This window comes from Fusarium mangiferae (genome assembly GCF_900044065.1).
Source record: "Fusarium mangiferae strain MRC7560 genome assembly, contig: FMAN_scaffold009, whole genome shotgun sequence".
In the NCBI taxonomy this organism is placed as follows: Eukaryota; Fungi; Ascomycota; class Sordariomycetes; order Hypocreales; family Nectriaceae; genus Fusarium; species Fusarium mangiferae.
Genome location: NW_024573929.1, coordinates 589,018 through 649,965, shown reverse-complemented (window position 1 = coordinate 649,965; position 60,948 = coordinate 589,018). Strand labels below are relative to the sequence as shown.

Genomic DNA, 60,948 nt, shown 5'->3' with positions numbered 1-60,948 from the left:
ATGTCAAGGAATTCCTCGATGCTGCTTTGGCGAAGCCTTCTGAAACCAGACATGTCATTACTCAATTCTGTCTTGTTACCCCCTTAGCTGGTGGCTTACCCCTTCCGCGATGGGATGCATCACTAATCAACTGACGTTGCACAACCAACTACTAGTCTGTGAGGCTTCCAGGTTGTTGCCCAACCAAACCGCCCGTCGGTCATCTCGACTCGATCCTTCTTTATGCCTTCTATTTCTGCTTCTTCTCAGTTTCAGCCTCGAGTCTTCCGTCTACGAGACTTCCATCAGGCAAGGCCTTTTCCCTGGTTCTAACGTAGGCCAACAAAAATGGATACGCCAGATCACAAACAACTGAGGTGCCAGTAATGAAGACGCCAAGAGGATGGAAAACGAAGCCGTGAGCCTCGGGCCAGTACCACCACATCAGACCGCAAGAGACGGGCAGACCCATGACGGTGCCAACGAAGCGGCAGAACCTAGAAACGAGATGTCAGCATGGCTGAGTTTTCGATGCAGTGTTTGTTCTGAGATTGCTTTTTCTGGGTAGTCATCACGAGACAACAAGTGGATGTTAATCCTACTGGTAACCATCTCGTTCAGCACACCGCTCTCACCTGAGACACGATTTGCAGTAATGTTCCGAGCTCTGGGGATCAGGGAGCACGAATATGATAGATGTGATGACGAGACGACCTGTATCGAGACACACCCTCTTCAAAAACCAACAATTGCATATAGGAAAAGAAGGACTCACCAAATTGCATAGCTCTGTCCACCAGAGTGGCCTCTCTGAAGAAGCATAGCCAATGCCGAGACGCTGAATATCATTTGCGCCACACCAGCCGACCAATATGCCAACTCCGTAGTATCCCTCGCCTCAAGGCCCTTCCAATTCTTACCCCATTTGATGCCATACCCTCTATGCGGCTCCTCAAGCCACCACCACACAAACAACCCATTGCCTATGACACCCGCCACAAAAACCAGGAACAGCAACAAGGCAACATTGTTCGCTATGAGCGGACTTGAGGCAAACGACCTAGGCGCTGTTTTAAGCGTAGCGTAGAGAACAACCATATCGAGAAGAAGCCAGAGTATGAAACCGTACGTCTCAATGGGCGCTTCGCATACACCAAAGGCGTAGACTACTTCCCATCCCAGATTGAGACCCAGTGCGACGAGCGGTGCGGGCGTCGCGTGGGTTGCTAGTGAGCGGCGGATCATGAGGACGTAGGCGATCAGCCAGAATGTTATGCCGAGGGAGAGGCAGGCTGTTGATGCAGGGACGAGCCATGGTGGTGCTGAGGGGGGTGGGATGTCATATGAGCCCATTATGTGGTGTTTCTTTGAAGGCGGGAGTGTCTGAGGTGTGCTTTGATGGTTAAGAGGTTAGAGAGAGATTGGTGGAGGGTGGTATTTGGGGTGATTGAGGTATTGACTTTCCGGTTGTGCCGGATGATACTCTATGGATATGTGAGTTGTTGAGATCCGCGGACGAGGCTGCGGTGAGACGTGGATTACCCTATATGTCAGCCTGGGATGAGATGACACAACACCTCGCGGCGGTTTCCAGTCATGCACTCTGAGTCTAGATATTGTGGTTAATCTGATCATTCTTAATCAAAATGTGTATTTTGTTGTCCTTCAGAGTTGAGCTGTGGACGATTCACTGCGATAAACGTGCCCGTCTTTTGCCTCCACGGTACCAGGTCACCTCTCCTCACAGAACGACTGACATGACTAAGCCTGGAAAGCCAGAGACCAAATATACAGTGGGAAATATTATAGTTCACTCTGATAACTTCTTCATTTGCAATGATGGGGGTCTCTGGACTGGACCTGTATCAACATGAAACAGCTTCTTAAAAGGGAGATATTCTGCTGTTTGACCAGACCCAGAGACTTGGGTGGAATTAGCAGTGGAGTTGAACCTGAGCAAATGAGTTTCTTTCGAGATATTTTCCTCTCTGTCTCTCCACATGTAAGCATCCAGGTTACGAGCTTTTATAGAAACTATCACCAAATATTGGCTGTGATCTGATGCCCAGGGCGAGTCAGTCAATGGTGGGTTCGACTTCCTTGATACAACTGGTGGTAAGGACGCAGCTTCTGCGAACAAAAACCGAAACAATTATTTCTAGGAGTATTAGAGTGTCTGCCAGTCCAGATCGGACGTCGTTAAGATGTTTGGTGCACCCAGGAGGCAGCTTATCGTCTGGCTAAGCCAAGTTAACTAGGTACCCACCTGTCTATGAGAATTGATACTTGCATAAATACTACATCGCGGCAGTTGCAAGAGGACAATCTGTATTGATAGATCAAATGAGGAGCTACATCCAAGAGCTCAGCCCAGAGGATGGTAAATTTAGGGCCATCACCTTCAGTTTCCTCCGACAAAGGTCGGCCTTGCTCGTAGCCCATCACGTCAGTAATCGAGAAATGCCTCAGATATGGGGAGCTAGCCATAGCGGAGAATATTAGCTGCGGGAATCATTAAACAAACCCTGAGGTATGTTCTAGCGACTCTTGTTATGAATGAAGAATACACTATATGCTCCTCGGTTGCCGTGACATGCTCGTGAAGGGTGGAAACGGACACTTGTGAGTGAAGCGAAACCAGCCGAAAGACTGATAGTGGCTAGCTAGCTATGAAATGCTCTATCTTGATAGCTTTGAGTCATGAAGGACAATGAGTTGAGTAGAGGGACAGTCAAGTCTCTTGTGGGCTGGGAACAGTCTCTGAGCCTGACCTTGCCATGGCACAATACGAGACTTCATAGATAGAAAGGCCAGAGAACAGCCACTAGATACATTTATATCTAGTTTTTGTTTTCACTGTATTCTTAGACCACAAATAGTGAGCGATAGGGGTCGCAGTGTGCAATGCGTTCTAATTATACTAAGCTTGGTGAGAGACGCTTCAGACAGCCATCAGGCTTTCGTTGAGTCAATTCCACATTTTCGCCTAACAAGTTTACGGAACCATTTGAGATCTTCTTTAGGAGCTCCTAGAGAAGTCCAGAAACATATATCTTGGCACCGGCCCGGACTAAGCTTCTATGAACCCCGACGGAGGCATCGAGGGAAGCTTTCGAGAATCAACTGAGTCCAGCTCACCAAACAGACCTGTATCATCTGCGTGGAATGAAAAGAAGAAGAGACTAACAAAGTCAAGTCATTGAGGATAGCAAGTAAGCTAGATAGCTTCCGGGATTGGCAGAGGCTGAGTCCATAACCCTGATGCACGAAGCTGGATGGAGTCTCGAGAACTTGAGAGAAACTCGGGACCTTCTCCTGGCCCAACATTCACGACGGATGAACTAATTATTGATGCCCAAATCTGATGAGGGAATCCTTACACCCGATCAACAGGCTCCCCTGATTCAAGAAGAAAGTCAACTTCAGAAACATCCCATCGTCCGACAAAGAGTGTCCACATTTGGGTTCAAGATGTGATTTAAGACCTCACTTAACAAGGATATCTCAGGTCGGAGATATCATTTAGAGCCCGAAAATCATTCCCACAACTTCTTATGAGGAACAATTAAAGCCTCAACGTTTCATCCCACATTTGAACTGTCCACAATCGCAAACATCTCCACCATGCTGACGATTTTGATGCCATACTAAGCCTTGATGACACCGGCAAACCTCAACTTTCCTTTCAGGTAACGTAAATAGTTGAGGATGTCATATGATCTAGTCATGAGATTGATACGCGTTATCTCAAAGGGCATCAAAGATCTCCATCCACGCAATGGGAAAGCTGTCCCTGCTTTCACTTCGAAACAACCTTCTTCATCACTTCCCCGGCGCGGAATGAATCAAGACCCTTGACGTCCCGAACCTCAACACCAAGTAACCGATAAGACTCCATACGTAATTAAAGCATCGTGGCAAAGCATAACTTGTGCAAGAGGATATCGCCGGCTTTGAAGCCGGTCCTGAATGGAGAACATTCGGGCCATATACACATCGGTGAGGATATCAGCACAGACAAAAACACTCGCTAACCAAGCTTATTGGACATGAAGCCCTCAGTGCTCCCTTAGAAGCGGAGAAAGAACTGGCGAGAAAGACCGACTCTTTCCGCTGAAGCGATGGGGACGTGAATTATGCTCAGACCCTCATGAGGCCCAACGCTGTGAGGTGATGTGACAGGCATCCAGATTATCGGTCTTTATTACTTACAAGAGTTATTATCATGATGCTGACACGGGCTTTGAATGTTCTTTTGTAAATATGAGGACTCAGGATCTGCAGTGAGCTTGGGGAGGCCGGATGTTTTTACCGGCCAAGACTTTGGGAGATTGACGGATGCTTGGGGAGATGATACTTGCCATGTTGAGAAGCCAAGCTTCGGTACGACGCGGCTTGATGCATGACGATTCAGAGGGTCGATAAAGAGATGATATCACTGTCTCTACTCTGTAGTACTTGATAGGCTATGGAGGTGTCTATAATGTTTACTCTTGAACCGATGATAGTCGAGCCGTTATTCATCGATTCCTTCCAGAAACACTGACGATCTTGGTGTATTCCATTCTACCCAAGTGATGAACACGCATCGAATGATGCATTAGCACAGCCTACCCCTGCAAGCCGCAGAATTACCAGATCTAAAGGGTTAGAGGGTCAAATAAGAACCGGCAGTGACACGGAAGACACCCATCTAGCTGCCGGCGGCAGCGCCTGAAGTGCACCATTTAGGAAATAGCATGATTCAGGACATCGGCATTACCTCCACGCACAGGTCACGTCTGTCGATAATATTTCGGTTTGGACAGAACATTCTTCAAACACGCTACGTTCCAATAGCCAAGAGACGAAAAGCTGGAGTGCCCCGGATATCCCGAGGTGAAATTGATGGGGGAATATGGAGATGTCCCATGGGGACAATGGACAGGTCTTGTTTATTGTACGTAAAAGCCGAGTGACTCGTAATATACCATCTCACTCTTTTCTGCCAAGGCCAAAAGACTCCAAATAATAGGTTCACGAGAGTAAAAAAGTTCAGGCCGTGTTCTCTTGGCAACGGACTCAGACCGAATATCGTATCACGGAACACCCCACGCCATAGTCTTCTAGAATTCGACTAGAAGTCTTTTTTTGCTTTTCTTGCAGTGCAGTGCGTGCAGGATGGATGAACCAAAACCCCTGAGGCAAAAACAAAGGTGCGTGGTCAGGGATTAGGGATGACGACATGGAGGACAGGGATGCTTGGGGTTATTTTCCGCGCCGAGGATACTGTAAGCCGCAGTGACTGACTCTTGCATGACATTGTAATAAGCTTATTCCTCAGTAATACGTGGTTTCGTTGACTCGTAGTTAATTTAGCTGCTCAACACCATATCTTGGTAGACCAGTTACCTATTTCTCCAGAAGGAGAAAGACAATTATAGGGCTTGTTCAGTGGACATCACCCCTGTAAATCTGAACACATCTCCAAAAATCTCTCCAAATTTCCCCAAAACAAGAACAGCAGTCCCCTGGGCTTGTTCCGCGCTCTAATTCTTGGCGTGGCAAAAACTCAACAGGAGCATTTTTCATAGAAACACAAGAACCCAAATCCATGCCCTTTAACTTCAATGGCATGATCATCAAAACATCAGACATATTTAAATATTGCTATGGGAAAAAGAGGCCAGAAAGGGAATCTCCACCTCGGGTCCATGTTACGGCTTTAACCCTCTCTGGGTAACGCGCCCGTCAGCCTCGAATTCAGTGAAGGAAAAAAGTTTGAAACTAGGTAACTTGTAGCTTTATTGCCTTTTTCGGATGAGTGTAGCCAAGCTTATTGGAACCACAATTCAGAGGCGAACAAGATATCAACAAGTACTGTACCCAGAGACTCACGAGAAGAAGCAAATCATGAGTAGATACTACAGTAGAGTGCAGACATCATCAAGTATCATCTTGGATACCATGATGAAGATCATTCATGATAGACCCTATAACTACCGAGTGACGACAACAGCTCTATCCATTGTATCCCCCAATACTTGCAGATCAGTCATTACTAACGGCCCGGATTTACAGCCCCAAAACAACGGCCAAACCGGTCCAGTCCTGCTGCTGCTAATCGGCTTGGATTGTCATGTACGTAACATGACGGCCTTCTAGCGCGTTTCCACCACTTTGATCCCCTTTCCCATGTCCCCAGCTTTTACTCCATCAATTGCACCATGCAAATACCTAACAGAAACGCCCAATTCGAATCACTGATACCCCATGTAATCCCTCACTGAGCGTGGAGTGTTTGCCCCAAGGGTCCTGCATCTACTCTACGGTGCAGTATCTTCTCACGAGAGAGAATCCACATATGGGGAGATTCGAGGGACGGAGTGATCATCACAGCTGACTTGTTACCTCATAGCCCAAGTGAAGTACGAAGAGAAGAACAAGGCACGGGTTTGCCCCCAACGGACTGATGTACTACTCCGTAGATAGGTACGGCGAAAGAAAGAGGGTCTCCCCAGAAATCCAAGGCTGCCCTTTCGCCGGCTACAAGTCCTATCTTGGTGGAACCCTCCCCCCGAATACCAAGCAAAGCACGGCCAGAATCCATTCTCTACGCGGAGCTTAATGAGGGAATTCCGAGCTCTTATCCGACCAACCTGTATGCTTAGCTTCTTGGATTCCTTGCTATCTCGATATCTTATATATTCCTCTTCCATCTCTGTACTCAGCTTGCACTTCATCCTCCCCTTTCTCCTCATCCATCTCATATACCCATCATATATCATAACTCATGTGTACTCCCTAAGCAAGCAAAGTCTGTTCAATATACTTATATACCCATATACATACACATTTAACACATACGCACATAACCGCCATCATGTCTACATATCCTCAAGACGTCCACAACGACATCTACCCTTCAGACCAAGGCCACGACTCCAGCAAAACCAACAGCAAAGAAAAAGTACCCCTCGACCATGAAAAGGGCCACGACATAGATCTTCACTCCGCCCACAACGTCCCCGTCGTAGACAATGGCTTCGGCGGCGGCGAGGGCTCCAAGAACTTCCGCAACATGACAAAATGGGACACCACATTTGCTCTACTTACCAACCAAGTCGGTCTCGGTGTGTTATCGTTACCCAGCGTCCTCAAGACGATGGGAATTATTCCTGGTCTAATTGCTATTATTGGCATTGGTCTTTTGTCGTGGTATACTGCTTTTGTGCTGAAGCAGTTCTTTGGAAGACATCCTCATGTGTTAAACGTTGTTGACATGACCAAAGTTGTTGGCGGTCGTCCTCTCGCTATCGCTTCTGGAATCGGTCTGTTGGTTCAGGTGATCATGACAGCTGCTTCGGCGAGTGTCACGCTCTCTATTGCCTTCAACACGATCTCCAGCCACTCTATCTGCACTGTGGGCTTCATCGGCGTTGGCTGTCTCTGCTGCTGGGTCCTCTGCGCGCCCCGAACCTCCAAGTTCGTCTCGCAGTCCGGCATCCCCTGCATGGTCTCCGTCATCGCCGCCGCGGTGCTGGTCATGATCTCCCTCGGAGTCAAGAACCCCAGCGCTGCGCCCGTTGGCTGGAAGAAGGACATCAAGATCGTTGCAAACCCCGACTTCCGCTCTGGTCTCAACGCATGTCTCAAGATCTGCTACGCTTACTCTGGTAACATCAACTTCGTCACCTATATGGCTGAGATGATCGACCCCGTCAAGGACTTTGGCTTTGCCCTTGCCTGGTTGGAGGTTGTGTCCATCACCTTCTACGTTGTCGTGGCTATCGCCATCTATTGCCTTGCTGGTGAATACACTGTCTCGCCCGCCCTCGGCTCGGCTTCAGAGAACATTGCCAAGATCGCCTACGGCATTGTCCTCCCCGCTGTTCTGTCCACCGGACTCGCCTTTGGCCACACCGGAATCAAGTACGTGTACGTCCAGGTGATGAAGCACTTCAAGCTCCAGAGCGAGATGACTGCCAACAATGTTCGCTCTTGGTCCATCTGGATGACCATCGTGACCGTCTTCTGGGCTCTCTGCTTCATCCTCTCCAACGCTATCCCCGTGTTCGACTCTATCCTGTCTATTGCCTCGGCGACTACCATCTCGTGGTTCACATTCGGCTTCAGCGCCGTATTCTGGTTCCACATGAACTGGCACCAGATGTTTGCCAGCCCCACCAAGATCCTGTTGACCTGCGTCAACGCATTTCTCATTGCCATCTCAATCTTTATGAACGCGGCTGGTCTGTGGTCATCTATCACGGAGCTGTTGGACCTGTTTGCCAACGACTCCAGTTCCATCCAGGGCGTCTTCGACTGCGGAAGCAATGCCCTCTTCTGAGCAGGTCTCAGACTCGTGTATGAAGTAAAGTATCCAGTTATTTCTTTCGTTTAGACAGCGGGAATCATTCTTTCGCCCTTTGTAAGAGCATTACGTTGGTATCTCCTGAATTCTGTCATCCCTGTATATGTGTGTCATGTTATTTTCAGTCAGCGTTTGTTAGAAACTGTTATATAAGAGAAATCAAATAGTGGTTCCACGTAACGTGTGGTGATCCAATTGTGTTGTTGTGAAGTCACCGGAGACTCCGTAGTAGTAGTCTTGGCAGTAAATCCAAGACGCGAGCCTGGGATATATATGTATCCACAGCCGGCCGAGTCGATGCTCACAACCACAACCGGGCCGGTTGATGGCAGTGAGAATCATGTCCCGAACCAAACCGGTCGGTAGTGGATCGTCGTTGACACAAGGTTTGCTTGCCTGAATCTTTGATGGATCGGTAGTGGATCTCATCTAAAGGAAATCACGTTGAATGTGGTTCCATTGCCAGGATCTTCGGATGCTAATGTGGATTTGCCGCCAAGCCACCCGCTGACTGCCTGGCTTTGGGGCGAGTGGGACCTTACATAGCGTAAAACTTTGCTCGAACCGCCTGCATGCGGCTCTTTTCAGCGCATGAGCCTCCTGGAACTTGCTCTTGTGAGGCTGAAGTGAACATGATCTGACTCGCTATGCGCTGGGACCATGCCACTCGCAATAAGGTCCACGACTCATCGTCATCTGCCCTATCGCGTGCAAGATGAAGAGAAAAAAGGAGCTGCATCATCCTCCTGTGTCTTTCTTGAGCCGACGAATTCCGGTGTTCGTGTTGATCATCAGTTTCACCATGCCTCAGCCATCAAGTGGCTAAACAGAGCGGCAAAAGTCGTCCATATCTTATCGTGACTCTCAAAGCCATGGTCAAGGCTCAAGCTGTCGATCAGAAACCGATAAGAACTTGGCGATAGGAAATATTGGTGTTGAGGCTCTGCGGAAACCAACTGCCGATAGATGGTCAACACACTGAAGAACAAAAAAGTTGATGCTATTCAGGCAACAGATGGGAGGGAATCATGGAAAACACCACAACTCTGCCTGCCTGATCATATCCAACTCAACTTCACAATTTCTCGGTGGCTCACGGCCTCGTTATATAATTCTCACCCTTGGACCTCTTGGAACCGGCACAGCACCACGTCGGCGTATTTGTCGTCTTGTGCCGGTCCAGACAGGGTATTTCCGCCACGATGTCCTGCGACATTGCAAGTCGTGCTCTTATTCCTGTCACTATTCAACTCCCAAGTCCCACTGTTCCTCCACTCTTTGCCGGTCCCTCTCTTATGCCGTGGAAGTGCACATCAGCATCTCATGAGGCTCTGCCTAAACCTCCTCGCTTGCCTATTTCCATTAGCCCATCGATTCCAGTTGTTCACGCCATGTAGGCTCCGCTATCATTTCACAATTTCGTCTTTCTCGTTCGTCTTGTTCTCGATTGCGTTTCATTTCAGGTGGAATGCCTCTTTCTATTCCGGTTTTCTTTGTCAAGCACATTGGCTTGGCTTGTTTGTAAAAATGTACAGTTCCGGCCCGGCCCTATACCCGGGAATATTTGTCTGGTCCTCTAGTTGCTTCGTGCACCTCCCTTTGACTCCCTCAACTCGTCCATCTTGGCGACTCGCTTCTTGAACTCGACGTACTGGCACTTCTCGTAGCTATGTCGCTCATCCTAGTCAATCCCTCTAGCGTAAGCATGATGTTTTATTGATATTGATACTGGTGTTGATATCTCGGTAATGATCGGCTTTTTGTTGAGCTGAAGCTTGGCTGGGCTGGGCTGAGCTCGGTGTAGCCGCGGACTTGGGCTTCCTTGGGCTCAAGTTCTGGACAAAGGTAATTGACTTACCGAGCACTTCCAAGGGGCGTACCACGTATCCCTTCGGCACTTGTTGAGAGGAATCAGGAGGTGAGCGCAGCTGTCTCGGTAGGCCAGAGGGAGTTTGGCATCGCGCATCTCCTCGCGGGTCGCTTCTGCTCAGCAAGTCAGCGGTCGATATTCGGTAGGGAAAAGTCGCTCGAGTATGGATTATCGGGTCGGTACGTACGCCGCGGCTCGGTGATAGCGTCGGAAGCCATGGTTGCTGATCAATTGGACTTCGAGATGTGAGGTTGTCTTGGATTGGCAGAACTGTCGTGAGATGCTCTTTCGGCTCAAGGTCGGATGCGTCGGTTTGTGCCTTGTATTTCCGGCAGAAATAGATTTCTGTCCAATGAACACTCGTGAATTACCACGCCGCCTTCAAATCACCAATTCACTTCTTGCAGTATTGATTTTATTAACAATTCTTCTTGCAACGTTGGAAGTATTATTCGCTCAGTATAATACTACCTGTCATCTTGTAAGATTCGTTGCGAGCCTGTCATGATACAACCTCAACCTCGTCCGTGCCGGAGGTGGTGGGGCCGGTCACCACCGGCTCCGGACCTGCACCTCGGTGAAGAGACGGATATGTAATCGGGAAGATAGTTGCACAATGCCTTTCTCCGTATTTTTCTGATTTCTTGTTTCTTTCTCTTATACATGATCCTCAATCCACGAGATTCGACCTCCGGTCAACCAGCACATTGACATCTAGCATTCCATTGCTGCCCGTTGTTCGGTGGACGCTCTGACTTACGGTTCAGAAGTCACGGCAAGGATCTCAGGCTCCCCAAAATGACCAGGCTTCTGAAGGATTTTATTGAAACTCATATGCTCCTTTGCAGGCCTTCTAGGAGCGCCGTCTGCTCGACTGAGATTGAACCTATTTGACATTTCTCACAAACTTCTCGGACGTGCTGGAGGGAAAGCAAACTTGGGACCTCGAGGTCTTCATCACGTAAGAACAACACGGTATCAGCGCATGCCCAGCTTTGGCGAAGCTCAAAGACATCACAAGGCCATATGCCGGGACTCCACTCCTAGGATGATAAAGTCGTGATGCCATAACATATGCCTACAAAGGCCGACTCTCGATCTGTCACTTATTAATCGCCAGTTATGATTGACAAGAACCCCTGTTGTATATACTCTTACATGGAAGCTTGGCTTTATTTTAAGTAACACCAGATTTTATAGCCCATGTTTTATTGACAACTAATAATGCGGTCATAATCACGAGACAACCCATCAAGTCCATTGATGCCACTCCAGGCCCTCACGGTACTCATAGCCGACTTGCGGTCCCTCAGCATCAACCAAGTATCCGTACTCACAACGATCGAACCGAACCTTTACTTGTTCCTTGTAGAAGGCGTTAAATTTTGCCTGAAGAGCATCCTTCAGACTCGCCACGCCACCCTCCGGATGCAGGATCTTCCATGGTTCAATGCACGTGTTGCCTTTGCAAGACTTCAATACGAGCATTAGAGCATCAAGGCGATTAAGGACCTGTCCAGTAGTGGTCCCCAGGAATGCAGTGCTGGCCTTTGCATCATCGTGAGGAAAGAGGTTGTTCAACTGTCCTGGGTCCGTCTACAAGAGGTGAGTATCAAGCTGATCAACTGTAATGACACAAACATACCTTAATGTCGTAGAGTTCGTGCTCGTTGTTGCACCAAGCCGAGTAATAAAGATTGTAGTCCTCATGCACTATCCTCACGCCCTTGTATGTGTTATTCTGTGCAAAGATCTGGCCTTTACCATCTATAGCATGCCGTCAGCATATTAAAGCGCAGCTTCGAGGCCGACTGAACCTACCAAAGCCTCCAATCTCGCCCTCAGCGATGGCACCGCCCCAGTACTCGACCGCTACGTGCTCGTGTCGCTTGTTCTCCTGAGTGGGCAATACCGGGATAGGAATTCCGTCAAAGTCGCTGCGAAGGTCCGCGCCTGCGAGTCTGAGAATCGTAGGAGCGAGGTCGATGTGTGTAGTCACAGCATTCTCAATGGAGCCGGAAGATACGCCTGGACCCCTGATGAAAAGAGGCACTCGGATATCCTCGTCAAAGCCACACTCCTTGCCAGGGGGCAGTCGGTGCTGACCCAGATGATAACCATTGTCAGAACTGTAGATGATGTATGTCTCGTCCAGTATACCAGCATCTTCAAGCTGCTTAGTTACTTGCTCTACAATCTCATCAACACCCTGGAGAGCCTGGAGACGAGCGCGGTAGAAGTCATCGAGGTACGAGACTGAGGATTCGTTGAGTTGGGCGAGCTTGTGAATCCAGCTCACACCACTAGGCTGTTATCTCGTCAGCATTGACTCTGTTCTGGGCCTCAGTACTACATACCGAGTCAGGGTTGAAGTTCTCGGTCCTCGGAACTTTAGCCCCTTCAAAGAGATGAGAGTGCCTCTCAAGAGGAATAGGAATGGTCATAATAGGTGCGCTCGGGTGTCCCGGTTGCCGTCTGAGGTTGACATTTGAATGCGGCGCGACAGGCGCAATTGCGACAAAGAATGGATTCTCGGAATCAATGGCTTCCTTGAGAAGCTCATGTGCATACTTGGAAATCAAGTCTGAAGTGTGCACTCCTTTGTGTTGAACTGGGGGCTCCTGGTTGTGCTGGTAGATGGGGTTCAGGTAGTCGTACGTGCCCGGGTCAAGGAGGAAGTTGGTACCTGTCCATCCTGCAGGATAGGGTGAGTTGTAATTGTGTATGGTGTGAGCATTGAAGAGCTTGCCCGTGTAGTATGTGTTGTACCCAGCTTCTTTCAACCATACAGGCAAGTAGTTCTCGTTCAATCCCTGTGAGACGAACTTGGGAAAGCCGCCTTTTCGATCAGTATCCTTTGCGAGTAGTGCTCGAGGCTATATAACTTACCATATGGTGGATTGACGTCTGTTACATTCGTGTTGTGAGGTTGTTTACCTGTCCAAAGTGCTACACGAGATGGACAGCAGATGGCTGTGGTGGTAAAATGGTTGACAAACGATGTGCCCTTGTCGATTATATGCTCTTTGAGTTTGGGCATATAAGAGACCGAGTCTAAGATAGCGTCTTGGTCATCTGTGAGAATGAAGACAATGTTCTTCTTCCCACCAAGACTTGTCTTTGGCTTACTCTGCGCAGCGTCATCATTTGGCGATAGGATGGCCTGGTCTTGTGGTGCGTAGTCGAACAACGCATTGATACTCTGAGACAGCAGAGAGCTTGCTAACAGCACTGGCTGTATCCAAGCCGGAGGTCGCATATCGATGAATCGTCGAAGGCGTCAATGTAAGTGCACTCCTGCAAGACAATTGAAAGGATGGAGGTACAATGCCTTCCTTCTGGCTCGGTCTTTCGGTATTCTTCTCTATATGAGAATTCTTATTATTGATTTCTTTGAATATTCATCTCTACAAGAAATATCTACCGGAAATACCGCTATTGAAGGTAATGGCTTTATTCGCCGGATGGTGTTGTCAAGCGACTTGATGGCGTCAACGTTAGTGTTTGTATGGGACTTCCCACCAAACCACTAACAACCCCACCAAATTGTATCCGAGTGGAGGAGATATCCGAGGAAGCAAAGGAGCTAAACCAACTTCAACCTCAGATTCACAGCGCGCGTCGCCGAACCAAGAGACATGGAAGGCAAAGCTCGAGATCACAATACTGGCACACCATAATGAATTGCCGTGTCCATTCCCCGCAGTCGATGCACAGTTCTGTACGGCGAACCCGGTCAAACCTAACGTAGTCTTGGTGACGGCATTGACGGCGCTGGCGTTGTCTTGCTGCCGGTGCTAGTGCCGGTGCAACGGCATTTGCTGCTGCTCGCGCCATGAGTTGCTCCTCATCCCAATGAGGGCAGTCACAGATTTTCCACCGGTTGCCGCAGCGATAGCAGAATTGGTAGCCGCATCGACATGCTATATCAAAACAATGGTTAGATAACGAACAGAACAACAGGTGGATGAGAGGATGTTTGATCAGGTAACTTACAAATGTGAAAGCAGCCGTGGTCCAGTTCGACCATGTTCTTGCATTGTTCGCAACGTTGCCAACCCTTTTCCTCAGCCAAACGAATAACTCGTTGTGACTCGGGGTCGTCGGTACATGTACTCTCGTGTGCCTCGCTCAAACAATTGAGGCACGTCTTCTTCTCGCAGCGAGTGCAGCGGGCAATACCAGATTCGATGAGCCGAGTGGGTATAAATGCAGAGCACGCACGATCGCTGCAGTATGTGCGCTTTGCTGTTGCAAACTCTTCTCGTTTGTCTTCAAACTCGGCCAATAACTCCCCGGTGATGAAGACGTTTGTTGCGTTCACGGGGATGGCCTGGCCGCAGCACTTCGGCGGGAAGAGGGACCCGTCATTCATCGCTGTTTGGATGCTTCTGATGAGACATGGCTGGCACATTCCATGGGAGCAGGGTGCTTCGTAAACCTCATCTTTGGGGAACTGGTCGCTGCAGTAGAGACACTCCTTTGCTTCGACGTGTAGCTCGGTAGGAGCGGGGGACGCGACCTACGCGGTTTCTGGGCGCTCATCGGCATCTCGCTCTTCTTTGGAACTCTCGGCGTCCTCGGTTTGGGTTCCGTCGATTTGAATATCCTTTGCCTGGGTCTCATCTTCATCCATGTAGGAGACGTCCTCTTGGGAAGCTGTGCAGTCGCTCTGATTATCGGCGTCACCCTCGAAGTCATCGTCAGGGTTGCTTCCACACTCTGTCTCGTCTTCTTCGTCAAAGCTCATGTCATCGTGATCTCCTTCATCACAGAGCTCCATTTCAACTTCAGTGTTCGCTGTTGGCTGAGAAGCAACTTCGAAAGCATGCTGAACAGCAACGTTGAAAGCGTGCAGTGTATGGTAAGTTTCGTCGTCAAGCCCATCAGGATCAACTTCGTCATCTGTTTCGGGCGTAGCATCCGAGTCCTCTTCCAGCTGCATGGCAAATTCGTGGTCACGTCTCGCCTGTTCATCCTCACGAATGAGAGCGGCAATTAGCTCTGCGTCGGCTTCGACTGCTTGTGCGATGCTCAGAGCGATCGCGTAGTCGTCGGGCTCATCCATCCTAGGAGGTTGATAATGAGAAGGAGATGAGACAAGGAATTGAAGGGGGATAAAGTAAAGCAAAAAAAAGGCAGGTCGGCTGATTCCCAAGGAAAAGCGCAACCGACTTTTGGTGCATACATTGGCAAGTGACAGTGAACCACTCAGGCTGTCTGGCGGCTGCCTTGCAGTGCCAAAAGTCGGAGAACACCTCACACCCCATTCGAGGGCTAACAGGTCCATGATACTTCAAGGTCTGTTGAGATTAATGCTTGAAACTTATTAGACTAAGTGAAAAGCTCAGGGAACCCCTTTCCTAAAATAAAACCTTCCTTACATGGTATATAACTAACTATATTCCCCTATAAGCTATGCTAAAGGTTCTAGCAGAAGTAAATACTATATAGTATATCAGAAGGAAAATAGTAAATAAGATTAAGTCAGGCCTAGAAGAAAGAGGACTCTTTATAATATCCTTTCAAGATGATTGCCTTTACAAACGTCACCAGTTTGTCTTTGCTGTCCAGTTTGATATGATACATGCACATTAGGTGGCAAGGCAAAGCACAAGCAAGGCAACAAACACGTGAATCTAATGATTGCTTATATGATTTTAGAGACTTCTTTAACAAGTATACAATTTAACATGTATACCAATTCCCCCATCGTTTTTCGGCTACCAAATCCTGATAGTCTCCCTTTTGTGCACACAGTTGCCGAGTGTAAACTGGACAATGTGCCACAAAGGGACCACGCTTGAGGACTTGTGGATGGATATGACATATAGCCAAATGGTGTATTTTGGTGGCTTTTCTCAGGGTAACTGCTCAAACTCACTCCATTCTTGTTGCTGCCGTAGGACTCGACATTGTGCTTCTCAACAAGCTGCTAAGTCAGAGGCCGTGCCTCTCAGATAATCACACTCCGTCAATAACCAAGAGAGAAGCCTAGCCGCCCAGATCCGGTCTCAAAATGACCCCCTTCTCCTTTTACGTATCATGTTTTGACTGTTCTTGTCGAGTGACGTAGACTGCATGGGTCGATGCTTGCCTAATTGGTATGGAACAAGTTGCAGTAAGCCTAGATACAAAGCCAAGCTTCTCTTCAGAAACAGATTTCATACTTATCATGAGTTTCTATTCGAGATAGCATCTCAAAGACACAGTCCATGAAACAAAACACTCTATGAGTCAGTCAAATGCATGCAGGGTCCAACTCCATGACCACTCACTTAAGCATACTCCAACCTACCACTCCAACCTACCACTCCAAACAACACATCAAATCTCCTCACCCAAACCTTCCCAGAGAATTACGATTGACTAAAATGCCTTCTGTCCTCTCTACCTCAATCATGTGCCTATCCCTTCTGGTTCACTGGCTCTGGTACCTCCATCTCCAGGACCACCAAAAATGATTGGCTCTCATTCACCCACGCTCAAACACCACAACGCAGAGCAGCCTAGCAGATTGAAACAAGTGTTTTCGAGTATTTCTCTATCTGAGCCTTTCATGGTATTCGCGTCGCGTTCGGCGCGGTGCATTGATGGCCAGTGGTTGTCGGCGCAACGGCGTTGGGTGAAGTGTTGACTTACGATATAAACCAGAGGTCAACACCACCAAGATTAACTCGACAGTCCTTTTTCAGCGTGCTTTCTTCTTTTATTCTGTTGCAACGGAATCTTTTATACTATACCAATCTTAAGTATTTGGCTTCTCTCGTTTGAGCCTTGTTATACTATATATACCACTATCGTCAACACCATATTTGTTCCACTCACTATATACCTTCTCTACAACACCACTCTCACTCAATCTCAATCTTTTATCATCGTCATGTCCGACATCATCGCCTGGCTAGTCCCCACAGCGCGAAATTCACTCGCTGACAAAACAACCCATCTGCCCTCCAACATCTCCCGCGCTGTGCAAACAACCTCATCCCCAACCCTTCTCTCCCGGCTTCCAAACCTCCTCGGTAGCCGTCCTTCTCGCGCCATCAAACTCTCTTTCGACAAATCTCCCAAACGCCCTGGATCTTTCGTTCTCGGGTCCGATCCCTCCTCATGCGATATTGTTCTGCCTTCACTGCCAGGTATTGATGCACGACATTGCGAGCTGAGCTTTGATGCGGAAGGTCGTCTTGTTCTTAATGACTTTTCTGAAATGGGAACCCAGGTTTGGTATGATTGGGAGAGTAATGGTGATCAGGCAGACTATACCTGGATTTTGAGCTCGGGTGCTGAGGCTGGATTTCCAAGTATGGTACAGCGCATCACTGTTGACATTCAGGGTGTGAGGTTTCAGGTTGTTGTGAATGATCACTCTGATGATTGGGATGCATATCACGATAAAGTTGAGGATTTCGTCCGGCAGCCTTCGTGGGCGCATGGTCTTTCTCCAGGTTGGGATCGAGGATCAATCTCTCCCGTCGCCCCTCTCTTCTCCAACGTCCCTCTCTTTCAACACATTCTCGTCAAGGCTTTGGGCGAAGAGCCCGTCGGAGAAGTATATCTCTGGAACTTGGCTCGACCATGGGAGCCTATGGTCAAGGCTGCTGCATGAGCAGTCTTTATGTATCACGTATTCGGCGTTAAGGATTGGGTCGTTTTTGTATATAAGTACTGGGCAGGATCCTTTGTAACGACAGAGGCAGCGATCTTTTAGCATTAGCGCAAACTTTTTGGTAACAGTGTTCATCATTAAATCGAGGTATCACACAACTCCTGGCTCCCTATAGTCCCATGCTTTTCTCTTCTTACAGATCCTCAGGCAGCGCCAACACCTCGCGCTTCTCTGCCTCGTTGTCCTCCGTCTGCTCCTCTCCCTCTACAGCGAAGCGCGTCATCGCGAACTCGGGAATACGTCTCCTCTGGACGCGCTGGCTGCCCTTCTTGCCCTTTCGCATCTTGGCTGTCTCTGCCTCCTCAGCGACAACGGCCTTCTCACCAGCCTTGTCTAGCATTGTACCCTCCAAGCTGAGATAGCTGGTCTCACCACTGGTGCCAACGTCGAAGTTACGTATCCGGAAGCGAATCTTGCCCTTAACCTTGTCGCCGTTGCCGTCGGCCCAGAAGCCGGTGCTGTGGATTTGACGAACCACGCCGTGATCGTCGGCGGTGATGACTGAAGCGGTCTCCTCGAAGCCTTGGGCCTCTGGGGATTCGTTGGGGACCCACTTCCAGTCGGGAGGAAGTCGACGAGCCTCAATTGAAGCGTTGAACTTGCCAAAGCAGACAACACCAATATGTCCTTCAGTTTGCAGGTTGACACTGCCTTCCATCCAAGCACCGCGACTCGGCACGAAAAGATCAACATCAGCAGTGATCCAGCCAAAACCAACAGCAGACTCGCCCTTGGCCATGACAGTCGCCGGCGACTCATCATCCGTAGCCGCGCCCTTTCGTCCAGGGTTTTCACCAAAAGCGACATTCTTGTAATCGAGGAGAACACCGCGCAGTGAAGGTACGTACTTGTTTCGGAGATGTGAGAGGTGCTGTTGCTGGCAGTTTGTGACAGGCTGCGCCCAGCCAATGGGGAAGAGAGGCTCGTAGAGTGACACTGTCTGTGTGAAGAAGGGGAATTGAGGGTTCGCGGGAATATCGGGTGGTTGGTAAATGTTGCTGCTTGACTTTGAGGGTTTGGCGGGAGGAGGCATGTCAACATCCATAGCGTCAGGGTCGGCGGGTGAAGCATCCCCCTCGGGCTCAACAGCGGTCTCATCCTTCTTTGACTTCTTGGGTCTTTCTGCAATTTCTATCGCTTCTGTTTCCTTGTGCTTCTTCTTGCTCTTCTTCTTCTTCTCGCTATCCGCTACAACCGGGGTGTCGACCTCTTCTGTGACTGCAACTTCCGCATCGTGATGCTTCTTCTTCTTCTTATGTTTCTTCTCCGGCTTGTCCTCTATCTCAGGAGCTTCTTCTGTCTCTGGTTGCGCAACATCATCTTCGGCATGCTTGTCCTTCTTGCTCTTCTTCTTTTTCTTCTCGGCCTTCAAATCGCTGCTTGCTTCAGGTGCTTCTGCGGCAGCGACGCTCTTTGACTTTTTATGCTTTCGCTCGGCGTCGGCAGCTGCATCTTCTTCTCGGGCTCGCTTCTTCTCCTTTTTCGCCTTCTTTTCAGCCTTGGCGGCGGCGTGATCAATTGGCGCCATTGTTATCGTCGGGCCTGTTTGCGAAGCTATCGCAGTCGTATGGTGCTGAAGAAGCCGAGAAGACTCGAAAAAATAAAATTCTGGCTTATCTTATCGCTAAAGCTCAGCGAACTCACCGAGTTTGATGGGGCTTGACCGTGTTCACCTTGACTTCACATCTTGGCTACCCTATAGCATCTGTTTTCTTCATCGTTTTGCACGCAAAGCTCACTATCGCTCTAATTCCATGTGCCCTCTGGATAATTCTATGGCCACAGACTCTGCAGTATACTTTTCTGGTACGTTTTTATGGCGTGTAATATTTTGACATTAGATGTGCAATTGGCTGTTGAAGTTCTGTTTGTTGGGCAATCCACCGCGCTGATTGACAACAATCTGATAGACGCTAGCCTGATGCACACACAATTCACAAGTAACTTCAACCTTGCATCTTCGGAATTCAATACCGCAGATGAGAACAGACAGTTCAGAATGGACAAACATACGGCCTCGGCAAAGTAAGACACCTGGTGGATGCCCAAGACTACAACAACCACTACGATGGTTTGAGAGTTTGTGAGTTCACGGTCCAGAGATCAACTTGCCGGTTGTCCGTCTAGTCCAACAATGATAGCCCACACATGAAAATCGAGCGAGTAAGGTCTTCCTCAGGACTTTCAGAAGCAACATCACAAGACCTGCCCTCACACCATCTCAAGTTATCTAGCAAAGGACCGACTACGGAGGCATTGCGACCTGGAAGTATCCAGCGTTAAGAAGTTGGCTGCACTCATGCACGATCAACATTGTCAAAGACTCGATCTGCTTGCGGTCCACAGGGAAGTGTCAAGCTTGCATAGGGGATCAATAGTTCGTATTTCCCCAGACGATCGTGAGTGGGGGTGATATACAGGAGTTCCCAATGTATGTCGGAACGGCCCTTCAAACACCGGAGTGTCAGCGGAGAATACGAGCGTGGGCCAATTCCGCAATACTCCAGACGTTGAAGCCAAGGGATTGTTCGGCAGGAAGATCTAGTGAAGTCTTGTCCATCTGCGCTCGAAAGAAGAGTCCCGAGAGTCATGGTTCAAAGGAAGCAACAAGATGCAGAACAGCGAGATGACCGGACCGACAACGAACAATACGTTCTGCGTTATCGGAACAACAAACAGTCTAGATTTCCGCGAAAGCTATTCATACCATGAATCGCCTGACTTGCATGACGAAGGAATGTCAATGGAGCCGATTCATGAGCCGAGAAACTAACACCATAGACCAAGCTTGAAGGTAAACAATGTGTTGAGAGTCCACCTTGATGTTTGCAGCCACCATGTAAAGCACCATGCGACCGAATCACAGCAATCCATTCATTCTCGCTCAACATGTGCAAGCCTGACTCAAAGTTATCCAGACTCTGTTTAGAAGGTCAAGTGGAGAAGACACTACAAAGCGAAGCTTGTATTGTTGAATGACCAGACAACCGTCTATAACCTAGCAATGATGGCGTGCTGGACGGCGCCTGTGACGGTTCTACGAGGCGTACATAACGGAAGAATGTGATTAGGTACAAGATCGGCCAGAACCGGCGGACAGGTAACTCGGAGGCTGGTAGAGCGTTGGAACTCTATCTCAACCGAGATTTACTTTCTAGAACGGCGACCAGAAACATGGAAGAGGCGAAAGAAACGTGCGTGGAAGATGTCATAAACGGTCGTGTCAGTTGTGATGGTGTGGTGAATGCCGGTCGGAAACAGCTTTCTATTCTGGTTAACAAAGCCGCAGAGTTTCAGGCTTTGAATCAGAGGCTTTTTGGTCTTCGAGTCAAAGAGAAAGTCAAAGATGAATGGGAACTGTCAAGTGCCATGTGGTTTGGCTGGTGCCTCTGCCGCGGTCAAGTCTCGAAAGGGTCTCGCGGTCCGCCCTACAAGCTTCAGCCACAAGTTCTCGAGCCAATGGCGTTCAAGTCGAGAGGTTTGCTCTTTATCCTGTGGAATACTTTCTGGATTTGTGTAGGTGCAGAAATGTGTGAGTGGGTTTTTTCTCTTAGGCCAGGCGAGAAAAAGCCCGAAAATCTGGAAAGCCGCTAATTAAAGTGCTTCTTCTAAAGAGGAGACATGAAAACCTTGTTCTGGCCCCCATCACCAAGAAACTCCACAACGACAAGACACAGTTTGTGGGTGCAATCGCGGAAAAAAGGTGCGCACAGTATGAATGAGTAGCAGAAAAGGGCACAGTATCTCTTGCAGAGAGTGACGAAGAAGCCTTGGCTCAGTGGTTCGACCAATTGTACAGGCAATACTTGCAGGAATAAGACCAAGATGACGACTGCAAGATGAGTGTCTATGATTCGCCGTGTGCCTTGGAAGAAGAGCGGTTGATGAAGCAGTAGTTATGGCCTCATCCTGACTTGACCTGACTTAGAGACCACCTTAGGCGCACCTACAGTACAGTACAAGAACGCGGGTCAAATTGCATTGTCTCACTGTGACGTGGTCAAGCCCTCAATGTTTGATGGATGTTGCTTGTGAAGCCCTCCATTACAAAAGCTGACAGGCAGGCTCCCGTCAATAGATGCCCAGATTTATTGACATGATCGACAATTAATTAAGAAAACAGAGCAATGTTTGGCATGTTTCCTCCACAAACACGAATAATGAATGAAACAAGCTTATCGGGTTCCCGCTGCGAGCCGTCTGTGGCATTGACTGCTCAAATGCTTGGCAATCACGATCATCACCAGGTCCAACTCCAAGGCACTCATCGGCGAAATTATTATATTGTACAGTAACATACAGCCTGCCTTGGAGAATGGTACTTTTGACAAGTCCTAGATGACTTTGCAGACGCTGCTGTTGGTTGGATGAGTTTTCATCTGATCCACCGTCTAAGAACCTGCGGCATTTGGCATGGCATGGCATTTCTTGGTGGTGCTGTTGTGTAGCGCGACCATTTTGGACGGTGCCTGCATCCGTACAGTATCACAATCACAGTGTCGGCGTTGAGTTGTCAGGCAGACATTTCTTGATATCAGGCATACAAAACCGAGAGCCTCGATCGTGGCGTGAAGCATGCTGCACGCATCGTGGGCCTGCAGAGTTTTCGCTCCGTTTTCTGCTCCGTCTAGTCCATCATCCGTCTAACTACCCTACCTTAGTTATTCACCTCTATAGCCTGAGAAAACGGAGCGCGCGAATAAAACTGCACTGCTACACTAATCCACTCACACTTTTATTCTAGATTCTAGAAGTACTGTCTACTGGCACGACTTAAAGAAGCCATGCGATCGATCGATTACTGTGCCTGAGGCGGAGAGTGCAGTATGTACAGACGGCAATTGATAGAGGTTTGCGCTTCTGTTCCTGAGGCTCACACAGCGCTTGAATGCACTGGCATGGGTTGCTCAGGCACAAGAACAGGGGGGGGGGCAACTGGGCGAGGGAGGATCAGGCACAGCGTGGCATCGTGCCAGGCACAAAACCAGTCAGAGCCCATGGCCTGACACCTCAAACCTTTGAGTGTGTGCATCTGCCGCGGTGCCGGGTCCCTGACTAACGCACCGTGCCTAAGACTTCACTTTCATCCACTGAGACATTTTCCGGAACGCTACCAGAAGACACCCGGCCACTGGCTGCCCTTGGGTCTACCACACCTCACTTCTACTCTACTAGTCTACCCATCGGCAGCGAGCCGGGCGGAGACAACTAAAAACTTGGACCTTCATAGCAACAATGGTCCTCTTGACTAATGAACTTGCCCCCATGTTCTGTCCTCGCGAATCATGTCGCCTGTTTGTTTCCTCTCACTGACTCTGACTCTGGGGACCTGATGGGTCTAATGCTTGCACCCGAGTTCCACTCCTCCATAAACTTCAACTCCGTCCAGATGTCACTTTTTTCCCTCTTGCTAGGCCACGTCTAAGCTGTTTCGCCTCGATGCATGTACACGCAGCCCTTTGTCTCCTAGACACATGCACACACCCTGGCTAGTCTATCCCTTGTGCAAAAATTGAAATGTTTGATTCCCCGAGATCTCAGGATGTACCTCCGGTTGACAGGACCTTGTGGAGAGCCGCTCTGGTCTCATACTCGATCTCATTCATGTATATAAACTCCCGTCTCATCCACCTCTAATGCAAGATCTTTCCTTTGATACAACACACACTCTCTTGTGAGATTCCTTCCTTTTATCCAACATCTTCATACATTCACTCGGCTGGCCGTCGCTCCAGACCTTGATCTGAGATCAGTCCTTACAAACACACTCAACTTGCCCATTCATTCCCTCTCTCCGCCGTGCGTTGAGATATAAACAAGTCGAGCCAGTCTCCAGAATAACTACACACATTCCAAAGTATACAAAAAGTCAACAACTTTTTCACTACAACACCGTCAACATGTTCTCCAAGCTCACCACCATCCTTGCTGCTTCTGCTGCCCTGGTCTCTGCCGGCCCTCTCCCCCGTGGTGACTCCGGCTCTGCCAGCATCACTCCCCACGACCAGTACTCCAGCAGCATTGGAGTTCTCGGCTGCAAGATCAACACCAACCGCGTCGCCTACTGGCCCGGTTCCGTTGACTGCAACAACATCTGCGTCAAGGTCTCCCACGAGGGCCGCTCCGTCTATCTCCTCAAGATCGACTCCTCTGGTGGTGCTCACGATATCTCCTACGATGCCTGGAACTACCTTGGCTTCGGCGAGTCTGCCGCCAAGGACCCCCAGGAGGGCGGTGGCATCGCCATGGATTACGAGTACGTCCACGCCTCCAAGTGCAAGGACATCCTCGACAACGGCAAGCTTCCCCTCGCTGCCGCCAACTCCATGAACTACGTTGCCTCTTGCATCAGCGAGCCCAAGAGCTGGGTCGCCCAGAACTACGTGCTCTACAACATCAACGACCCCGTCTGCAAGTACGGTGTCAACGAGAAGTGCCACCTCAACCTTGCCGTCAGCAACCAGCCTGAGTGCCCCAGTGGTCTCGGCTCCACCAAGAAACTCAACCTCAAGGTCGAGAACATCCTCTACGGCTCTGGCAAGAAGGTCGCTGCTCAGTAGATGACAACGCATGTCTTTATGTCTTACATGCTATGATGATCACAATAGAAAATCGCCGCCCTAGTAGATAGATGCAGGGGGCGTATCACTCGCTACGAATGATATGAAACTTTTGGAATGATACACAGGATACAGGAAGGAAAATATGTTTTTGTTTTACATCTACTTCTCATGTACATACTTGATGAAATGTCAATACATTACCATCCACCTCACTTTACTTTTGCCAATTCATTTGTGTCACCATATAAAAGTGACAGCCTCAGCGCTTAAGACCACTAAGACATCATCCCTTCAACTGGCCTCAGAGTGATTTAACTTGCAGTAATTGCTTTTGCATGTGTCACTTTTCAATTTATCACAATGCCTCTTATGTCACAACACTTAAAAGTCGAGTGGCTGAATCGGTATTTACACAGATCTATGACAACGTGTGAGATAGGGCTCGAAGTAATTTTCTCAACCGCATGCCGTGGCTTATTGACGTCTGTTTCTTTCCCCAACTGATACTCACAAACATCGATGAAGAACTCAATCGCGATCAGGAACACCACGTTATTCTGTTCCTTTCCATTTGGAGGCCTTTCAATGGCCCCTTGGCGTGATGTGGCTTACATCCTCAGCCTCCCAGCCCCCTCAGGCTCAGCCCTTGCCTTAAGTTCCCCCTGATGAGGCATTTCCGCAGCCCTGCAAGCTCTAGCACACCCGTGCAGTCAGCATCTTATCCTTGCAACTCTTTTCTTCTTTCTTACTCGGAACCGTAAAGTACGAACATGAGCTGTTCTTCCAAGGCGCGTAGGGCCAGCATTGACCAGTGGGGATGAGCAAGCCACGTGCAAAAGGATCTCCAAGGCACAGTCGGGCCGGCAGGGCTATCCCAACGTCATGCTTCATTCACAGAGATCGACATTATTTGCTTCGCTGTCTCTGCAGCTCTCAATGATACTTCAGCCAAGAAGGTCCTGTTATTAAACCTTACGAGCAATCACACCGCTCCAGCGCTTCGGCAGTTTGCTGCGTGTTCAGGGGTGCAGCCGGGAGGTAACGCCAGCCCTGTCAGCTTCAGCTAGCTACGTGTTTGTCTGCGCACTCATGAAACAGGGGAAACAGAACAAAGAAACAACCGGTTCATCCCCTTATTTTCGTGGAGTGACAGCTATGAGTTTCTGCCACGGCGGTTAGGCCTACTGTAACGCTGGACCTGCATTAGGGTTGAGCTGGCCTTGTTTCATCCCTTCTTTGATGACAAGCCGCTCCGTGCGAGGGAGTGAAGTGGTTGTCGCTGATGAGGGGTGGTCTCGTGAGCTTCCGTAATGTTTGTCTGAGGGGATCGTGGTAATAAACGGCGGGGAGACCGTTGAATCCTTGGTAAACGGTTGTGGTCTTGGCATGAGTTTGTCAACACCATGATGCTGGCTTACCCTAAAGCTCTTCCTTTTCGAGAGTCAGAAGGTTCATCTATAGTAATTGCACAGTTTCATGCCAATAGTGACTTATCAAACTTTGGCAAATCATTTCTGCTGTGTTTGTGCTTGTGATTCCTCAGTTTTGGTTGACTATTACATGTACAACTTTGAAGCATCGTGAGATGTTGGCATAGCTTCAATCAACACGTCGAGGCCCAACCCAACCTTTCACCTTGGCCACCAGGTTTATTGATCATGACAACAACTTAAAGCTTGGAAAGTCAAAGACGTCATGACTTGAGTCAATCAACTCGCAATGACATATTGGTTCTCAAATATAGCGGAATTCCCCTTACCCGACAGCACAACTGGAAGAGTTCACATGAGGAGCGGATGATTATCCGCATGTTTCGGTTACTGACTCAGATTCATTGGTGGATTGGAAATGCTGACAGAGACTCCCGTCAACGGCGCCCCGCTCTCCGGCCTCGGCCGCTTTCGCCGAGGTTCTCTTGACGCTTGTCCCGTGCAAGTTCCGTCCTCGAGATCGAAGCATTCAATTGTAAGCATATTGTTAATTCAGAAGATATTCTTAACTAATACTATGTTTGATCAGGTCCAATAGTTAACCTGATATCATCGACTGTACCCGTAAACATACTGTCACCACCGGGGATACAATTCATATAATCAGGGTCCAACCCCGCGGCCAAATTGTCATGAGCGCGCGCGATGGAAATGTCGTAGAAACCGATGACTAATGAGACCAACCCCGTTTTGTACCCTTGAATTCAAGCAACCCCACCATTCTATCAAGTCATGGTTCCTCAAACTATCGCCATACACAGAATTACACTACTCAATCCATTGCTTCAACACAACAGGCTACACACGACCACTCTGTATACCCAATTACCTCTCTCCCTCTCTCTGCAACATTGACCTCACCTCCCACCGATCGATGCGCATTTAGCGAACCGCTCCGCCCGAGTTTGCGACACTTGAATCCGAATCCCCCAAAACCCGATCGCGGCGCCGTCCTTGCCCGCCTCAAGCCAGAACATGCCGTCTGATACCATGACAGGCTCACCGGCGGGCTCCAGCTCAGCTCTGCCCTCCTTCTACTCTCCCAAGACAGAGGCTGCAGATGCTTCTACCTCGCACAACGAACAATCCCTTGAGCAATCCATAGACTCATTATCACTCTCCCCCGCTCCATCCACTCCCGCCTCCGCTTCCGTCTCCGCCCACCCCGATCCCGAGACGCCGATCGGCCAAGAACCTCCGCCTTCACTGCTCTCGCCATCATTCACGCCTCCCTCTACCCCCGGTACTTCTACGCCGTCGACTGCCGGACTTCGCGGTGTTCCAGTCGATAGCTCCATTCCTTCCGGAGGATGCGGATCCAAGAAACCCAAGCTCCTCCAGACTCTCCCGGAGGTTGAGTGCATTGTTCGTGCCCGTATTCCCACGGTAGCGGGCACAGAGATGTTCTTACACTTGTACACCAATAATGTGGATAACAAGGAACACCTTGCTATTGTGTTTGGCAACAATATCCGAAGTAAGAGTCTAGATGCTGTTCGAGAGGGCGAGACCGAGATGGACCGCATGGTGCGCGGCGCATACACGGGCAGACTGTTCCCCGGTCGCACAACCAGTGGTGTCGAGTCAGCAGCCCCTCAAGAGCAACAGCCACCGCAGCCGTCAGAACAGCCTCCCCTGGTAAGAATTCACTCCGAGTGCTACACAGGTGAGACAGCATGGTCAGCGCGATGCGACTGTGGTGAACAACTCGACGAAGCAGCTCGTCTGATGGGTCTACCTGGTAACAAGGCTGGTGGTATTATTATTTACCTGCGACAAGAGGGTCGTGGAATTGGTCTTGGCGAGAAGCTCAAGGCTTATAATCTTCAGGATTTGGGATCTGATACTGTTGAAGCGAATTTGTTGCTTCGACATCCTGCTGATGCTCGAAGCTATGGCTTGGCTACGGCTATGTTGCTTGATCTTGGGCAGCCAGAGGTTCGATTGTTGACCAACAACCCTGACAAGATTCGCGCGGTTGAGGGCCCTAATAGGGAGGTTGTGGTTAGAGAGCGGGTGGCTATGGTTCCTCTGTCCTGGAAGGGTCGGGGAGGGTTCAGGAGTCAAGAGGTGGAGGGCTATCTCAAGACCAAGGTACGTTATAATAAGACGGACAAGTTTCTTATGAACTGTCAGCTAACAATGGACATTAGATTGAGAAAATGGGACATATGCTCGATATGGCAGCGCTCCCACAGTAGACTCTCAAGACATAACGAAATATACCAATATGGAACATGTTATTTGGCTAGGAGCTCTTTCTTGTCATCATTGAATGGAGTTTATCGTCGTTCTTTGGGAATGATTGACGGCGTTGGCGGCGAGCTTGATGTATATGTAGACAAAACCACACACCCAAAATGTTCGGGAGCTGCGCTTTGCATCACGACCTGCAATCACTGGTGCATTGTTGGTGTACAGGTTCAGGATACCAGAAGCTGCTTATATCATAAGACTGTTATCATTTATCATAAGACCTTTCTTTTTTGCCAGAACAACCTGCTTGTTATTCGGGATTGAAACAACCTTGGCTCTGTAGATCTAACCCCATTGGTGTTGAATTCATCATAGGTTCATCTATACACCCACACGGACATTCTTGGAAAAAACATGTCTTTGAAGATTTAAGAGTAATCTGGGCCTATAAATAATGAGAGTTTCTCAAGCTACGCAACAATTGCAGGCAGTTTGCTAAGAAATTAGTATGGTATTTTAATGTCCTTTCCGCACTTTCATTTCCGAAATGGTCGATCCCAAAAGGTTGTCGTTGATAGTGGGTCGGGCCTAGCCGTTGAAGGTGCTACTGTGACGATTTTACAGGCCTAGCTCTTTTCTCTGTCGGCGCGTGTCAAGCTTCTCAAAATCGCATCTTCAGCTTCTTTTCGCGCCAAATTTTGCATTTCGTCACCTTATTGGTTCTTCTTTTTTTTTTTTTCTATACGACGCTATTATAATCATGCTATCATAAATTACAGAAGAACCCCCCATCATGTCCACAACGATTCGTTTACGGCTCGTCATCCGCAGACATGCAGTCCCCGAAGTCAAGCTCGTATGGCCCTGCGTCGCAAACGACGATTTGACTGTAGCTAGACTCCTCGCGCTGGTCAACGAGGTAGTGCCGCTCGAGAGTGGCGACTGGGGCCTTGAGGACTATGTTGTCGAGCTGTATGATGGCAAGGGCGATAGTTTCGAGCTGCTACATTTCCAGCCCGTTGGCAAAGTTTTGAAGGAGGATGACCAAGTTTTGTACGACCCCCAGCTTCCCTACAATATTTTCGCATACTAACAGTTTCACAGAATAAGATCACTTTCTACCGATGATCTACGACGACGAAAACTCAGCGGCCGACACCAAATATCTGACGATGGAAAGCATCTTATTGATGGGCTTGCATTTGGAAGGCCGTGGTTAAGGGCACCACGCGATCGTCCAGCGCTTGACCTACCCCCTCGAAAACGAGCACGTATCACGCACGAAGAAGAGCTTGACGAAGATGACAATGATGGTTCATATGTGGACGAAGAAGACCAGTCGGAGCAGCTCTTGCTCGAAGACTCTGAAGCCCCTGAAATGGAGGAACCAGGCAGTGTTCGTTTGAGAGTACGATTTATGGACAGCGATCAACTCGAAGAAGAGAACGAGGATGAAGACATTGACGACGAAACCGATTACCAACCTATAGAAGAAGTCCACGCAGAGCCTGCGGTCGACGAGGAGGACGAAGACGACGCTCAGAGTAGCGACGAGGACGACTTGGATGCGGATCTTTCTGACGAGCTGAGACTTCTACAAGAAGACAATGCCATAGTCGAGCAAACGCCTGCCAAGGAACAGGAAACTCTTTCGGGAGACGACAGCCAAGATCCACAAGTACTTTTGCCTACGCAGGGATTTGACGTTTCGTGGCTCGATAAGATCACTGCTCTGCGAGCTGCATTTCCGCTGACACCAGTGTCCACGCTACAAGACGAGATGAACCGAAACAAAGATCTGCGAAAAACGTACGAAAAACTATCCGAAGCCAACAAACCCGTGATCAGCTACGATGAAGCCCTTGAACGAGTCCTTCTTGGTCCTGGGTTCTCAGATGCGCTGTCGCTCGATCAGCCTGCCGATGAGGAAGAAGACCCAGAGGATCGAGTATTGCTCCTCCCTGGTCAGACGGAACCTAAGGACGCAACGCGCCCACTGATTCAGGAGGTTGAGGAAGAACCAGCGCCTGCCAGTACGCCACGCGTGTCGCAGAGTCAAACATCAAGACCTCTGATTAGTGAAGTCCCTAATGAGGAGGAAGATACCTCGAGCTCTAGCAGTAGTTCAGATTCTGATTCCGATTCTGATTCTGATTCTGACGCTGACTCCGATGTGGACATGGAAGAGAGATCGGATTCAGAATCGAACAGCGACTCGGACGATTCGGATGATGATTCTAGTGATGACTCTGATTTCCCGGCCCCGACACCTTCGCGGCCAACCAAAACCACCCAAGAAGACTCTGAAGATTCCGACTCGAGTGACTTCGACTCGGATTCAGATTCAAGTTCCGATTCAAGCGGCGCTGAGGCTACCAAAGGCGCCGCTGAAAGTGACTCGGATGACAGCAGCGACAGTTCAAGCGACTCAGACTCCAGCTCAAGTGAAACCGATTCGGAGTCAGAGCCTGAGGAGATTTCATCAAAAAAGCAGCCTCAAACGAAGCGGCCGCCCCCGCAACCTCCGGCGAACGCTGAGCCCAAGACCAATGGCCAAACTGGCAAAGCAGCGTCAGAACCCTCTGAAGGGCCGAAACCGCCTGGAACTGGGATGGCGAGGACGCAAAAGAGGAATGCCCGAAAACGAGATGCCAAGAGACTCAAGGCTATGCAGGCCCTAGAGGATACACAATCTCAGCCGTCTATCAATGGCACTGCAAGCGAGGAAGCTGAGCTTCTGGCTAGAAAGCGGGCACTTCTCAGTGCCGTGAGTGATGAGCAAGAGGATGACCCAAGCCCACCCAAAAATGCAACAAACAAGGAGACCAGACCTATGATAGTTGAAGTCGAAGTCGAAGAGGAAACATCAGCCGCCACTACGAGCCAAGACGTAGCACCAGTCGAAGAAGAGCCTGTCCCTGCTCAGCGCCGCCACAAAGTCGACATGGGAGCCGGACGACGACTTCTCCTCGGTGCTCTTGGATTAAAGAACCCAAAGACCAAAGCAGATGAAGACAAGCTTCGCGACAGTCTGATGAAGAATGTGAAGCCTCTGCAAAACCCTCGAGTCCAAGCTCAAGAAGCCAAGGCCAACGATGACAAGCCAGCAGAAGAGCAACCGGATGAAGACCCTGAAGCATGGCGAAAGAAGCTCTCTTACCGAGCTGTCGAATGCTGTCATGATGATGTTGTGTTGAGTGAGCCACCATTCCCATTCGTGCAGCGATGGGACCCTCAACAACAATATGGATCAATGAGGAAGCGAAAGAGAGCATCACAGAATTTCAACGATGATAGCTACTACGAAGAGGATTCTCAGCAATGGAACGGCGATGAAGAGTGGAACGACAACAGTCAAAGGAAGAAGCGAAAGAACAAGAGTGGCTATGATGGAGAATACGACGAAGAGGAGCCCCATGAGGGTTCTTTTGGTGGCACAGGAGCTGACGGTGATGAAGACATTGTGTTGAATTATGATGACATCCCAACCAAGCATCGCCCTGAAGAGAGTCAGTTTACAGACACAGATGATCTCCCTTCGCTGCCTTCAGATGTCAGTACGCTGCCCAGTCTTGTGCTGTCCGACATGAAACCAGGAATGGTTGCCACCTGGAAGCAGTTAGTTATGTCCAAGGCGACTAACTGGCAGCCCGAAATGGTGCCCATGACCGGGCTTATCCTTTCGATCAGCGAGGAGAACTGCATGCATGTCCTTCTAGCGATGAGGGACCGAGACGGAAACGACAAGGAATACGATGAGCACACAGGCCAACGGATTTATGCAAAGTTCGAAGCACCAGACCTTGATGAAGACGAAGAGGACGACGGCCGAAGGGAGATTCCGTGGGCAGAAATGTCCGACCCAAGACTGGTCCAACCAGCACCGCCACCTGCTATGCTGGAAACTTCTGCTAAGAGCATCAAGCTTCAAGCCGAACAGAACAAAACCGTACAGAATGGAAATTCCACGTCGGACAACAAGGTTAGCGCGAAAACAGATCCCAATGAGACTATGGCTGAGGAGTTAGATACACAGAAAGTGAGAGCCGAGGTTGAGGCCGATTTGAGGGGACAGGAAACTGAAGAAAAACCCTCAGGAACTGACAAATCGACATCGATCCCTTCTGGCCAGCAACCTCCGCGACTTGAATTTCCGCCGTCCGGAAACGACAGTCCGATCAGCAGCTTTGTTCAGCCTGCTGGGCTGTTGAGGAAATTTGACAGTCCTCTCCACCAACTCCAGGAAACTATGCAAGCATCCATGTCCCAGTTGCAATCCCTTTTGTCGCGTGATTCAGATAAGGGTAAAACAGATAATGAGGAGGAGAAAACAGGTATTGATGAGTCGGATAGAGCGAAAGATGCAAAGGAGTCTGAAGGAGAGCCGGTACCGACAGTTGAAGGTAGCTGGGACGCAGTTATTCCTGATACTATACCGTCGCCAGAACTGCCACCACTGCCGACAAAGGACGACGCACTTGTTGATCATCGTCTGTTAGTGGTGCCCTCATCTGCGGGTAGCGTTCGCAGTGGGCGACAACCCCCATCAGTTAGCGGCCTTGACGACCTTCCAGAGGAGCGAATTGAAGAATCAGTCGAAGGGGGCATAGTTGATGATTTCCACGGGAGAAGCGCCAGCCCACAGGTGACGAACGAGTCCCGCCCAAGAAGTAGCAGTCCCTTTCCCTCACTGGAGGAAATATTTCATACAGCAAGGCAAACACAAAGTCCTTTTAAATTCAGTCAGATGTCAGTGCCCCAGTTTATTAAGTCCGAAAAGAAAGATGGGGATTACGAAGAGGCGATGCGAAAGCTGGATGAGGGCGAGGAGTCTGATCGTTCACCTGATCGCAACAAATCTTTACGGAGCCTATTACCAAATGCGACACAGCCTGAATCTCAAAAGGGGAGCCCCCTGGTACGCTCGATTAAGAGCGAGGGGTCCAAGCCTGAAGCATCTGAACCTGGACATGCTGCGACACCACCGGCATCTCAGAAAGTGAAGCAAGAATCACAGTTCGCCATCCCAGAGGGCAGCCAGGTTATCGAACTGAGCTCTAGTCCAGCATCAGTCCAATATGCCGAGGACTATGCCCAAGACAGCGAGGACGAGACTTATCAGGATACTCCACTGCCACAGGGTTCAGGTTGGGTGCAGAAGAAACACAGCGAAGTGAACACGCGAAGTCGAGGAAAGAGTCTACCCGCGGCGGAGGCGAAGAAGACAACAACCGTACAAAGCCGAACTACACGTGGACAGACATCTGCTCCAGTGGCTCGAGGGGTGTCGACGAGTGCTTATAGTCAGATCAAGGGCCGTAGGAAGACCACACGAAAGTTCTGACAGACACGAGATGGTTCCAAGTTATGGAAATACTGGAACGGATGAGACAGCATCTTTTGCATCGGGCGCTCCACCGCCTTATTTCAGTTCGAGTAGCAAGGATATGGAAAGGATTGGTAAGGGAAAATATGTATCAAGCATTCTGTATTTTAGGGAACATGGCGTTGAGGAAGCATAGCGTGTCAGCCCAGCGAATGGCTCAAGACAAAAGACGAAGCTGGTTAAAAATCTGCACCGTAATAAAAGTGGCACAAACAAACAAGAAACAAGCTTGAAAAAAAGGCCAAGATTCACGAAACTCAAATCATTATTCTCATTCTCATTCTTAATGCCCAGCGTCTCATGTGAGGACCATCACGAACCCGTCCTTTAGCCCCAGTGCCTGTCTCAGCGCAGTCTTAGCTGCATCACGAGCAGGGCACCTCAGCCAACCAAGTCGTTTGAGCAGGCAGATGATGCAGCGAAACAACCCACCATCTTTTTCGCATCTTGCCTGAAATCTACCAGTTAAGCCTAATTTTTGTCTCTGTTCTAGCGTCTCATGAGCACTTTTTACTGAGGAGCCGTTGGTTGTTGTCGCGTGGTTTGAATGTTCATCATGGGGCTCTCTTAGGGGAAATAAGTATATTGTTCGGGGTATGGAACGTGAGGTTTGTCGGTCCTTTTTTGCAACTTGTTCTGCTTTGTGAAATTGTGACTACTGCTTGCTGTTGTGTTCGTTGGAGAACTGTGAACCGTTTGGTTAAGACGGGTATATAACGACGATATCAACCTTCTAAGACGATTATCTACCACTTTGACTCGGAAATCAGTCAACTTACACGGAATTTTGATATACAAGCAAGCCAACTTCAACACAAAACAAGACCGAATCATGTTGCCTTTCAACTATATCTTCACCCTTCTCGCTATGTTGAGTATGGGCTTCTGTCTACCTACACAAACCCCAGAACCTCAACCTGCACCGACACTCTCCCCCGGCCTCCCAGACACAACAGGTCTTCCCAATCTTCCAGGCGGTTCATTTTTCGAAGAGAGACAAGAGAGAAACGACGCCAACCCATCTGTCTTCAACCCTCCCGTCACAGCCGCCCCCGACCAAGCAGAACAGCTCGCGAGCATGGGCTGGGCGCAAACAACCTACTACGAATGCAAGACGAGAGATGGAAAGGAGCGCTGTGGATGGCATATCCCCGTGTACAAGGCGGGCGCTGAGGGCCGACAAGCTGAGATTGTGCACTGGAAGGTCGTTGTTGGGATCGCGTTGGGGTTGGCAATGTTGATATATGGAGGATTGTGGTGAGGAGTTGATATGAAGATGCATTGGGCGGAGTTTGGAGTTTTGGATAGATGTGTTGATACCCTCTTGCTGCTGGGCGGCATCTGATTGATTAGAACATTCTGTATTTCTCTCGCATACCTTTTTCACAGTGATCTAGTCATAAGTCATGCATTCACGAACCGTAGAGCCAAATGTGAAAACCCGCGTAAACCAGAGACGTTGTTATTTTTGATTTTGGTCCGAAACCCGAAGAACACCATTGATTTCATGCTAGTGTAATTGAGAAAAGACGCCGGTGAAGGCAGTCCTCCTCATCGAGTCCAGAGTAGCCCCTCGCCGTCCGCCCAGCAAGTCCCTGTACCCTATGCTGATGCCGACGCCGACGAGGATGGACCGTAAATGGACGCACCACCGCATGCACGCAGCCATAGCTGCTCCCCAACCAGCCCGAGGATATACACAAGCCCAACCCAAGTCATCGAGTCGTTTATTTCTCCTTCTTGGCCTTGGCACCCTTGACCTTTGCCGTACCACGGAGGGTCTTTTGTCGGTTCTTGCGCTGCTTGCCTGTAGTTGTCTGTCAGCCTGACTAACCCTCTGTAAGCTTCTGAGAATGACTGTAACGCACGCTGCTGTCGGGAGGCACGCTCGGCCTTGGTGGCGAGACCAACCCGCACCAATCGGTACTGGGGCTCGAACTTCTTCATGGCCTCGGGGGAGTCATAGACGAGAGCGAAGCCGGTGGTCTTGCCACCACCGAACTGAGTTCGGAGACCGAAGACGGAGATCTGGTCCTTCTGGGCCTTGTAGAGAGAACCGAGCTTCTCACGGAGCTCCTCCTTGGAGATGTTGGCACGGTTGGGGTGGAGGATGTCACTATTAAACGCAATCGCCGGTCAGCCCACAAGTTCCCAAGCACAGAATGACATGTCCCCATGTCGTGTCCCATCGTATCCCATCGTCGATGCTTTATGCCCGCCTGTCCTAATTTCTGAACGGTATTCGATAAATTCGTTATGTGGCGTACAATCGTGCAGAACAGCGATATATCGAGCAGGAAAAAAGGCAGGCGAGTTCAAGCATCGACTCAGGTGATGGTATCGAGGAACGCGATGCGGTAGACGCAGTATAGGGACGGCATCATCAAGAAATCTGAGGGTATCACTCACACGACCATCTGCTTGCGGCCCAGCAGAGGGTTGCGGATGAACTTGCGAGTTCGGAGGGTGACGGGGGAGTCGTTGTCCGCCATTTTTGCCGATTGTCGTGATGGTCTCTGGGGGTTAGTTGACGGTGGAGAGACTGGGCGTTGATGGGTGAGATCGTGGTTGATGAAGTTGTCACACTGAAAATCCAACTTTGGTCGCTTAATTTGGTCCAACCCTAATCTCTTTGAATGTGCGCGATTTGATGCCTCGATTTTGAGGCTCCACCACACAAGGGTTTTTTCACGTTGAAATCACGTGGGAGTAGTCGGACAATCTTCGGTTGGGAGAGCCTGGGAATAGTCGGGTATTACCAAAGGCTTCGGCCTCTCAAATCAAGTTGGAGATGTCCAAGTTTCAACTCCAGTCTTTGGTGGAGATAGTGTCGTCAGGCCACTCCAAGTCCACAATTGAGTTGAGTCTGCGATGATTCCAGGGTGTTTCTCACGTAGTTTATGCGAAATATACGAAATCAACAAAATTACAAGCAACCGTTCCATTCGCCTCCAAAATGTCGTCAAGTTCCAAACAAGTTGACCGGTTCTGTCATCAGTATCTTCAGCTCCAGTCTGACTTGTACTATCCAGAGGCTTCACTGTTGAAGACTTCTCAGGTCCAAGATGCGTTTTATGAGAGGTTATTCGCTGATGGAGCTGTGAGATATGGACCTCCACCACGGTTTCAACTTCGAGTTCTCAAAGAGCTCATGTCCAGAATTGAAGCTAGCATTGATGACTGGGAAGAGTATGTAAGTCATTGTCGCTAGCATCACTCCATTTCCTCCTTTTCTCACCAGTTGCTGACATACCCAGGGCGTATCTGATGACTTGATGGCTGCGCTTTCACTCTTTCTTGCAAACCCATTGCCTTCAGAAGCCACTTCTGCTCAGCAAAAGTCATATGTCACATACCATCTCTCTGAGTTATGTGAAGACAGCTCAAGACCAAGCCAGCAGGCGCCTCATATCACCCTTCTCGAGAACCACTCTCTCATCTCAGGCTCAGGGACCACTGGTCTACGCACGTGGGAAGCTGCTCTTCACTTAGGCTCATACCTTAGCCAGAACAGACACATTGTCAAGGGAAAGCGAGTCTTGGAACTAGGAGCTGGTACAGGATATCTTTCTATCCTTTGCGCCAACTTCCTCGGCTCTCAACATGTCATAGCATCAGATGGCTCTGACGATGTGATCAACAACCTCCCCGATAACCTTTTTCTCAATGACCTTCAAGATTCCACTCAAGTAACTCCAATGGACGTGAAATGGGGACACGCTCTCATGGGTACCGAAGAGGAGAAGTGGAATGGTGGGCGTCCTATTGATGTCGTGCTAGGCGCCGACATTACTTACGACAAGAGCGTGATAAGAGCCCTAATCGGGACTCTGCGTGAGGTATTTGACCTTCATCCACATGTGGAGGTTTTCATCTCAGCGACACAACGAAACGAGAAGACGTTTCAAGCGTTTCTGGATCAGTGCCAAGCTAACGGACTCGCCGTCGAGGTGATACAATTCCCAATCCCAAAGCGGGAAGTTCAACAGGGTCCTTTTTACAACGATAATGTCGCTATCCATATCTGCAAAGTGTCCAGAACGTAACCGGGCCCCTGGATTCCATACAGACACTATACTCAATTCATATCAATAGAGGGCGGCAGCTAGGATAGCGCAGTCTGTCAAAGGGATGACTCCTCTGCATTCCAGTTGTGAAGTCGGCGTCAACCAGCGACATTCGGATGTCGCACCATGAATTACCTATACAGAATGCGGCATCTTGATAATTCGGGAGATCCGAAAAGCACAAAGGTTGAACGACTCGACTGCCAAACTATTGTTACAGAAAACACATCACAGTTACACTTGGTTGTGAAGCGTCGTGCCACTCGACTGATAATCGGCTCACGATAAGCGCTGTGGCCATGCAGTTCGTGGCTAGGTGCCGCTCGACTGGCTGTATTTGTCCTGGGATTTTTGACGTATCAGAGACTGGCAGACTCAGATGCAACGGGCAATAGCAATTGCATGATCTCGATATGTCACTTGAGCTCGGGTATGGGGAAAGTCACACCACTGCGTGTCAACCATGATGATACCTCTTAACTTTGGCTTAACGCATGGGCCCATGATTAGCTGACCCGATGAACCTCTTTAACAGACTTCTGTTTGTCTTGAAGAAGTGATCAATTGCACAGATGGAAGACATGGCAAACTCCCCAACCACTTTGTTGCCTCCCAGGTACAGACCTGCACTACAGGTTGACCCAGGCTCTCGAGGCCATTGGACGCTCAATTACTCCGTAGGACGCCAGAATCAGCCTCCGAGACCCCTGAAGGCAATTGGGTTTGAGTTGCGGGGAAAGGCGAAAAGGGTTGGCTCCAGAGGGCACAATCTAGAAGTTGACAAGCCGGCGATCTTGGCTGATGATTGGCTTTGCCCCGCGTTCGATGGCGACAGGTGCTTATCATCCTGTTGGTAGTTGGAATCCCGTCAGGTTGGTCAGATGCCCTGGGGTGTAGCTCTCTTGCCAGCCAAGAACGTGGCACCCTTGGGGATGGACGGACAAAGAGCCACGGGATCAGTGGCCTCAACTTGAAGATGATCTGGGTGTAGTAGGCTCGGGAGAGTGACGGTGGAGGCCGCGGACTGGAATGTACGCTCAGGCACGGCACTTATTCAGACTGTCGATAGTCCGTCATTGCACCCACCTTCTTAGCGGGGAGTAGTGCTGAGAAGGCCGTGTGAATGTTGACAATGTCTTCGAATAGATTGAAGCTTTGGATGGGACAAACTTTGCACTGTGCTCTATACATGAATGATCAACCTCTTGGAGCCGTCCGTTGAAGAGGCGTTGAAGATGACGATGGAGGAGATGAGTTGTCTCGAAAAGCAGGCTGACACGCAACCTCAATTCCCTGATACTACGTCGATGTACGTCGTAGGCGTACAGAGTGTAGCACGATCCAAACAGAAGCTTTTGCTCATCGTCACTTGATGCTCAAGACTTGATACCACTTGCGTAATGGGCATATCAAAAGAGACTTTCCTAGCCGTCAATGACACACACTGACGATTACCCTAGACAGAGAAGTGTAGTTTGCCGAGCAACACTTGCATCATGGAACGAATCAAAGGCAAGGAAATGACAGTTAACGTTTGTGCTATGTATGCAAAGCCGATCCGATCAGACTTGCCTACGTGAGAAAGCTTCTTATCGGAAGTTTTGTAGTCTTTGTTCCGGTGATCGATTGACATGAACTAGCAGATCAGGTGAAAGCTTGAGCAAGCTTTCAGAGCTCTGAGCCACGAATGTGATCAACGGACAGCTATCGGCATGTTTCGTGTTGATTACGATTGATTCCCCAGAAAAAAAACCTTCCTTTTTGCGGATTTTATGAGGTGATGTTGGTGTTTGAAACGTCATGTGTCTTTTCCCACCAATCCGTCGGTAATCGGCTATGCAAGCAAGTCGATCACGACGAGGAGAGCGCAACGCCCCTGAACATCAACTGATGATCCATCCATGCTGCATCAATTGAATTGAGTTGAGTTGAGTTGTGAATCAAGGAAAAAGAACGAAAACATGTATATTTTTCGTCTCATCTTAAAAGCGACCTAGGATAAGCTCCCTTGTTTATTTCGGGAAGAGCTCTAATCTTGCAGGGGCTCATCCTGGACTTCAATTTACTCTGCAGCAGGGGACAGCACCTCGATCGTTATCGTGAGGATTACAAGGATTCAAGCAAGAGTCCACAGCTTTTTCAAGGACGGGGAATTGGGGATTACGCGTTGTGCCTGTTCTGTCACAGTCTCTTTTCTCCATAGCTCCAGTGTATCAAGTCCGCAAGCGGCCGAGCAATTCGTCACGATGGAACCTGTTCGCAACACCAAATCACCCCACGATACCTCGTTATCAACCCACGAAAAACTCCCGCCTGTAGCCGTTTTAACTGCCTTACATACAGTACAGTTTTGAGTGAGGGGGGAGCCTAGAGGGTTGCAGCCCGGGAAACAGGGCATCCATCCACCAACTGAATTGGAATTGGAGCCTTATCACCCCAGCTCAGCGGCACAGTGCAGCACCCAAGCCCTCCATGTGCAAATCCTCTATCTAGAGTACGTGCGGATATTCATCAGACACGCCGCATTTTCCCCATCGTGACCTATTCTTGCATTGCCGGTTTTTGGAACTACTGCAACGTTCTTTCTATCAGGCAATTACTTGTTTTCACCGGCTGCAGAATATTCTGCACGTGGGGTCAGGCGGTGACCCCAGGGAAAGGATCTCTAGGCTGTAAGCTGCAGAGATTGCAGAAAAGACCTGGAGAAGCAGAATCCACTGTTCTTTTTTGTGAGAATGCCGGTCAGGAATTAAAGGGCTCAATACCAATCGTCCATGGCACGGGCACCATTTACTATCCCCGGCGCCACAAGGTCCTCGGCACAAGAATTGGACGAGTTATTTTACCTAAGAATTGCTGCTTGTAGAACACTATCAATCGCATGAGGATAGTGAGGGGGAATTGACAGCTGCGGTGTTGTACTTTATTGGAGGAGATATCACCGCCAAGCAATCAATATTCGTATAGTGTGCAGTAAGCAGGCAAGCACTGCATCGTGCTTCAATATCAGCCATATCCATATCTCTCGCTCAAACTCCGGACCGGGTCTGACCCATGCCTTTATGCAGACTTGCAATTAGAGTGCAAAAATAAATTTAGCAAAGAGCCTCCTAAGCTTAACCTAATTTACCTAAATATTTTTATCCCTTAAGCTCCGGGTCCTAAGTTTCTTTGCCTTCTGCAGCGGGCTCAACCGGGGAAGCATAGTATCGTGAAATGCATGGTGCTCCATATCAATGGGGAATCAATCCACTTTCCACGTACGCTATGATATATCTACAGTAACATCAAGCAAGGAAAAGAGCTCTAGATCGAGTCTGAATCGGAAACTCATGAATAAGAAAAACCTCGCTGTCTCATGTCCTGGAACATCGGTTAGCTGCTAGTTGGGTGAGCTTATAAGCAACCAACCGTTTTTGGGAGTAGCAAGACATGAAATGTCTCGATATCAACATCTGGAATCATGCTCATTGAGGTGGATGATGGCGCGAGAGCCACAGGGCGATTAACGTTGTCAACGACAACTCATCAAGGTAACCCAACCCAAAGAACCCGGTGAGAACTTATCAGACCCTTCCATTTTGTTCAAGAGCTTCGGAACGCAAACCGGGAATAGCACTGTGCCAACCTGGATACAGTGCAGTAAATGGCAGTCTAAAAAAAGGGCTTCACACCACCCACAGCGCACACATCATAATCGCAGCGCATCCCGTCACATCGCCAGCGGATCCACAACCAAAGCTTGATGCCCAGGATCTTCTGTCAATCCCTGTTCTTCTCTCGTCTTGATTTCCCAGGTGTCCCAATAGGAGGGGGCCGGCGCCCCCTCCCCCGTGGCTTCGGGCTAGCTTCAGTGAGTGCAAGTTTGCCGTTCAGCGGCTAGAACGACACGGTCTTAACTCATAATGAACAAGCAAGGCGCGAGAGAAGAAATGCAGAGTGTGAGAGCTAGACTTACAGTGGACAAGGGCTCTAAATGGTGGGCAGGGGGGATGAGTATTGTATTTTCTACTTTCAGACATGGCGGTTCCTGGTGCTGACTCGTTGGTCGAGACCTGAAGATTCCCCTTCATTTCCCATTCCAAGGCTTGGGGACTGGCGTACCTGGATCTCGTACTTGGTACATTTGATACTCACCCCTACTCTAACCTACCCCTACAAGCTTCAGTCAAATTCAATCAGTTCAGTCCAGTTCCAATCTATTTGCTGACCCCTCCCGTAAGTTACATACCGCATCGACCGTAGCGCAGCGTAGTGTAGGTACTGTATTCTAGCGGGAGTGCCAATCCATATCTTTATTAATGAACCACCCTGCTCCCCCCATAACATGAGCATCATACTACTTCTTATCATCCATCAACAAGCTTCAGTATAACTATACCGAGCACCCGTCACATCAATTCTTGATCCCTCATACTCATCCATCTTACTCTCACATATAGTCAGTTGACTGCTCGTGTATCGTGGACATTCCAAGCTCCTATCATATAACCACCCACACGTTTTCTATGCAAGCTTGAGATTGGCCCCCTTCAGCTTTGAGCAACCACGACGTATTATCCGACGATCGACACCTAGTACCTACATCTTACATTGCAGCTTGCATTTACGATACACTGCACCGGCAAAAGGTCACAAGAATATTCATACACTGGACGACCTGACTCTAAGTGTTGGCGACGACACTATAACCGCGGCCCAATCTTATACATCATCCTCCCAATTACTACATAATCGCTTCGATGGTCTCGTCATTAGACGTGAGACCCCATTTCTTCTCCGGGCACAACCGATCAACATCAGTATCGAGCATCAGTAGCACACCGGCTTCATATTCAACAAGTCCAGCATCAAAAATGGCCTCCACCGGCGCACAATCATATACCCTTGCTCTTCAGAAGTACATGCTTCTGACAGAGCAACACCAAGAACTATGCGATCGCCTCGACCAGATCCGACCCGAGTTCAACATGTCAAGCTGTTCCCACAATTCCTCACCATCCACATCGCCAACCCGATCCTCCTCCTCCTCATCACTCTCGCTCCCGCCCTCACCGAAGCGCCACTCCCGGAGCGGACGACACCACTCGCGCTCCCACGCCCGCTGCAGCGGCTGGGAGGACCGCAATGAACTCACCACGATTCCCGATGAGGAGACCATCTACGAGATTTCAGCAGAAGAGCAGCGCCTCTCGGAGGTCAACGAGAGCATCAAGCGCACTCTGACAGAGCTTCTCAACTGCAGTAGTGTTCGCGCCGACCGGGCGTTTAGAACATGGGTGCAGACAAGACTCATGGAGACTGAGAAAGAGCTTCGCAGCGGACGAAGGCGACGAAGCTCTGGAAACGAGTAAAACTGAAAATATTTACTCGTGTACTTTTCGCCATCACATCATGTCGACACATACTCACGCAATGTCAATGGTAGACTTGCGCGGTGGCAACATACGGCCCCCCCAACACAACAAAATTTGGCATTAATTCTAATACCTCTCATTTGTCTTTTTTATCTGCATTGGCGAAGGCGTTTACGGTCTCAACTCGAGCTGGGAAGAGAAGGGAAAAGCTCACATTGGTACACACATTCTGGGCAATATCGGACTAGGGACATACTACAGCATGCTTTGCGAAAAAGCAATTCTTGGGGGTTTATTCGTCTTTGTTTCTTCCCCATACCCACTTGACTTACACACAATCTTCGCTTCTTGTCTATTACTTCATTTTTAGGTTCTGCAGAACCAACCAACCTGCATATCGAGGGATCCGCTCTCCGTGGCTTTTTTATCTTTAAACTTTCATTTACATTCTTGCGAAAGCCACGCTGGATCTCGGAGGCATGAAAAAACGCCACAAGTTTATTACATTACCATCATGAAGATCTCCCGAGGAGGAGTCATTAGTCTTGTTAGCGATAGCATCAAACAGTACAAATGAATGCAATTTCGCAAAACAGCCTTATCTATTCAAGCTTCCATCTGTGTAAAGTGAATGCATTCCCGGGTATCATCACCCGGGCTACCACATAAACTCCAAGAATGCTATGACCCCAAAATGCAAAACATCCAATTACACTTGTCTACCCCGAAGTTCCCCCTCTCCCCCAAATGCACCTCCGGCCGGCCCCGCTCGCTGTTATTGGAACTGCAAAATCTACATAGATAGATAGCGAGCGACAAACACGCGTCTCACCCACAGAGATCGTCCTTTGAGACCTCCCCCCTGTTGCATCAAAAACCCGTTGGGGGAAATGAAGATCATCTCGTGCACACTCGCTAACCCAAGATTTCTTCAACTAATTAAGCGCCCGGGCGCTTCTTTTGTGATAACGGTTCTGCGCTAAGAATGTCTCTGATATGAGCTACCAGTGCGCTTGGGCTCAATCGATCACGATCGGGGAGTTTACTTTTTGCCACTGCGTACACCGCTGATGTGGTCTGGGCCTGAGGATCGACGAAGGTTGTGCACACCGGAGGTGAAAGATGTTGAGTGTAGGTGAGTGTGTGGTACTGTAGCATGACTGTCAGGAACTGTGACGTTAATGGGCAAGCAGGTTTTTCGATATATTACAGCACGGCACAAGCTGAAGGCAAAGCGGATGCTATGATGCTGTAGGGTGGCCTGGGCGGTTTGGTTCTAGTGATTGTTACATCACTGGATAAAGAACAGCCTTTCAGCTTTGACTGAGATGAGGATCGTTGAGCAGTTGCTCCGGGTGAACAGTCATTGCTGAAGGCGAAGCAAGGTTGTCATTATGGGGAAACCATGTCATTCCCGTCTTACATGAAGCAGGATAGCCATGATCCTTACACATCCACTTTGAGCCTCGAAGACGTGCCGGGAAGTCTACCCTAGCGCTCCCGTGGATGACTTTCTACGCGGTTCACCGAGACGTCACCTCAGATCACCGATGAGAATGACTTGAAACCCGTTGTCGATCGCCACAGCAAAACAACAACGCTCCTCCAACGGTGTTTCTTCAAACAGCCAAGACATTTCTGACAAGGCACATATGATGCTTTATCCCAGACTGTCAAACCCCAGAGTCTTGATATGATATGACGTAAACATGTCAACTGCGCAGGAACATCGAGATCAGGATATCTTCACCTTCCAGAAACAAAGAGTCTCACCTAGAAACAAGAATCCTTGCCAGTCATGGGGTTTGACAGGCGGCGATCCGGACATTTTGCTCCATGTATACGCCCCCTTGGCACTCCATTCTACATATCCTCAGAACAAGAGGAAAACTTTTTTGTTTAAAGGATAAGGGTTCTTGCTAAAACGTCATTTTTAGCGGTTCTTGTGGGCTGGGTAAAGCAAGGATGAGGATCAAAGCTGAGAGCCGTTTGATCCACATGATAGGTAGGTAGAGTATCGGTTGTTGGGCCTGTTAGGCCTGCTGTAGATTCTTGTCTTGTAGGGAGGAGTGATTTGACCCTGTGAAAGGCGCACTGTACAGAAAACTGATTGAGGAGACTATGTGAGAACATCAAAATGTTGTTCAATATGTCAGGAACGTCCAAGTGGAATATCCGATGTAAGACTGAGCATCGTTGAAACGAGAACGAAGACGTTGCTTGAGGAAGCAGCCCGTCCGTGGGTGTTACCGAGAAACATTGTGTAAGGCCCTAAAATCACATGCAAATACAGATCGTAAGTTTTGTCACGAATGGATATGACATGCCCACAATGAGATGCTGGTCTGGTGAACTTGAAGTCATCGTGTGATTATGTAACTTGAAAAGCGCCACCTGTGGCGCTTTCCAGAAGGCTGCCATTAGGTATGGGGGCCTTCTGGAAAGCTTCGCGGCAGTGAGTGGCTGGAGCAGTTACCTCATACAACCTTCCATCTAGATATTCTTGGGACAACGCGTCTTTCTCTTCATAATCTCTTTTCGCATTCAATCAACTAATTCGGCATCGCGTAAGAGAGGAGATACCATCCGTTGTCATGTCAGTTCTCTTGGAGACCAGTGAAGGCGACATTGTCATCGATCTTCTGGTCGACCATGCACCCAAACTTTGCGAAAAGTAAGTCATCGCGATGCCACCTTGTTTCTATTACCGAGTCGCTGAACTAACAGATGATATAGCTTTCTGAAACTCTGCAAGGTCAAATACTACAACTTTTCACCTGTCCATTCTGTTCAGAAGAACTTCTCTTTCCAAACCGGCGATCCTCTCGGCCCTCTTTCCAAAGATTCTGATGGTGGCTCTTCAATATGGGGTCATATATCCGGCGACCCGGCGAAACGAACATTCCCGGCCTTCTTCCACCCCAAGTTGAAACACTTGGAGCGAGGAACAGTCAGCATGGCTACGGCGCCCCTCCAGTCCGATCCTGATACACGTGTGGCTGGATCTCAGTTCATTGTCACATTGGGCGAAGACACGGACTATTTGGATGGAAGGGCAGCGGTCTTTGGAAAAGTTGTCGAAGGTTTTGAAGTGCTGGACAAGATCAATGAGGCGATTGTCGACGAGAAGGGCTACCCGCTTATCGACATTCGAATCAAGCATACGGTTATTCTGGACGATCCCTACCCTGACCCGCCTGGCTTGAGGGAACCGAGCTCGAGTCCCCCTCCGACCGCCCAGCAGTTGAAGACTGTTCGAATCGAAGACGAGGCAGCATTACACGCAGATGACGGTGTCGATGAGGAAGAGTTGGAAAGGAGGCGTCGCAATCGCGAGGCACAGGCGCAGGCTCTCACTCTGGAAATGATGGGAGATTTGCCATTTGCAGAGGTCAAACCTCCTGAGAACGTTTTATTCGTTTGTAAACTGAATCCCGTGACTGGCGACGAAGATTTGGAGCTCATCTTTGGCCGTTTCGGCAAGATTTTGAGTTGCGAAGTTATCAGAGACCAAAAGACTGGCGACAGTTTACAATATGCATTCATTGAATTCGAAGACAAGGCGTCATGCGAGACAGCCTACTTCAAGATGCAGGACGTTCTCATCGACGATCGCCGCATTCATGTCGACTTCTCTCAGAGTGTCAGCAAACTGAGCGATGTGTGGCGAAAAGATACGAACAGCAAGCGAAGGGCGACTGCTCATCGAGGCGGATGGGGAGGTGTGGATGAGCTCGAGAAGCGCCGACAATACCGAGATGAGGGAGAAAGGATTACAGGTGGTAATTACAGAATGGTTCACGGGGAAGAGGAAATGAAAGGCAAAATGGGGCGCAGTGGACAGAACCAGGAGACGGATGATGCACCTCCTCCGAAATCCCATCATGATGAAGGGCCATCACGTCGACGAAGTCGGAGTCGGAGTCCGCGTCCAAGAGATCGAAGTCGGGATCGATATCGCAAGCCGCGAGATGACCGTCAAGGCGACCGGCGCGATAAAGATCATGATAGGAACCGATATCGGGACCGTGGCCATGATCGCCGAGACCGAGGTAGAGAAAGGGATCGATATGGACGGGACGATTATGATCGCAGGTCAAGGAGATAAGGAAGGACTGGGTGGATTGCGAAACGCATCACAGCAGTGCAACGCTCAAAAGCACTGGCGCACTGAGGCGCAATACCATTGACGGCAAGCGTTCAGCGTTACTCTGCTATGCAACAGCTTCAGCTAATTTTAATACGGAATGCATCGTACGGCATTACACGGAAAATGGAATATCCCCATAACACGAGTTTGACAGCTACCTTGACAGAGAACCTCGTTGAATCCAATGCTTTACTTCGTGATATGCAAACACCAACTTCCTCTCATCTCACATACGGTCCTTCACCGGAGCATCTGCCCCAAGCAACGGAAAACAACGTGGGCTGCTCAGTTGAGCACGCACTGAACACCTTCTACGCATGAGCGACGTTATTCTGACCGAAATGTACCGATGACCGTCGGTCGGCGGGGAGGATCTGTCTCCCGCTGTTGAGCGACGACGGCGTCGCTCTGGATGAGATCTCCGGGCCTACCCCATCTCTTTTTGCCATGGCATCGCTTGCCGGCGATATCCCTAAGCTACCACCAACACTTTTGACGTTGTCATACCCGAGAGGTCTGTTTTGGACGTTCAGCAGATCACAACGCCCAGCAAGAGGAATCCACTCTCGTCAAAGCATCCATACATTATAGACCAACCCACGATATGCTTGGCTTTATATCCAAATACTGTTTTTTGTACGAGCTTGCTGGCTGTCTGTCATTCAGTCGAACACTCCAGAATCTGTCTCTGCTTCTCTACCTATAGATCAAAAACCCGTCATTCTCGGCTATGCTTGCTTCTCCTGTGCCTTCTAGAGACACGGGCGGGCACAAATTCCAGCTCATCAATGCAAGGCACGTTGGTGAGACCGCCATGTATTCACCACATCGAAGACTATGTAACACCCCAAGTAAGGCTTGTTACGGTCGAGCTTGGGCTTATTCGACAAGTATCGAGCCCGAGCCCTGTCACCTGGGCTGTCTTAGTCAACGAAGATTCCTTGAACAAGCTCCGGGCTGAGGGATGCGGCTGCTGCCCAGGGTACGTAGATGGATCAATACGGTTGTCTCAGATCGCCAATGAGCTCGGTACTGGTAACAATGACTGGAGAAGATTGGCTGTACTACGTTGAGGTACTCCGATATCTTTCAACAACACGAGCTACGGATTTCGAGGACCGATGACCGAAGCAGAAGCAATGTTGCCTAGCAATTGCATCATTGCAGCTTTGGTCATACATAGCTCGGAGACCCATCCGTCAATAAGACGGCAAGATAGTAAGTTCTGATCGGTCAGTGTTGTGTACTTTGGCCCATGTAGTGACGCCGACACGCCATGCCCAAGCATGAAATTATTCAGGCAAAACTTGTCGAGATGTGCAACTGCAAGACGCCAAAGCCCCGTCCGCCAGGTTTAGCGGCCATGGGGCGGGCTTGACTGCGATTTCAGTCTCCAACGGGAGCCGACATAGAATCAATATAGGCCAGTGGCCTTGTGATGTTTCTGCTAAGGAAGCAGTTTCAGATTGTTCTCTGCATGTGATCCAACCTCCGGATTTTCATATCGAGCTTCCCCGCGACTGCTTTGCGGATCGCTACAGATCATTGCTACAATCAAGGGTATAAAATCCCAGTTGAACGGAGTTTTGGTCAGCCATCAAGCAGTCTATCCTCGTCCTTTAGTGGACCACGAGAGGTTTCTAGGTGAACCCCTTGGATGAGTGACCAATAGTATTTATTGGTGGAAGCACAGCGCGGGTAGACGCAGCTTCATGGGTCACACCCTTAAATGACATTTGGGCGAACAGCATCTCGTCGGGTTATTGCTGAAAGAAATTTCCGCCCTGGATGCTGCGCTTGCTGTATCATCACGGGCTGTCTTCTCTGTTGAGAATTGGCGTTGTCTTCTCACAGATTGTGGGGCAACGAGAGAGGAAAGAAGGGAGCGTGCTTCATGAGGCTGGTAATCTCGCCGTACTGTGTATGCGTCTGGCCATGACTGATGAGCCGCAATACGATGTACGTTTAATTCTTGAGTTGAGAAGGCTTGCCCCAGAACCAATTGAAACCGCCTTGACTCAAAAGCACGGCTGTCTGATCCAGCTATGATATGAAGTGAAGACATCGAACGATGTCTACTGCATCAAGTTTGAGATTCTTCGCACAAGCCTCGTTCGGTCAATGGCTTGGAGACGAGAGATTTCACAAACGACCTTGTCTTTGCCTCTACTACTTGAGACAGTTCTATTGTTTGGGGATATTCACTCGAACAGTGCCACCGATGTGGAATCGTGCCTCAGCCTTGGAAGACCCACGAAGGATGTCAGCTCGAAGCCCTATGCGTTTGATGCAAGCAAGACATCGCGCCACACGAACGACAAGGGAAAGACCTCCGCTACTGGTAGCAAATCCCTGTAGAAGAGCATCTGTCCGTCTCTCGTGGCGTCTTTACCGAAATCTGTTCTCGATGAGCAGCCGTAGACTCAAGCTTGTTCCAACTGCAAGTCATCGGACCTAGATATCCTATCGGCTCCCGTGGTTTCTAGACGTGGTTAGTGGTTGGCTTTATTTCTGCAATGCATGCCCGTTCTTGGCTCTTTCAATACGGGCTCTGGCTTTCATACTATATTTACACTCACACCAACACGCACCGTTTGGCGGCCTGTCCCCAATGTGGATAAGAGTCCTGGCTGCCACTCCTTGCTTTTTGCATGTTGCTGGCTTGAGCATCTGGGAAGTTGACCCTTTGTATCATGATCTTGCAGATCTAACGCCGGACAACTCAGCTCATTTGTGGGGGCATATTCTTGTGTAACCATCGCCACGGTGGCATACCTTTTTTCGTCAAGCTGTGGCCACTCTTACGCCGTTTGTGTGCTGCCTTTCATTTTTGTGTTGGGACCAACCTCTAGCATCAGAGTACCCAATACAAGCAAACGCAGGCCACAGGATACTGCTTTTTGAGTGGGGCTTGGAGCAGAATTCTGCATTTTACACAGGCAAAGCCTCGCCGTGAGAAAAGAAAATTCATGGAGCAACGTCAAAAGCAAGTCAAACAGCGTTTCAATGGCCTAAGATGGCTGTTGTGATGTGTGAGGTGACTTTGTGCCTCAGTCTCACCCCTGGACTGACGGGAAGAGTTTCTTTCCATGGGCACCAGCATTGGGTTGATGCCTTGCAAACCACGTTTTCAGGTGTTTGTTGTTGAAACATTGGTATCTGCAACAGTATCTTGGCTTCGATATTACCGCACACACCAGCAAGGGTTATAGACCCACCACCACCCAGGTACCGGGTCAAGAGGCTGCGATTCTATCGAGATTCGTTGATCGTTAGCATGGATTGTAGATGACCCGTGTATAAGACAAGATCAGACAAGACAATTGCAAGGGACAAGGTCCAGAGCTCCATGGTTGAAAGCCCACTGTGCGTGCTTCATATACCGAAGTACCTGTCGATTACTGTAGTGCACGCCTGTTACACAACTGGATCAAAAGCAGCAAGTCGCTACATTTCTTGACGACTAGCGTACGTTGCGCGACAAGCGAAAGGTATCTCTGCACTCCAAGTTCTGACGGAGGCTAGATCAGTCAATCGTTTGGATTCACAACTGGGCTAACTGGGCTTCGTGGTTCCATTGCAGGCTTGACCTTGTCTGTCAAGGTCTTGTGTCTCGGTGGGGTTTGCCAACTACTGCCCCAGACATAATATCCGTCTGCTGTTATGGGCTAAGACGGTCTCGTCTTGACTACAGCTTGAGTGCTTCCATTGTCCCAAGACAGGAACAGGAGCTGTTTGACAAACAAAACGGATTGGGATCTTGGACTAGCTCGGTTGTTGCAGTGTCAGATCTGTACGGACTTGCTTATCGGCCGACGTCTCGCTTCAAGTGTCGTATGGCATGGCAGCACAGTCGCACCCTCAACTGTGTACTTGAAGAGCAATTTCTATGACTTCAACACGACTCAGTCCACCCCAAATAGAGGCAGTCCGTGTGGGGATGTTCGTTTCAGGTTCTGAATAGTCCAGCCCAGGCGAGGCCATCTGCATCTCATACGATCTGGGGAAGCCCAAGCCCGATCAACTAGATCTGGCTGCTGCCATTTTAGGCTGGAAGCCCGTTTGGATTCGCTGTTTGGATTCGCTCAATCAATGCCATGATAGTGATGGATCGCTGCCTCATGGTAATCCTGCCATCATGCAAGCCACCTGTTGTTATCCGTGGCATTCTCGCAAAGCTAGTAGCCTCCAGCCAGACAATTTTTGCGTAGCACTGATAGGTGAGGAGGACGTTGAGGGAGGGCTCTGGGCAAATGTCATCTGTTGTACGAGGTGTCTCTCCATTGCACAAAGCACCGGAGGAGGTGCCTCGATATTCCATACTCCCTGATTGATGTGGATCTACTCGGTGCTGCCAAAGATTAGGGCCGTTTATTGGTAGGAAGGGCAAGTCGTCGTTGAGCTTGGGCGAAGCAAACACTATCCAAACGGCCATACCCAGGAGCGGTCTAAGTCAGTGAGTGGCACGGAGTATATCAGGATGCCATCGACCGCAGATCTGCTGGTCTTTGGATCTCTTGTTTCTTTCTGTCTCATTGATTTCTGCTTCCTCAAAAACTCCGAGTTCTGTCAAGCCGAAGTTGACGGGAACTGGTAATCATAATCTTTCATTCAACTGTTCAGCAAATCCACGGCAACAAACCCATTGTTTACTTAGAGTCCCTTAGTTGCCGAGAGTCCCGACGGACGAGTGCTTGCAATCCGGGAACGACTTCAAGCTCTGGGCTTTGTCTTTTGACAGCCGTGGGATCTTCTTTTGAGACTACTCCTGTGACAAGGCATCACCCAACAAGGAAGATTGCCAATCTCTATGAGGCAGTTCGACATACAGCCACTTTGAGTCTTGAATTAGACTCTAGTCCTTCGTTTTCACTACTCGAGTACCCGTAACTGGACCGGCACAATGGTCAGTCCAAACTGCTACTCGACAGATCCGCGGCGATTTGGGCCGAGCCGGGTGAATATCTTCTCATACCCGGAGCGTCGGGGGGCCGCTTACCCCATTCATCCTGACACGAGGACAACTATCATGAGCGAGAGGGACGACGATGTGACTCCCCAGAGGAAGCGCATCGCGGTAGCAGTAAGTGCAAACCTCCCCCATTCCCTTCCTTACCTGGTGTGTGGTGTGTGTGCGAGACTTACATAATTGTGTAGCGGGCTAACGACAGATTCAGTGTGGTCGGTGTCGAAAGAGGAAGATTCGTTGCAGTGGCGATGTTGGCAACGGAATACCATGCACCAACTGCAAGAATGCAGGCCACGAGCCTTGCCAATTCCTCAGAGTATGTTTCCACGTGGAGTGATGCTGTGTAGTTTACTGCTTACACTATGGACTAGGTTTCGTCTCATGAAGCACCTATTGTGAAGAGTGAAGGCTTTACTTACAACCTTGAAGCTTCTCGACAGTACCAGGCGAGAGGAAGCTCTGCCATATCGTCCCTGCCCTCGACTACCCCAGCGTATGCTGATGGCGTGCCATCCTACACCAGTGATCCATTTGTCTATCGGGCCCCTACTACCTATGGATATGGTGCGAAGCCGTACTGCCCCCTTGCAACCTGGAGTCATGGATACGCGGATGATCAAAGCTACTACAACAGCATGTACCAAGCACCCTACTCCTCAGTTCATGACTCGGAATATGCAATCAGCCATCGAATCGCCTCTGGAACCCCAGGCAAGTCTGCCCTCTGCGTGGACATGGAGCCAAACTACGCCTACAGTGGTCCAAACAGTGTCACGAGCCTGGTACATCGACCTGCTCCAGTGACTACGGACTCGGCAAGCCTCGCGTACCAGACCATGATGCCAGACTCCACCAAGAGCCTGGGTTATCAGAACCTCCCTACTGACTCGAAGAGCCTTGGTTTCCAGAACATGGCAGCAAGCGTCAATATGGGGGACAGGCTTTTGCCCGCACCAGTGGGCCGGACTGCGCTACCCAACTCGATGGGATCGTCTTACAAGAACGATTCTGGTAGCTCTATCTACAGCAGCAGCAGCAAGTCGTCGCAAGCTTCGACATCGGATACGTCGCCTGTGAGCAGCACCTCCGAGGCGCCCTCGAGTTACACGAGTTACGAGTCCTCAAGCATGTCCTCCACCTCGGGCTGTCTGCCCTCGTATCCTACGAACCTCGCTTCTCAATACGGCCGCCAAAGCAACGACTACTACTCCTACGCTAACTCTTCGGATGCACCCGTGCTGGGACCGGCCGATTCCATGCGTCAGGGCCCTGAGATGACGTACCGCTACATAGACACAACCAACTCAGTCGCTGCGGCACCTCCAACTACTGCTCGTCGTGACATGCCCACCCTTAACAGCGGTGGCATATCATCCTTCCCGCTGGGCCACAGCAACTCGCATTACATGACGCACCAATCTGCAGCTTACATGATGCCTCCTGGCGATCTTGGAAGCGTTGGGGCAGACGCCGCCGCAGACAGCTACCGCAAGGCCACGGGGACGCTGCGAGCTTGAGATCTATTTGATACGAAGCAGGACAACTCGGATGAGCTGCGGCTAGTATCACTGTACATTGTTTGCTTGCATTGATACACGGTTTTGAGGTTTTACAGTGCGCTATGTTTTCATTTGGATAGGCATTTTGGCCATTGCCATTTTCTTTTCACTGTATGTTGTTGCAATGGTTTTGGTCTTTACGTGGTCAACGTAGTTGAGGTCGTTGGCGAGGCACGAAAACGCACACTATATGTTGTGATGGGACGAATGCCCAACCAATGTCAGCTCGCTTGTCATGGACGAATTACTCATCGATCGTCCCGCCGTCGGAACAACTTGACTTGGGAGCCTGTTAGTCCTCCAGAAAATTCGCAAGACGATGAGCACAGCGTTCACCGGGGAAGCACGTCAAGCGTTGGTTTGTGCTACAGTGGCGCCTCGGTCGAGTCTTATCTCCCACCCCGATACATGAGTTACGTGTTTTTCTTTTCTTTCTGCTTTTTCCATTTTATTTGCATGATTGGTCGTCAAAGTGTGCAGCATATCGCTCTTTTCCTAGCTTTGACCTCCTCTGGCGTTTTATCCCCAGGGCCTTGCCTCGTCTTGCCTTGCCTTGCAGCTCTTGATTTTGGAGTCTTTCGGTACAAGAGAGGAAAGCAGGTTGCTGCGTGGGTGAACACAGTCATACCATTGGGCCCGGACTGCATGAGTTATCAGACCTCGAAGTTCTGGGAGAAGGGAAACGAGGTGTTTTGGTCTGTTCTGTTCTGTTGGGTGCATAAGTCTGTACATTGCTTTATTTTCGGACAACAAAAAATGGTGAAAGTCAAGATTGAGAGTAGGAACTGGTCGGATAATGGATGGATAGTGAGTGACTGGACTTTGTCTAAGCTAAGTTAGATGAAAGAGCTGACGTCGTTTGACGAAGCACCTGTGTACATGTATGCAGCACCTTGAGCATTTAGTACTCGTTAGTGAGTCTGCTCCTCGATAACATGTATCTTTATGATGTGTACCCAATGTTCACCAATCTTGCTATGAATCGTCTTCTGAGTGACAGTTGGTATATTTGGAAGCCGCAGACAAGACTATCGAATAGTTGTCATCACACCAAATGATAGCCCTTGAGTTGCAATATAAAACCCCTGGTATGGCGAGTCGATAGTTTTAGGCCCACAGCGGGGTTCTTGGACGTTCTAAAAACGGAGCTACTCCGGTACTTTTTCCTACAAGAGCCCGGAATCACCACGTTCGTGTCCCGTCGTTATAGCGGTTAGAGTGCAGGTGGTTCACTGAAGGGTGAGGGGACGGGGAAGCTAAATTTGGGTGATGGGGGGTTAACGTAACTGATGGGTAATGCTGTGACTTCCCCTCCACGGGCTCCGTCATAACTGCTGTCATCATCTGTTTTCTGTTTGGCCAACTTTGCAATTCCTGATATTTTCTTTTCTTCTTTGCGATTGATAGCTTAGAAGATTTTACATCCAAGGCAGAGACCTGCGCTTCGATTTTAGACATTTGACCCCTCCAAGCTAAGCTATAGCTTCATTGTCGCATTCACCGCCAACAACGAACATCGCAAACATGCAGGTTCCTCTACTTCGTCTGCAATGCGGCGTGAACTCGTACGCCTGGGGAAAGAAGGGCAACGATTCTGCCGCTGCGCGATTTGCGGCCGCTACGCCCTCCGATGACCTGAAGATCGAGTCTGATACTCCATACGCAGAGGTGAGCATCTACATGATGTGTGTCTATAACCCATACTAAGAATTGCCTGCGCAGTTGTGGATGGGAACTCATCCCTCGAACCCTTCTCGAGACCTCAACACCGGCCGAACCCTCCTCGATCTCTGCGAGGACAACCAGTCCCTCCTCTCGCAAACCATCTCCTCCCACTACGGCAACAAGCTCCCCTTCCTCTTCAAGGTGCTCTCCATCGCAAAAGCGCTCTCGATCCAAGCCCACCCCAACAAGAAACTCGCCGAGCAACTCCACGCTCGCGACGCAAAGAACTACCCCGATGACAACCACAAGCCCGAAATGGCCATCGCCATTACCCCCTTTGAGGGTCTCTGCGGTTTCCGACCCCTCAATGAGATCGCTCACTTCCTCGACACAGTGCCTGCGCTGAGAGCGCTCGTGGGCGAAGAAGCTGCGAAGGAGTTTGCGCAGGTTGCTAAAGATGGTGACGAGGGTGTTACCGATGAGAAGAAGAAGTTCTTGAAGAAGGCTTTTGGCGCGCTCATGGCGTCGTCTGCCGAGGATATTGCTGAGCAGATGCCCAAGCTTGTTGAGCAGGCGGAGAAGGAGGGCGCTGATTTCGCTGGCGGTGGTGTCCCTGCTACTTCTGGCGAGAAGCTCGCTGAGCTTGTGAAGCGAACACACGGCGAGTTTGGCGACGACATTGGATGCTTTGTGCTCTTCTTCCTCAACTTTGTCACACTGGAACCTGGTGAGGCTTTGTTCCTTGTCGCCGACGACATTCACGCCTACATTTCCGGCGACATCATGGAGTGCATGGCAGCTTCTGACAACGTTGTCCGCGCTGGTTTCACACCCAAGTTCAAGGACGTCTCAACCCTCGTCGACATGCTGACCTACAACTTTGCGCCCATTGAGCAACAAAAGATGACACCCACCGAATATCCCTACGCAACTCTCAACCGCAACGCCTACAGCTCCGGCTCAGGGGTAGTGCTCTACGACCCGCCCATCGAGGAATTCAGCGTCGTGCGCACCCTGCTTCGCGGTGACGGCGCAAAGGCTACTTTTGAGCCTATTGAGGGACCTAGCATTGTAATCTGCACGAGTGGAAAGGGAAGAATCGCTGTTGGGCCTACGAGCTATGAGATGAAGGAGGGGTACGTGTACTTTGTGGGTGCTACGGCTGAGCTTGTGCTTGAGAGTGAGGGGGGCGAGGATGATGAGTTTACGACGTTCAAGGCGTTTTGTGAGATCGATGATTCTGAGAAGCAGAAGCTATAGATGCTATGGGAATGATATGAGTGTGAAAATTGGTGTTTGTGGTAGATATACTTTTAATGAGGAATAAAGATTCATGATGGCCTCCTGTGGCCCGATATTGACTTTTGCATGGGTGTGTGTTGTACTCTAACCTTATTCCTGAAGACCGAGGGACATGGTGTGTAAGTTTGAACCTGAAGGCGCTTCTAATCCTGATCAATGCTGTCCATTTACATCTCAACACCATGCTTTACAGTTAATCAGATGTCATTGTACAGTGCCAATAATCGTTGGAATTGGAATTCACACCCTTATCGGTGTCATGATAAGGAAGCTTCCCCTCAAGCCCCTCCAAATGCGGCACCACTTGTCCTCACCGCCTTTTGTTCTGCCGCGGAGGATGCTCCCTTGGCACTGGATCACCAGCCTCAACTGTTAGAGAAAGACTAAGCACCATCACGATTGACACGACATGATACCCGACGATTACACTATTGAACCAACAATAATAAGCTTTCAATTATACCTCAACTCTATTCTACTTCATGACATGATATAATAACTCTATTCACTTATAAAATCAGTCACAGCCTCTCTCCTCTTTTGCTCACTTTGCCGATCCCTTCTCATCTGCGACGCGCCTTCTGTCTTAGTCGCCTTTCCTTCCCCATACCATCCCGCCTCGGCCTGTGAGCACTCGGGCCTCTCTTAACTCAGGTTAGTCCAATTTTTTCTCATTGAATTCATGAATCTTATGCGCTTCAATTCCCTTTTTTCTTTTTCTTTTTTCCAATTGCGCTTGCTTTCGTTTATTCATTGTCGTCTCGTCGTCATAATGTTTCCTTCCTCGGGTTGATTCTCATCGCAACATTCTGTTTAGGCGGTGGTATCGGGGCAGGATGGCTAACGGGCAGAAGCCTGCGCGGGACGAACTCAAGAACCTCCAAGAAGATCTCGGACCCTACTACCAGATTCCCCTAAAGCCTAGGCGAAGCGGTACTCACTCAAGGGAGAATAGCTTTCAAGAGTCTCTGCGCCAGTCCTCCAACACGCCGGAGCCGAAGCGATCAGGGTCGAAGCGACAGGATCCTTCGAGCAGAGATTCCACCCCAAACCGCCCGACAAAGTCGAGAACCAAGAACCATAGTCGGGATATCACTTCAGACGTGGGCACGCCGAAGAGGTCGCCGAGAAGTGAACATAATACCCCGCGGCCGGAGTCGGTGAAGCCGGAGCGCCACAACCGCGAGATGTCGCAACGAAACAGAAGCGGACGGGCGTCCAACCGCAACAATGGTAATTCACATGGAGAGGAGGTACAGATATGGGAGCTGTGCAAGAGTCAAGTGGGGGAGATTGTCTCCGGAATCAATGCCGAGAATGACAGTCTTACGGAGCTTGTCACGATGGATAAACAAGTCGGTACGATGGACTTGGAGAAAATTCCGAGTGACTCGTTGAAAGAGATGGAACAGCTATGTCGGACAGGGGTTAAGCACTCGGAGGCTAACATGTCAGCACTCAAAAACACTATCGAGCAGCTCAAAGTGTTGCGCGCCGTGGTGCACGCCAAGGAACAGCAGGATGCTCAAGCAGCGGGGCCTGGTAAGAGGAATGCCCGAGACAGCGCGGCGGCAGCATCTTCGCTCTACGACTTTGATGGGGCTGGTGATTCTCCCGTGCCGAGTCCAATTGGAGGATCAGCAAGAAAATATGGTGATCGAGCAAGAGAACGTGAACGAGAACGCGAGAGGGAAAGAGAACGAGACCGCGACCGCGACAGCATGCCCCCAAAGGCCGATAGTGTCGAGCCTCAGGGGTCAGTTGGAAGCGGTGTCGGATCAGGGAACAACAAGTCCAAAGTTGTTTTCTCAAAAGGTGACGCAGTTGCATTCAAGCCCAAAGCGTTGAATGGGGATACAACATCAGACTGGATACTCGGTGAGGTCGCGCAGGTGATGGGTGAGGGCAAAAGCCGACGATACAAGGTCCTCGATATAGAACCCGAAGACCAGAGCAAACAGAAGGAGTACCGATCAAGTGCCAGCAGTATGATTCCCATTACACCTGAGAGTCAAGCATCGACGCTGAAGGACTGGGAATCAGGCAAGGTGGTGCTAGCACTGTATCCTAACACAACCACGTTCTACAAGGCGGAGGTTCATAGCATGGACAGCGACGGCAAGGTCAATCTCAAGTTTGAGGGGGAGAATGACTCTTCAACACTACAACAGGTGGAGAGGAGGTTTGTGATTGAATACCGAGCATAAGCCCGACTGCACCGGGAGATATGTGCTAGGAGTTGTTATATGCTCCGGTGCGTTTAATGATAGCGTTGCAGTGGATATGATAGGCATCCAGGAAAACAGTCCATAGAGCAGTTGCTTACGACGCAATAGCAAGCATCAATCGAGTATTATTACCGTTGATATTGGGCACGCACGATATGAAGTTGACCGAAGGACCGAAGTGAAGTGATTTGAGGCCTACGCTAATGAGAAGAGCCTCGGAGGTTATTAGTGTTGATGACCCTTGCCATGGACAAACGGACTGATTGATGGTTGTCGGTAAGGTTGTTTATGGCTGGAATTTGAGCCAGGTCAGGTCACTCACTCCAGGCCAGACCGCCCGGGTACCTTACAGTGACCGTATCTCATTTCAGGGACTGGACAGGGGACCCAAGCGGCCTATCGTCATAAGGGATTGGGGCTGCTAGGGGAGGAAGGAAAACCCAGGACCTTAACCCTAAGTGATAAAAAGACTTAGGTAATTTTACATAATTTTAGGATGTCTTTTGCTGAGTTTATTTTGACACCTTATATCAAGGTTCGGTGTTTTCTTGCCCCCTGAGGGGCTGTCAATTGTCCCCGCCCGCGTGGTTGCCCCGTGCTGGGCGCTAGGCCGAGAGGAGCTCAGGGCCAGGGGAAGGGAAGCAGCAAACAAGAGGGATTGACCCGTCCGTCCCTTTTTTTTTCCCCTGACGGGGGGAAAAAGAGAAGAGTCCAGATTTGATTGATGCTTGATACTAGATCCATTTCTCTGAGGGCACTGTAGTATTCCAACGTTTACGTCTACGTCTTCATTCGAAAAGACACTGCCAAGTTTCGGAGCCCTTCTTGTCGAAACGATCGTGCGATACGGATAAACAAAACAAAACAAACAAACGTTGCGATACGCGCCAACGAACAGCACAAGGTGTATTGTATGTATAGGGTCTTTTCTATCTGCGACAATCAACAAACGGCGACTCGGGAGACGACAAGAGTGGGAATCAACAGCGGGGAGATACGAGAAAGCTGGAGCCTTGATTTCTTTTGTCAAGATCTCTTTGCTTTTCTTTGGCGAACAAAACGTCACGTCAGACAGCAACATTTACATCAATCAACACCTGTTGTAATCTGACACGCCATTCTCTGTCTTCTCGTTGCATCGGAGATCGTTGTTGTATCATTGGTATCACGCGAGAAGCGAGGCTGACACATTGCGCTGCGAACAGGTTTCGAAACGAGACACGGCAACCCAACTCAACTCCCTTTGTATTCCTATCACATCACACCACACCACCGTCACCCACGAGCGCATACCGAATAAACATAACCGGACACGTTCTACACAAGCCGCAATCATGGGCGGCCAATTCTCAAAGATGATGGGCAAGATCTTCGGATCAAAGGAGATGCGCCTCCTCATGCTTGGTCTCGACGCTGCCGGAAAGACAACTATCCTCTACAAGCTCAAGCTGGGCCAGGACGTCACCACGATTCCCACGGTCGGCTTCAACGTCGAGACGGTTACGTACAAGAATGTCAAGTTTAACGTTTGGGACGTCGGTGGCCAGGACAAGATTCGTCCTCTGTGGAGGCATTACTTCAGCGGTGAGTTATAACGGTCCCGAAGAATGGAGTCAATACTGATGCTTTTTGGGGGTGCAGGTACTCAGGGTCTTATCTTCGTTATCGACTCTTCTGATAGGAACCGAATGGAGGAGGCTAGACAAGAACTTCACCGAATCATCAACGATCGCGAGATGAAGGACAGTCTACTACTCGTGTTTGCCAACAAGCAAGATTTGGCAGAGGGTATGTCTCCCTTTGACACCCCGTTGTACGATTCCGCTAACAAGGTACAGCTATGAAACCCCAAGAAGTCACCGAGGCTCTTCAGCTCTCCAAGCTCAAGGACAAGGTTTGGTACGTGGTGCCCAGCTGCGCCACCACAGGCGAGGGTCTTCTCGAGGGTCTGGCGTGGTTGTCCAACAATGTCAAGGCCCCTCCGACTCCGGCTAAGAAGTAGACGAGGAGCGAGTCATGCGACGTTTCCCGTCTTCACCTCGAGGGCTTTCCACTATCTCACTATCTCGAAACGATCCCGAATTCTTTTCTACCTCCCGAACCTGCATCTCGATATTAAGAGTTTACAAGCTATACCACGCT

At 49.6% G+C, this 60,948-nt stretch overlaps 19 protein-coding genes across 19 annotated transcripts; 13 read left to right on the top strand and 6 right to left on the bottom strand.

The window, feature by feature from the left end:
• Positions 1-229: 229 nt before the first annotated feature.
• Positions 230-1,332, bottom strand: FMAN_12313 (uncharacterized protein; the record flags this gene model as incomplete). Its single annotated transcript, XM_041834836.1, has 2 exons — positions 230-476; positions 755-1,332. 2 exons carry the CDS (start codon positions 1,330-1,332, stop codon positions 230-232), a joined length of 825 nt encoding a protein of 274 aa, XP_041685060.1.
• A 5,509-nt stretch (positions 1,333-6,841) lies between these two features.
• Positions 6,842-8,308, top strand: FMAN_12312 (uncharacterized protein; the record flags this gene model as incomplete). The annotated part of the gene is made up of 1 exon (XM_041834835.1): positions 6,842-8,308. The coding sequence occupies one exon, from the start codon at positions 6,842-6,844 to the stop codon at positions 8,306-8,308; it is 1,467 nt and encodes a 488-aa protein (XP_041685059.1).
• Positions 8,309-9,908: 1,600 nt separating this feature from the next.
• On the bottom strand, positions 9,909-10,420 carry FMAN_12311 (putative NADH-ubiquinone oxidoreductase B18 subunit; the record flags this gene model as incomplete). Its single annotated transcript, XM_041834834.1, has 3 exons — positions 9,909-10,013; positions 10,191-10,315; positions 10,390-10,420. 3 exons carry the CDS (start codon positions 10,418-10,420, stop codon positions 9,909-9,911), a joined length of 261 nt encoding a protein of 86 aa, XP_041685058.1.
• A 1,033-nt stretch (positions 10,421-11,453) lies between these two features.
• On the bottom strand, positions 11,454-13,461 carry FMAN_12310 (putative arylsulfatase; the record flags this gene model as incomplete). Its single annotated transcript, XM_041834833.1, has 5 exons — positions 11,454-11,798; positions 11,848-11,969; positions 12,024-12,510; positions 12,560-13,041; positions 13,092-13,461. 5 exons carry the CDS (start codon positions 13,459-13,461, stop codon positions 11,454-11,456), a joined length of 1,806 nt encoding a protein of 601 aa, XP_041685057.1.
• A 350-nt stretch (positions 13,462-13,811) lies between these two features.
• On the bottom strand, positions 13,812-15,270 carry FMAN_12309 (uncharacterized protein; the record flags this gene model as incomplete). Its single annotated transcript, XM_041834832.1, has 3 exons — positions 13,812-14,125; positions 14,199-14,665; positions 14,729-15,270. 3 exons carry the CDS (start codon positions 15,268-15,270, stop codon positions 13,812-13,814), a joined length of 1,323 nt encoding a protein of 440 aa, XP_041685056.1.
• A 1,815-nt stretch (positions 15,271-17,085) lies between these two features.
• Positions 17,086-17,814, top strand: FMAN_12308 (uncharacterized protein; the record flags this gene model as incomplete). Its single annotated transcript, XM_041834831.1, has 1 exon — positions 17,086-17,814. The coding sequence occupies one exon, from the start codon at positions 17,086-17,088 to the stop codon at positions 17,812-17,814; it is 729 nt and encodes a 242-aa protein (XP_041685055.1).
• A 193-nt stretch (positions 17,815-18,007) lies between these two features.
• FMAN_12307 (uncharacterized protein) lies at positions 18,008-19,402 on the bottom strand (the record flags this gene model as incomplete). Its single annotated transcript, XM_041834829.1, has 1 exon — positions 18,008-19,402. The coding sequence occupies one exon, from the start codon at positions 19,400-19,402 to the stop codon at positions 18,008-18,010; it is 1,395 nt and encodes a 464-aa protein (XP_041685054.1).
• A 4,372-nt stretch (positions 19,403-23,774) lies between these two features.
• On the top strand, positions 23,775-24,434 carry FMAN_12306 (uncharacterized protein; the record flags this gene model as incomplete). The annotated part of the gene is made up of 1 exon (XM_041834828.1): positions 23,775-24,434. One exon carries the CDS (start codon positions 23,775-23,777, stop codon positions 24,432-24,434), a length of 660 nt encoding a protein of 219 aa, XP_041685053.1.
• Positions 24,435-26,902: 2,468 nt separating this feature from the next.
• On the top strand, positions 26,903-28,128 carry FMAN_12305 (putative GTP cyclohydrolase II; the record flags this gene model as incomplete). The annotated part of the gene is made up of 2 exons (XM_041834827.1): positions 26,903-28,021; positions 28,081-28,128. 2 exons carry the CDS (start codon positions 26,903-26,905, stop codon positions 28,126-28,128), a joined length of 1,167 nt encoding a protein of 388 aa, XP_041685052.1.
• A 788-nt stretch (positions 28,129-28,916) lies between these two features.
• Positions 28,917-33,467, top strand: FMAN_12304 (uncharacterized protein; the record flags this gene model as incomplete). The annotated part of the gene is made up of 2 exons (XM_041834826.1): positions 28,917-29,176; positions 29,228-33,467. 2 exons carry the CDS (start codon positions 28,917-28,919, stop codon positions 33,465-33,467), a joined length of 4,500 nt encoding a protein of 1,499 aa, XP_041685051.1.
• An 874-nt stretch (positions 33,468-34,341) lies between these two features.
• Positions 34,342-34,770, top strand: FMAN_12303 (uncharacterized protein; the record flags this gene model as incomplete). The annotated part of the gene is made up of 1 exon (XM_041834825.1): positions 34,342-34,770. One exon carries the CDS (start codon positions 34,342-34,344, stop codon positions 34,768-34,770), a length of 429 nt encoding a protein of 142 aa, XP_041685050.1.
• A 466-nt stretch (positions 34,771-35,236) lies between these two features.
• Positions 35,237-36,001, bottom strand: FMAN_12302 (putative 40S RIBOSOMAL PROTEIN S24; the record flags this gene model as incomplete). Its single annotated transcript, XM_041834824.1, has 3 exons — positions 35,237-35,316; positions 35,378-35,625; positions 35,919-36,001. The coding sequence occupies 3 exons, from the start codon at positions 35,999-36,001 to the stop codon at positions 35,237-35,239; spliced, it is 411 nt and encodes a 136-aa protein (XP_041685049.1).
• Positions 36,002-36,465: 464 nt separating this feature from the next.
• FMAN_12301 (uncharacterized protein) lies at positions 36,466-37,555 on the top strand (the record flags this gene model as incomplete). Its single annotated transcript, XM_041834823.1, has 2 exons — positions 36,466-36,702; positions 36,767-37,555. The coding sequence occupies 2 exons, from the start codon at positions 36,466-36,468 to the stop codon at positions 37,553-37,555; spliced, it is 1,026 nt and encodes a 341-aa protein (XP_041685048.1).
• Positions 37,556-42,432: 4,877 nt separating this feature from the next.
• FMAN_12300 (uncharacterized protein) lies at positions 42,433-42,930 on the top strand (the record flags this gene model as incomplete). Its single annotated transcript, XM_041834822.1, has 1 exon — positions 42,433-42,930. One exon carries the CDS (start codon positions 42,433-42,435, stop codon positions 42,928-42,930), a length of 498 nt encoding a protein of 165 aa, XP_041685047.1.
• Positions 42,931-45,527: 2,597 nt separating this feature from the next.
• Positions 45,528-47,041, top strand: FMAN_12299 (uncharacterized protein; the record flags this gene model as incomplete). The annotated part of the gene is made up of 2 exons (XM_041834821.1): positions 45,528-45,607; positions 45,670-47,041. The coding sequence occupies 2 exons, from the start codon at positions 45,528-45,530 to the stop codon at positions 47,039-47,041; spliced, it is 1,452 nt and encodes a 483-aa protein (XP_041685046.1).
• A 5,071-nt stretch (positions 47,042-52,112) lies between these two features.
• On the top strand, positions 52,113-53,569 carry FMAN_12298 (uncharacterized protein; the record flags this gene model as incomplete). The annotated part of the gene is made up of 3 exons (XM_041834820.1): positions 52,113-52,166; positions 52,261-52,368; positions 52,424-53,569. 3 exons carry the CDS (start codon positions 52,113-52,115, stop codon positions 53,567-53,569), a joined length of 1,308 nt encoding a protein of 435 aa, XP_041685045.1.
• Positions 53,570-55,135: 1,566 nt separating this feature from the next.
• FMAN_12297 (putative phosphomannose isomerase (manA)) lies at positions 55,136-56,536 on the top strand (the record flags this gene model as incomplete). The annotated part of the gene is made up of 2 exons (XM_041834818.1): positions 55,136-55,279; positions 55,334-56,536. 2 exons carry the CDS (start codon positions 55,136-55,138, stop codon positions 56,534-56,536), a joined length of 1,347 nt encoding a protein of 448 aa, XP_041685044.1.
• Positions 56,537-57,414: 878 nt separating this feature from the next.
• Positions 57,415-58,785, top strand: FMAN_12296 (uncharacterized protein; the record flags this gene model as incomplete). Its single annotated transcript, XM_041834817.1, has 1 exon — positions 57,415-58,785. One exon carries the CDS (start codon positions 57,415-57,417, stop codon positions 58,783-58,785), a length of 1,371 nt encoding a protein of 456 aa, XP_041685043.1.
• A 1,355-nt stretch (positions 58,786-60,140) lies between these two features.
• Positions 60,141-60,808, top strand: FMAN_12295 (putative ADP-ribosylation factor 6; the record flags this gene model as incomplete). The annotated part of the gene is made up of 3 exons (XM_041834816.1): positions 60,141-60,390; positions 60,448-60,594; positions 60,645-60,808. The coding sequence occupies 3 exons, from the start codon at positions 60,141-60,143 to the stop codon at positions 60,806-60,808; spliced, it is 561 nt and encodes a 186-aa protein (XP_041685042.1).
• Positions 60,809-60,948: the final 140 nt, after the last annotated feature.